Raw genomic sequence first — 72,089 nt, forward strand, 5'->3', positions numbered from 1 at the left:
CTTAAACCCGCCTATGGATTCGTCAGTTGTATATCCACTCACCTCAGGCATCTGTTAGACGCCACATATATCCTGCCTTGGTTATAGAGCTGTCTCGCGAGATTCAGTTTTGTGAAACAGACCGCGTATGTTCCTGTCACGAAACTATTGTCACCTCTGTCTTCATGCCAAACATTTCTTTTTTTGCCCCGCCTTTTCAATTCTCGGAGCCATGGTTTACAAATGTGTAATATTTTTTGTGTAACCAAGGAGTTTTTTGCATGATTGACGTCTAAATGCTAATGTTAAGGTCAGTCTCTAACCGGACGTTGACATGTGTGATGCAAAATCTGGGAAATCTCTCTGACGCATCTAATTTAAAAGACTACGACATAGAGAGTAAAGCAAGAGCAGCGACGACAGTGTGATGATTGGCATATAGTCACATATGGCTACCGGTGAAATCTGGTCACTTGTCAACTTACCTCAGCTAGGGTTTTATTCCAGCTGTATGCACTCATCAGGACCATGGCGTATAAGCAGAGTTAGGTATTGGAGTACTGTGGTGTGAATTGCAATTTATTACATGTCATTGGTCTAAAATTACTTAAAATACTATGAAGTCATCAAACTATGAAGTTTAATATAGAATCACATTATAACATCACAGAGAGACCAGGAATCGGGAAGACTGAGCCCATCGGCAGCAGTCTAGCTTATGCATGAATAAGTAAATAATTTACCCCAAGAAGTAAGTATCATGCATCTGTGTGAGTCTTTTATTTTATTACAAATTTTGTTGAGCCTCAAGCTTGGAAGACTGTGCCGATCCTGACTATCGCGTGTGTAATGATATTTTGGACGGGTTAAACACAGATTGGCACTGATCAGCATACATGGAATTAATGTTGTTTTTCACATATACGAGGAGTCGAACAGACACGCGATGTGAGCGGTTATACAACTATGCAACCCATAGATCGGTTGAAATATGTATTTGGTTTTATATTTATTGATGTTTAACTCCATATCCAAGGGTCTGTGACGTATACGATAACGTGTCGTTGTGGGATGGAGAATTACATGTATTTAGCTGCATGGGCTGACAGCTTTCCAAATGGTCACGCAGAGCACGTAACGTGGGTGAATTACGACGACTTGTCAATTTACCTCAGCCTGTTCGGGATTTGCTCCAACTGTTCATGCATATGGTTACAAAGTGTGGCAACGCACACACTCCCTACAAACTATGATGAAGCAGAATTATATATAGAATGCAGTAGTGGTAGTCACAAATTATTAGACGTCAGTGGTCAAGAGCTACTGACCACTTTCGGAAACAACCCCTTTCAAACGTTACTTGCGCATTCCGTGTATCTATCCTGGGAATGTTGGCAAACAGATCTGAAACAGATGCAAACATTCAATTTGGAAAACGTGTGTCCACAGTGTCAAACTGGTGACATGGGATTCCAGTTATCACGGCGGAAATTATTTATGTATCGGAACGCTGGTTCATGCCGTATTACACTTCACTGTGAGTCACTGGGGTTACAATGAATGGAGAAAATTGAACAGATCCGAGAGAAAAGCAAACCAGGTACGGTATTTATGGTGCTTAAATAATTCATATCATTTTGTTAGCAAGATAGATGATATTGGATAATGTGTCTTCCTAAACACTTGACTTGTCTGTGTGTTTTGGTATAGTTTGATACGCCTGGAGCACTAACCGATCCCTGACCAAGATGATAAAAAGTAAGCCTATGCGTCATGATACCTTATAGCCATAGATCTAAAAAGCATGCACGAAAAGAACAACAGCCAGATTAGTGTCAGAGCCAATAATATTGATCAAGATTAAATAATGGATATCAACAAAAAAGGATGCCTTAAACTCTTTTTTTCATTTTTGCGGCCGGTGATTATTTTTTTCAAAAGCTTGCTAACTGATGCGGGTTTGAAGTGAAGTTGCCGTAAGCAGAACTACACGGTCAATACAGATGCTTTAAAACCAAGACCACACCCGCTGTTTTAACCATTTGTATCATCAGGCCGAGCACAAAAAGCTGGGAATGTGATTTAATGTGTACATCAACATTATAACTATACAAAATCAAAGACTCAAATCCGACGTATGCGTACAGAATTACACATATGCGTATATATATCTGACTGACTGTCTGCGGTTTCTGACTGATCTTTGTTTGAATTTTGTCACATCAGACATATTGCACCCGTGACGCACGAGTTGTCATGACAACAGCAGCGCTCTGTGCAACGTTCACTAACCGACTTATGGAGTTGTATTTCTCGGTCAGTACAATCATGTCAAAATGTCAAAATGTTCCGATTCTTACATTAGTGGTGTGGTTTCTCTGTGCCCTAATGTTTTTAAGCTTGTCATTTGCTTTGTCCTAATAACGCTTGATTTGTGTTAATCCATATCTGCAGGCTTAACCATTCAAGTCGTGATTTTCTTCATACTGAATGGCTCAGTCAATTCATGTCTATTCATGTGCATTGTTACTGCTAGTAGTACACAGCGGTGAGAATGGGACAGTCGCATACTGGATGGACCTACTTTTCACAGTTAACCTTTACCATACTCATACCATGCTAGCTGGAGCAGCTGGAAGGGTAGGGCACTGGGCTTGACCTGAACTTGATTGCGTTTTCATTTACCAGCCTCATACAGTACACTATTCCTGTAGATAAGTATATAGGTGACAATGATTTATCTTTTGTCGGGCGGGGATTTTTGGGTGGGGGCAAACGGGTAGGAGGTTTTTCCATTACATATTTACCAACTGATTACCCAAGTTTTGCCATTTGTACATTTCGGATTAGGATCAAAGTTTAGTCTGTAGTGGTGCCTGATCAGAGCTTACACCAATGTGATATCTGAACAACTGAATCCACTCAATACACTCTCTTCATCTAAACGCATACCCATTACTGCGCCAACAGACTGTATGTAGTACTTTGTATTCATACATCTAACCTGAGCGGCCCCTGCAGAATGATGGCCTGTATAAATATGTGTGTCTGTAAACAGACCGCACCTTTTCACCTTACCCTTACCGGTAAATCGCGATTGACATGTAAATGACGAGAAACCATTGGATCACCGGAGGCTCTATAGGTAGGAACAGTTATGTAATATTAAAGACAATTTCGTGCAGAGTTAAACCAAATCAGGGAATGGTCGTAACCGTCGAAATTCGACCTCTTGTCATTTTACCTCAGCTAGGCCTTCTTTCTAACTGTAACTGCATAAGTAGTAGCCATTTGAGCACGTCCTTCATCCCGCATCACGACGTAAAGTAAAAGAATTGCAGTCATTTTAATTACAATTAGTTGGGCCTCATTGATCTAGAATCACTCGAAGTACTGTGTTGTCATCATTTAATAAACAGTGGCTTGAGAACAATGTAAATGGACCAGGCCTCGGAGATGTTTAGTTCACTAGCTTACGCTGGCATACACTATAAAAAAAACACAACATGGAGATTAAAAGTAGAGCAGCATCGACAGTGTGATAGTTGGTAAAAAGTCATGCGTAATCGTAACGTCTCCAATGTAATTCCTAATTACGCGTTTTGGCGCGTTGTGATTTTCAGCTCCTTGACTTACGTCGTGTTTCAGCTCTGGATTCTGGTTCGACTGCGGTTTTAACGTAGGAGGTTTGTCAGGTATTTGACGATGGGTGTTGGTTTACAATGGCAACCCAGGTTTTAATCTATACAATATAATTGGCCACCATCTTGTAAATGAAACAATTTTTAAGTGAGTGAGTGAGTGCTTCGGGTTTAACGTCGTACTTAACAATTTTTCAGTCATATGAAGACGAAGGAATCCTTAGAGTGCATGTAATGTGCCTCCTTGTTGCAGAACGGATTTCCGCCGCTCTTTCTTCTAGTGCTGCTTCACTGAGGCGACTTACCGAAGGCAAGTCAGCAGCCCCGCCCGAGCCATTATACTGATACGGGTCAACCAGTCGTTGCACTATCCCTTCATGCTGAAGGCCAAAGGAGAGAGTTACAACTTCCTCTTTTAAGGTCTTAGGTGTGAAACGACCCAGGATTGGCCCTGGATCTACCGCTTCCGAAGCGCACAACAATTTTTGAGCACGGAGTGATATACTATAGACTACAGAAAAGATCAGAGCAGAGACTGTGATAGTTGGCAAATGGTCAAAAGTGACGTTTTTTTTTTTTTCAATTTACCTCAGTTAGAGTTTCATTTCAAATGTTCATGTAAAGCTAAAATAATACCAAATGAGACACCTCCTTGCACCATGGCTTAAACAGAAATAGGTAAAATAATTATGCATTGATTTTAATTGTAATATTTCAGACGTCCAAGATATAGAATTAATAATTAAAATAGTTTCCTTTCATTCAAAGGAATTTTCGATAAATCAAGTCACTAAGATTATAAACGATCCATCATACATGAGTTGGATGGATAGACAAACATAAATGAGGAAACTACAAATGAAAACGCTATAAGAACCTGCGTCAGACGCACTCACACACAAAAGGGTAAGATGAACTAAAAGACCTCAAAATTTACAAGGCAACTCTGTCTTGTAAAAAGACTTTAGAACCATGGTGCATAGGTTAATATTTTGCGGTGTGTTTTCTGTTCTTTGCCCTGTACCGCAGAGTTGCACTGACCAAAAGAAATTCAAATATTTTACAATCCAAAACACCTGCAAAATCAAACTTTTACCAAAAGCGCACTCACAGATTTCAGCAAAGGCTTCCAATTCCATTAATTGAACAGAGGTGTTCAATTTTACAGAGGTGTTTTTTTTTACAACATTATTACTCTTTTGTTTAAAGGTAATTGAAATGCTTGCTCTAAACATAACAACTAGCTGCTCTCTGGGTTAATCTCCTTGAAATCTTTTCAAAGAGTGGCCTTCTCCAAGGTTAAAAGGGCAGATTTTTTTGAAAATGATAGCAATTTCCAGAGTCGGGTTTTAGAGAAGTAACACTGTACTGTAATATGTAAATTATCGTCTGAGGGCACAAGTATGTGATTGAAGTTTTCTAAGGGAGATATCTTCCCTGCCCCTGGCAAAGAGTGACTATGGTAAAGCTGCCCAGGGGGAGTTGGCGGGTTGAAAGCAATATCAGACTACAGAGGTCAAGGTTTCTAGAAAATTAGACGGATTTCCAACAAGGTGATGAACAAATGCATTGCTGGCTAATCTGTATTTAGCTTAGATAAAATGACATTATCCAAGCATGGTTCTCTGATATCCAATCTATAAATTTCTTTCATGACACATATTTGAAATTAAAATGTTGTACGTGGGTCACTGTGTCCAACAACTAGAACATCAACAGCACGACAAGACCAGCAATAACAACAACGACAACCTCATTTCCACTGAGACTACTAATATGACTGGGGAATATGGTTGGAACAAAAATGCCTGAAATCGTTCATCATCAAGTACATAATATATAGTACCGGAAGTCATAAGGAAATTCTTAATCGTTTATTGTTTAGTCTGGCAATCTGCGGATGGTCGTAGGTTTTCCCGAGGCTCTGTCCCGGTTTCCTTCCATCATACTGAAATATTCTGGACACGGCGTTAAACTCCAAATAAATAAATTAAATAAATAAAGTTTAGGTGAAATATTTATTTATTTGTTGATTACTGTTTTACGTAATACCTTTAGCTTATAGCCAGGAAAACCGAGTATCTATGGTAAACTACCGATCTTTGTCACGATACTGACGAACTATCTAACGGGTGTGATGCCACATTTGCGGACAACCAGTGATTCTCAAGGTCATAATGCTGTCTGCTGTGTATGGTTACCAAGGCCCCGAACAAACAATAAAAGCTGGTAAATCTAGACAATCCTTGCTCATGGTTGGAACTGAACCCGCGCCTGGTATGCCAGTGCTTAAAGTTTTTTCAAAATACCACTGTTCCCACGTCCCACTCCCTTTTCGTGAATCAAGGTGTACTACAACTTCCAACGCATATCGGGCGGATGAAACTCTTTGTGAAATGTCGTGATCACTGAGAGCGTGGAGTACTTTGTCTCTAACGGAAGAAATCGGTGCAGCACCGGACATTGCCGATATTTCCCTCTCGATGCTGAAAACAGATAACCTCATTACACTTGACAGACAGGCGATCGCCCGGAACCGGTTGGAAGCGCTTGTCTTTTTGTTTTGCCAAACTCCAATTAAGAGCTGCCACATAAGTCGATTTGATCACCAGATAAAACGTCATTTGTCTCCGGAGTAACAGAGGGTTAATTGATTTTCGGTTATTGTCATATAAGGTCATCAGATTATGAGATTTTTATGGGAAGGTCCTCTTGTCAACTTGTTTTCGGTTTCAGCTGGAAGCATCATTGTGTCGGGTTATGACCGTAAAATAGATGCCACACATCTTGATGTCTGACATGTTGGTTATCTGTACTCGCACATGTCAGTTCTTCAGCAAACACATTTTTTTACATTCATTTTCTATTCTACAGGGACGGATCAGTTCTCCTGGAATGGTATTAACGTTACCCAACACCTCCCACCCAATTCGAATGCTTATTCCGAGCGATTTGCATTTTGCGCATGCGCATTGCTACGACCTTGATTTGATAATTCAGTGACTGATTGATTGGTTTCCGTGACCTTCTCAGCTGCTTAAGACAAGATCACGAGTAAGGGGTCGTAAGTAGACCATTAATCAATCATTCAGTTAGCCACTACATGAATAATAATACCGACAGCTGTGAGCAATGACAACTCCAGGTTCGTCCTTGATTTCCCTTGGGGATATCAAGTCAATGACCCGTTATATGGGCATGTTCAACAGATCACCCTGTTTTTTTTTATCCGGTTGATCCTTATCCCCACATGATAAAATGATTTGTTTTTAAGGAGGCAATGTACCTAAGTATGGTTGGGAATTTAGGTCTTATACTTAACAGCTTTTCAGTCATATGACAAGGAGAAGTCATTAAGTGTTTGTACATATACTGTGTCTTGTGGCAGTGCCATGCTGCCAAAGTTCTGCCGCCACTGAAGTATCATACCGAAGTCACTAGACATGAAACCCCACCCAGTCACATTAGACTGACACCGGGACAACCAGTCCTCTTTCCTTGCTCTAACCTCTCATTGCTGAGCTCAAGCAATGCAGCAACAAATACCATTTTTAAAGTCTTTGACACGACCCGGTCCGGAATTGGAGGCGGGAATGACACACTGCCTGTCACGATGCCACTTCAGTCCTCTTTCCTTAAAATACCCGTCGTAAAAGAAAACTTGTCTTCAGTAAATATTTCTGTGGGCAACGATGTGTGCAAATCAGAATCATCGATTCAATGTGTATTTAACCGTCTTTATTCAGTTACGCTCCTTCATTCTTTGAGGTCATTCAGGTTTAGCATTATTGGTAGTGGGTGAAATTTCTTTCAAAAAATCCCGCGACCAGCACCTCAGACAAAAGGAACCACTTAACCTAAAAACGAACAAGGCTTGCAAATCAGATATCAGCCAAATAATATTAGCCAAGCAGCAGATCAGTTCGTCGTTGAAGCTGTCAAGTCTATCCTCCAGGGCAGCAACTACCTCAGCAAAGTGGATAATGGATTTCCTTGAAGGTTTTAACCTTTATATCAATTAGTCATTGAGCTTGGACCTGAGAAGAAACATCAAATGACAACCAGTTAATGATTCTTGGATATATGATTCAATCCGGATTACAGGCTTACGGTTGCCCTTAGATGCCCTTTTAGTAGATCGTAAAACATTTGTATATGTATTAATGCTCTGTCGCTTCTAAAATGTGACAAATAACAGCTATGAAATTCCCCATGTTGGTCAGGCAATAATTTCGCCGGCGGCGCTATGCGACTATCCATCAAATTGGTCAGAGAATAATACAATCTGTGAAAGATGTCAACAGATATAAATCAATTAATTGTGTTTTTAAGCTCAGAAGATGAGATTTACCTGGCGCCAAAGCCGGGTTAAGCTGATCCAATAGACAGAGAAGAGATAAGTATGTCTGTTATGTGGTGGGCTAAAGTATGGCATGTTGTTAAGAGAGAAAACATCTAATAAACATATATGTCGCGGCTTAGCATTGAGAACTGTTTCGACCCTTTTACCTACATTTTTCGTCCGTTTCCTGGTAACGCGCGGATTACATCGAGTAAAGGTGGCCACATTTGTCCGTTACCAAAGCTATCAAAAGGGTGTGTTTAGAGCTTATACTACGACTGTCACCTACGTACTCCTTTTCATAAACAGTCACTGTTTAATTTTGCATACATGCGACTTACAGATGTACAGGCTCTACAGCTCTACAAACTGGTAAAACTGAGCTCTGTGGTTGGAAGAACAAGCCAATGAAAGAAGGCATACAGCGATATTCATGCTCATTAAATGCACTGTGACAGTTACGACCATATTCCCGACTTCATGCCTTTTCCAGACCGCCTAAGCCGTTTGTCCTCCAGGTTGTCACGATATCTGTTACTCAACAATGTGGAAGTCCTTGACATAGCACGTGACTGGCACGATCGTTTGCTCAAAGAGAAGAGGCCGGATTTTACAGGTTACGTGCGCCCTTTTGTCTACTGCCACACTTGTTTTACTCTCCATTTTGTAATCTTTTGTATTCTTGACATAAAAGGTAATTCTCTGGCACTTAACCAGGGTATATATTGTAATCTGTGATTGACAGATTTCCTCTCTGCCGGTGTATATATTGCCTGTGGTTTTGTACATATATTGACTAACCGTAGCTTATGTTCCTGGAGTTTAGCTCATTCTCATCAATTCTTCCACCAGGCTCTGTTACGGTTTCCTCCCACTATAATTTGGCCGTCGCCGTATAAGTGAAATGTTCTTGGGTACGACATAAAAAAAAAACAATCAAATAAATTCTCATCAATTCATGAGTCCTGAAGTGAATGTCTATATCTGCAAAGCTTGTAAGCAATCAGAAGATGACACCTGTGAACGGAGAAGTTCTTCTGAAAGAGCCATAATAAAAATTATTGGGTGAGTGTATAGGTTAAATGACTCCGACGTATATTTTGAGTTTAATTTACAAGAAGAAAATGCAGATTTGAAGATCATACAAAGCTGAACAAAGGTGTGAAAGACGGCTGGGGCTACTTGCGTTGTTTAGTTGCACCTTTAAATACTTGCGGGTCGATTATAAGAGAGTCGATATTAACATCCTTAGCATCAATTGTCCAGATGCACTAAAAAAAATGGTTTACCTGAGGGGTTTATTTCATGCTTTTAAAACGATAAGGTTTGCACGCTGTGGTTACATATGTATTACTGGCGATATAACATATTGATGGTTGTCGTTGTATTCTTTTGACACAATCTTTTGACAATCGTCAAAGGCACTTCGACTACGCTAAAGATTGAAGTGTTAATGGGTAGTGACTGACATTAGACAACAATACTCTTTACTAGCATGAAGACAAACGCTTCAGGATGCAGTTTCTTATGCTGTCATTGAGATGATAGTCGTTACTGCCAGATGATATAACACACTTCCGTGTTAGAGATCTATAGGGTGAAGTGTCAAACAGCCGATTCCTGTTGCAGATACGATAATGGACTCCCAAAGCACAGCGGATTAAAAATCTTGCCGTAGTTTAGAATCGTGGAATTCACTTATCCATTCTCACCCAAATGACAAGCGGACTTTTAGCTAATGTAATCACATTCCCGATAGACGATACACGGTGATATTTTGCAATGAATCATCTCGTAGATGTGGATAGCACAAGGCAAGCATGGCTATGTATCAATTTGTGATGAGCATGCCGGGTTAGAGACGTGGCAGAAAAAAGTAAGGAGGAAATAAATAAAACAACCTGGGGAAATGTGAGCTGTTGATCTGATATAATGCTGATACAGTCTCCCAGCAATAAACAGGCGTCGAGAGTTTGAGGTGGAACACGATTCTCTTGTGTTTTTTTCCTTCTTCCTTCCAATTTAGCCGTCGGCGAAAAGTTGCAAACCAAAGTCACATATAACATGCATTTATCATAAACTGTGAATGCAGTGCCCTAAATCGTTTATTGCATACATTTACATTAATGGTCAGTTTAAGTACAGGGATACGGGCCATTCTGCTAACCTTATGTCATTAAATTGGCGGAGCTTTGCGGAATTGCACTGCCTATTGTGCGGAGATATGGGTTTTTTTCAGTGATGCAAATCACATCTAAAGTTATTTCCTCCCCAAATGAAGGTTTTTTTTTTCTGTTAGGTATTTTATCGCTTGCATCAAAGTATCCGAGAACCATACCGATCCACTCATGAGCACAGTTAACAAAGACTCTGTCAGAGCCGAAAACGCCATTTTGAAAAACGTACAAGATGTTGTACTGTTTTATGATTGGACGACCAGAAATGTCACGATCACCACTAGCTCTGTAGGGCTGTGATTACGTATACTATGACAGCCCTGTCTTGTTTCATAAGCTTACCTTGAACACCTCTGTACTTCCCCTGCTGGCTTCAGCATACTATTGCTGGGCACCTAATTTGTCTGTCCGTTGTCACTGTCGTCTCAGCTAGCTGTTCCCGGTAGATGTTCCCATGTGTCATCACTAGTAAATCCACACAAGCATGAAACTATAGTGGAAACTGGATAAATTCCAACTCCAGCCTCCATGTTTGAATGCTTACCCCCGACAGCCCATAAAAGGGAGATAACTACTGACACTTTTAGCATATTTTGTACTCGTTTAATCTTTTCTTCAGTTTTGTTTAATTTTTTTGAGAAATGTTGAGTTATCAGTGTTGATTATGGTTCTCTCTATGTCAGTACTGGTGAGACTGATCCTAAACAGTTAACATGAATGTGTGTCAAAAGGTCTAACTTGCCTAATAGTGGCAGTGTTTAATTGCATACATGTTTTCCCTCACTGTTAGGTGTGTGCATTCAAAGATGGCGATTGGAGTTGGAATTTATCCAGTTTCCCCTATAGTTTCATGCTTGTGTGGGTTTACAAGTGACATATGGGAACACTTACCTGGAATTAATAGCTAAGACAACAGTGACTACGAACAGACAAATTACTTGGTACCCTGCAGTAGTATACTGAAGCCAAGGAAGTACAGAGTTGTTCAAGGTAAGCTTATGGAACAAGACAGGACGTGATAGTATACGCAATCACAGCCCTACAGGGCTAGATCAGCTGCATACGTTTGTTTTTGGTTCTCGGTGCTCCAGTAGTCAAGAGTTTTCTTCTCTCAAAAACACAGTCTCTCAAATGTTGTAACAGAAAGTCTGTTGTTTGGGTATAAAACACATATTCTGTTAATTCAACACAGATACTGTATTCTAACACATCTGCCAAATGCGTAATACACTGAGAATAGGGACGTCGACTGCATAGGCGTTTATCATTCCTTATATACAGTTAATTTTTTCACACGATCCAACACTGTTGTCGAACAGTAGCGTGATAGCATTCAGCAGGGTTGTTCCAACTAAAGGGAGGGCAGGCTGGTACAGAACACAGTTTAAACGTATGAAAAACTATATGACGTCATCAACATGAAGCCGTGAAATCTATATGTAACTCAACATCTTTAACTTGAGGTAGATCTGTCAGCTTACACTGCTGGCAGATCAGATTGCTTACACTGCTGACAGATCTATGTAAACTTAGCAACTACGAAGTATAAACAACGAAAAGCAACAAAAATGTTGATTTAATTATTTTAATTTTCCATCGAAATTGCGACGATCATGTCCAGTCAAAAACGTTCAGTCCTTTATTATTGTATGTGGCCGATAAAAAAATCTTTTCCAGCACCCCCACACAAAAACCCTACTTCTTTTTCCGATGTTCGTGTGGCACATTGGGTGCGCGAATATCTGATGACGGGGCAAGCAAGTGTCGGAAATATCCAGGCCTGTAGGCCTTCATCCGGGTCTAGATGTTGTGAGTAATAGCACAAAGCAGTGAGGTAGCCAAGAATCCGTAGCTGAACGATGGTTAACATCCACCGTACGTGTTTACAGTTTACAGTTTATCGAGTGCATTCCACTGCCGCTGACTGCCGTAGCTTCGTGTGTAGCGCTTTTCACGTTTTTTATTTAAATATCTCGTTCATTATTGCCGTGTGTCGATCTTTTCTTACCTTTTATTTCCACATTTCAACTCTCCCGACTGAAATCTGCGCGCGAAGAGTTACTTTAGGGAATGTCTGGAACTCATCAAACAACCAACGTGGACATATCATGCGCGAAATGCGGTATTCTCATTAGTTCTCGACGTGTGGACCCCGTAGTTGCTTAAAGTAGACTCTTCCATGGAGAGATCGACCCAAGAGAATTGTAATCAAAATAAAGTGGTGAATAGGTATCAGTGTGAAAATCGAAAGGGAGTATAATCTCAACATTAGTGTAAAATACATGTGAACGGGTGATGTGTCGTCCAAAAACAATGAACACTTTCCTGTTTACCGCAGTTATCACCGCGTAGACGCAGTGAATGAAACCATTATTTCTTGTATATATTCAGATTGTCGTGAGGGCTGTAAATATTACAATTTACACGTTTACACGAAGAGTTTGAATAAAACTTTGAGGTAAATTGACAAGAGGCCGTATTTCGCCGGTCACCTGTGATCATTTGCCCATTATCACACTGTCGTCGCTGCTCTGGTTGTACACTCGATACCCTAAGCCTTATTACATTCTATACCAAGCATAGTGAGGTCAAGGATTACATGTTCATTAATCAGTACCGTAGGCCTGAGAATTATATTGATCATAAAGATGCAGTAGTCCATGCGCACCAAAAAAATAACGGTCATTTATAAATAAATCACTTCTGTTTCGCAAGAAGACAGCATATTCAACCGGACAAATGGACCGACGACAGATCGTCTGGTTCCATGAACATGATATCGGGGGCATGTTTCTTGAGTGACTAATTTCCTGGACGGACAAGCTGCACTTTCGCCTTAAACTACTCACTCCAAACTATATTTAGTACTAAAGTACCGTTCACTTTCTACTTAACTGTGACCCCCGAAACAAACGAGACATTAAGGGTTGAAATATGCTCCTGTTATGGTCAGAGAGACGATCTGCCAACGGCTCTGCTTGACGTCAAACCGCATCTTCCACCTTGGGGAATTTCGAAAATAAAACAACTACATTTTTGCAGAATACAGCTGAAGGGTTTCTCTAATTTTATAAGATATTTCCCATAAAGAAGGACGCTTTCGTGTAGTGTTCGGATAAAATCAACAGTACATTCGAAATAGGTAAATTGAAAAAATATTATTTCTGCATGTAATAACGAAATTTAACAGCAATTTAATCAATCAACAAATATTTGTGGAGTACGGTGATGCGACATTGTGTTTCCGGTTTTTCTACCATGGCGTATCCTATCGCGTAGTGAGAATTCTAGGTTATAAAGGATCATTTGTAGAATTACTGAAGAGGTCAGAAACAACTGGCTGGGACTGTTTAGGTCTGTTTCTATCTCTCTTCCGAAATAACTAAGCTTATGTTATTTGTCGTCTTTTCATATCAGTCAATCGAACGATCATTAAAGATACACATTGAAATAAGCAAAGAACAAAACATGGCGTATAATTTATACCTCCTACCGAAGGCACGAAATGAGCTTTATTGGCTTATTTCTGCTGGTTATGTACAACTCCGTTTAGGCAAACTACTTTCGAATAGATCGTTATTTATTACATCTCGGGAGAAGAACGCGTTTTTGTATATACAAAAAATCCTCCCCTTTAATAAGCCCTGAAGTCAGTTCAGAACTAAACTCTAGGTTTAACCAGACCAGTATTAATAGTTAAATCCCGCCTTACTTTTTACCCCAATCCGGGAATGCCTACATATTATATACAGAATGCCAGAGCTACAAATGTGAACTACAATTAGTTTATAAAACACACTTCACGGGCTACGGATTATTCAACGAACACGCACTCTGGCGTAAGTTAAAGTGAAAACAAATGTCGAGACAATGGAAATCCTTGAGACATAACTTGACGACTGAATTGTCTTAGCATCGATACTAACAATCCTTATACCAGGCAACAAAAAAAAAGAAACAAAAATATGAATGTTAAATATACACATAATACCTCATTATCACACCTCTGTTACAGAGCTGTTTTTATGCGAGGACAAAAAAGGTGTGAAATGTAAATGTGATGGCACTGATGTCGCGTGACATACTTTAAGATGGAGACACCCAGCCAGACAATTTCCTAATTACGTCTGACGTTATTCACATGCAGAATAAACGCAGCAGTGGATTTAACAGAAACCGTATTTGATTCAATTGTTCACAACTTCTAAATACAAAGTGTGCTTCAAGCAAAACTACGTATAATCTATGTCCATATCTACTTTGTATCGCTTTGGTTCACATTTTGCCAAAGAGCAAAAGGCACAAATAAATTTATTTTTTAAAGCCGGTATATAGCACCTTTTTTCACTGACCTTTCACACCGGCCCCTCAAACTTCGTTACATTCTTCTGCAACCCAGTATCACCCTCACGCAAAAGTTTATCATCAGAATACAGTTAAAAAATTTAAAATATTTTGTTTGCGAATAATATACACTACATAATTTATCAGCAACAACAGACGTAAGTCATGAAAGGTCAGCCAGCAGTAGGCCTATACGCAAATGTCAGCTAACATCAAATACTATCCAGAAGCTTCCCTCAGACATATAAAGTGGCAACGCATTGGTGGATGTTGATATAAAAATTCACCTGTCTTTGCATTCTTCAAAGTAACAGACCATCTGTACAGGAATGGCTTGATATTAAAATTTGTGTGCAGTGTGTGCGAAGTCAGCTTCCATAACTTTATGGATAATCAGCTTGGAGCGCTTTGGAACGCGTGTATGCTCACCTGTTGTGTAATGTCCAGCATTTCGCAGCATTATAGGTATGTCAGGACTTTAAGTCAGGACGTGCTTAAAGAGCCCGGAGAAGAGTGCTATTTTACACCGGGCACTCATGTATCCCCCTCGGTTTAATTCACACACGTCGAATAAATAGAATGACGTCGAATACGGCGTTAAACACCAATCAAATAGATAAATACGGATTGAGTTAATATTAAATTTCCTTTAGTTATCGAATTTAATGAGATTAATGAGTTATTGTTATATCCATTGCTGTCTGACATTAAACAATGTACATGCAAACCTGTCACTCTGGGATAGGTCAATCCCCTTTGGATACCCACATCACATACGTAAGCATTAAGAGAGGTCCTGTCTGCAGTTGTAGTAAAATTTTTTATTACCCCGTTAAGAGACTTCCATTTTTCATTTATACATGTATGCCTGGAGTGTTTTGAACTGCGTTATCGGTATTACTACACCTCCCCCTCCCCCCCCCCCCCCAAAAAAAAACGCTAATAAACAAAACACCAGGCATGCGCATTAGGGCTATGTGTTTTATCTGCTACACACTTGTTCACGAAGGTGTCAAGGGCCTTTGATATACGACAAGCTGGATTTTACAAGCTTTAATCAAATGTCACTGCACACCAATCCGTTAACAATTTACGAGGATAATGCCATCCTGGGCTCATTGAAGACACCAGCTGTCACCAGGGGCGATAATATTTTGAGTATACGTAATGGCAGATATATGGAAGCCGATGGCGAGCTTTCTGTACATAGCATAGCGGTTTTGAAAAATGTAAGGTTCAGTATATTTATGTTTATCATAGTGTTCTTTTGGTGACAACGTTCTGAAGCTAACGGAAACAGCAACTTCTCTACGTTTATTGATGATTATCTATAAATAAAGGGCTAGCATTTAAACACTTTGTCCAGAAATAAACATGCGCTAAATCAATAACAAAATGCAACCTTTCGCTTTATAAACAATAATGCTGTAGACGTCAGTCCAGGATGGCCGATCTAGATATAGTTCATGCGTTAGTTTGGAAGTATTTTTTAATAGTCAACGACATATCTTCAAATAAATATATATTTTGAAAAGGTATACAATGTAAAAATATACATTCATTTATATACGTAGCCTTAAAACAAATTCTTCTAAAATGAACTGCGCTAAACAATTTATATTGCTCCCAACAAAGCAAGTTCGGCTAAAACAAATTAAATTGGCAGAAAATGCATACGTATTTAGCCAACATCTTATGCTATTAAAACATGGCATGTGGGTCAGTGGCGGCTGTTTTAATTGACGGTGTACATGATCCTTGATTTCCGGCAATTAATGCTTTTGTAAGTACACTTTTACTTATCCGGCGGAGGGAATTCTCTCCACAGCTGCAGCTATCCATTTGGATCATAAAATGCTACATATACGTTTAGTAATGGCCACCCACCATGCCAGATTGTTTCTCTGGTCTCCATGCTCACAGCGCTTTCCATTCATCAAACAGACTTTGATTTGTCTCTGGATAGTAAGCCTTTACGTTCTACGATCACTAAAATGGAAACGGACAGTGATTGTTTAAATATCACTGACTTCTGTCTCTGCTTTCTCAGGTAATGCCGGAATGCGGCGCTAGCTGGGCGCTAAGTTTGTATGTTTTATTGCATTTGTCCTCGTCCTATTTTAAGTTAAACGAATGAAGATGCAAATGTGGACATATGGTAATACAATTTTAAACGAAAAGATTTATGGAAAACGGGACAGACATGAAAACAACAGATACGCCGCCAGTTCCACTCAAATAATTAACACACGTAATGCGAATGTCGGGCGCTCGCTCGATGCTGGTTTTTCGTAGCTTTTTTTTACTCGTCGGATGTTAAGTTAAACGAGTCATAATGCATATATGAGCAGTAGATCAAACAATTGTAAAGCGTCATGATTTGTGGACAGTGTGATAGACTTTATGCCAGACACGTAATCACAGGATGACCCACAAATAATGCAAAAATTAAAAAACTCTAATGACTAGACCAGGGCCCGCCTCCACTCTACAAATATGACAGAATTATACAATAGATGGTAGTTGTGGGTTGTGAGATAAAAAAGTAATGGAATGCCAGATTCATGTATCGGTGAAAGTCCACGTGTTAGCGTGTATTAACATTGGTACAAGTAAAAAGAAAATGTAATGGAAGCTGATGCAGTGCCCGTGCTATCATCTTATCGACAACTACATCGCATGTAATATCATACATCTGACCTCTGGAAAGAAGCCTGGCTTACATTTCGCCTAAACACACAGTTCTGCGATACCTGGCAACATCAGGACTGCACAACAAATGGCCTCATTGATGAAGGAGCTGTTGGGTTACACGCATCGTGGAAAAAAACTATTGCTTTACTTGCGGTTGGTTAATCGTCCGCAAAACGACCTCTCGATCTTTTTTCCAGCGCTTAGTCTCCGGGGCGGCTGGAGAACGCCAGCTTATTCCAATCTCTGAGGGACGGGTTGTGACCTAGAGATATGTGGCACAAGACCTCTTCATCATAATCTGGTCGAATCCAGCTCGATCTGGCTCCACCGCGGCATTCCATCAAACAGTTTGTGGATACCTGGCGAAGCGCAACCATTTCCCCCAGGATTTTGTTCATCTTTCGCTACCCAGAAACGCATCTCCCCTCAAACAAGTGAAGTTTTCTGCATTATGGTTTACAAACTAATAAATTAGCTTTCTGAGTAAAATCTTTGAATGTCAAGTCTAGAAGCCTTTTCTTACCGTTGTCTAACAAAAAGAGCTAAATGAAGAGTAGGGTAAATAGCTTTGTTTCTGCTTAATAGGATGAAAACGCACCTGGTAATGTGGGCTTTGATATTTGTGGTGAAACAAATGCCATGATTGCGCATCGTTGGTCCCAGAGCTCATCAAGCCCATGGACATTTTGTGAAGAAAAAACATTCTTCGATACTTCGGTGGCCTAATGTCTCGCGCGGTGCGACCCAAGGGATAACGTGTAGGATAAAATGAAAGTTTTGGGGGAAGAGCAGCGATATAATGCGATCTGAGACTTTAAGAAGGATATAACCAAATATTGTCCAAGACAGGCCTGTTGATTTAAGGCTTAAAAAATTGAAAACTGTGACTCTATGATAAACGATCTAGAAAGAAATGGAGCCAATAGTATAATGCAGATTTGGAGCTATACAATACTGTCAACATTTTGTGCAATGCGCCGACGACAACAATTGGATTAAGAAAAAAATACAAGTGAGAATACATATTTGTGCATTTACGCCTTAGGTCTCTTTACAGTTACTCTCTAGTGGATACCATCAGTTAATAGGTTACAAATATAGCAAATCACAGTTCTTGTTCTATAGTTGCTGTTCAATATAGCCTTCACTTATTCTTAAAAGAAAAATTCAATACCACACCGAAAAGCAAGTTTCAGTTTAGTCTTTACTCTCGTTTGATAACATCAGATAGTTGTCTCAAAGACTGAAAGGCTATTTATGTTCAGCAGCAAAACTGAATCTGTGTGTCCGTCGGGGTATGGCGTGGACTGAGGCAGGGGGTATGTATATATGGTTGCTTGGGATTTAACGTCGTATTCAACAATTTTTGAGTCATATGATGACGGGAAGTCACAGACATTTACTGTGTCTTCTTGTGGGAGGGCAAGTTCATGCCGCCACTGAAGAATAATGCCGAAGACATCAGGTATGACACATTATACTGACGCCGGACCAACTAATCCTGTTTCCTTGCTCTAACCTCTCTCTGCTGAGCGCCAGACGAGGAGAACCAGGTTTATTCCCGGGTCTCCCGACTTACAAGAGGAGATTTGTTCAGTACATTTTACTGCATGGCGAGATGCGCTGGTACCTTTATTATCCCCATCGGTTTTATCTTACGCATACACCTAACCAATCCAATTATTCAGATACTTTCTATATGAATTGGAGGTCTCGAACAAAACATCATGAAACTGTGCTGGAGTCTTGACTACGTTGTTTTATAACAACACCAATTGGTGAAGTACGGCGTCATGATCAATGTTTAAGTCGGTTGGGAAGAAAGAAACATGACTGTTTGTTTTACGTTTGCGATAACTGCGTCTTTTTTTTCAGCCGACGACCGTATCTTGTACAAAAAGAAAATCAGCGATTTACAGAAGCCATATCTTTGTTGTAATCACAAGGGCCGTAGGGCTGTATGGACACATCCATAATACTTCAGTGTACATGTACTCTACAACATAGCTGTGTCTAAGTCTGTGTCCTCAATTCGCTCTCGGCGTGGTCTGATCTGGGGATAAATCTACTGGTGATCAGTTCTAATTAGGAAGGAACCTCGAGGTAACAATCCGGAAGTTGTCACTTGTAAATTGTCATGTCCTCAGCAAGAAAGCAGAGGTGTTTTGGAGTGTGCAGGCATGTACCTCACATCTGATTAATTGGGTGAATTGTCCACATGGAATTAGACCTGACTCGTAGAAGCCAGTCGAAACACAGGAAGGATATGTGCATGTACTTGCCCGCCATTGTGGACTTTTATTGCCCCACAGCTCACGAACACTGGGGATGAGAGCTAAACTAAGTATACATCACTACAGTCTGAAATCTCCTTAAGAAAGGTGGTTTTCTCAAAGTTATTCAATTTTATCACAAATTTGTGTGACAAAATCTTAAGATTGGTGTGATTTCAGCTGTGCTGGCCGTGGCAATTCAATTAAACAAATGTATGCAGCAATTGGCACAGGCAAAGTTTGCTGACGATCGCTGAACTAAAACATCACCGGGTATTGGAATATTGAATATAAGCTTAATAGCCGATCGAATCAGGGCTAAACTAGTAGACATAACATTGCTCTTGTCCTGTCTTAAGTAACTTTACCAGGCTGCAATATTCCTATTCGATTTGAAGCGCTATGATACATATCTTTGATAACGGTTAATAGATTTAAAGCTTGATTTACGTGATCCCAATACTAATCTAGTGACTTTAGTGATCAAAATTTCCATTTATATTCCACATCTCTGTGTAGGGCATTGCTTTTCATTTCTGTTTAAGTGATCACTTAGGAACCATATGCGCTCCGGCCAGCTTCGCACCATTACACGGAGTGGTATATCGGTGGGTGTATACGATAAGTTATTCCGTCCAGCGTCACTTGGCTGAGAGGCAACTCGAATGGAGAGCTCTCTGTCGTTTAAGAGGGAATAATTAAGCTGTGGTTGATAGAATAATGCTTCGTATGACTGAACAATGGGAAGTTAACGCTCTATTGCTAGAGGCCTTGTCTTCACTGAATCCTGTATGATCGATACACCCGCGTTTCAGACGAAATCCTCAATATCTGCGATCAAAACTATGCTCCAGAATAATGTTTGCTTTGTATTTTACTCAAAGTTGTTCGTGCACATCACTATTGTGTAGCTTGCCAAAGAGCCAATTTAGATTATCGATGTTTACGATTTGCTGATATAAACTGTCGCTTACATCACTCTGGGATAAGGAGTTTTGTTCTGAATTTCGACACATATAGTCCTACACTTGAGCTCGGGTCCATATGGTTTATGTCGGGTCGTCGTTTTCGTGCTATCTAATCGTGATCAGAGCTGTTGCGCATCGTCCAAACTAGAGCATTTACACAAAAAATGTATCGCGTCAAAGGACTTCACGATAACAATTTGAATCTAGATTGTCATGATCCGTGAGATGAAGTCTGTCTGACAGGTTTATCTATTAGCACGGCGAAAAGCTTGCGTCTAGCAATTTTAAGCTATAGACTCGGTTATACAATGCAACAAGATATCGCCAATCAATAAAAGTTAATTAAATCTTCAAAGCCACATGTAAAGCCAATATCTGTAATTTAATTAATTTGCATGGAATAACAATTACAGCTATATCCTCCGTCGCCAAGTTTGGTTTTACGCCAATCACGTAATAGGCATCCTGGAACAATCAGCAGCAAAACGGACAGCAACAGCATCAGAAAGACACAAGGCATTGTAGACCTTTCACACAGTAATTACGACGTAATGGTGCCTATCCCTAATTAAGAGGGGTAAAATTAATTAGAGCTGATCTACAAGCTATGGCGTCAAATAACCCAAAGATGCCGTGCGTTTCGTTAACTTAAAGTTCTGCACTACGCACGCTTTACAACTGCCGTGTAAACCCTTGTTGTTGACAATCAAATGCTGAATTCTGCGTTTGTGGCTCGCATATCTAAAGTTAGACTCAATTCACTTCGTCGCGTGGGGTTCCAACGAACCCAATCTTTTATCTGAAAAGTGCTAAAATCCCTAGCGACTTGTGGAATCGTTAAACGAAGGGACGCGAGACGATATTGGAGTGAGGCGCCTACATTATTTGACAAATGCTGGGCAAACACCACAGGAGCCTTAATGCTGAATTGTGAATGCTTCAGAGTGATCGCTTACACGATAAATTGTCACTACAGGAACTGTGAAAAAAATCCTAGAGACCATACTCTGAATAAGTTTATTTTGCTCTACGTTTAACTCTACACTGTATAGATGCCAAAACCGCCATCTTGTCACGGCGTTGGATCTCAAATCTTATCCAAGTCGAAGTGGCGTAAACACATTCAGTATGCTTGTATAGAACACTTCCTTCATTACTTGATGCTTCAATTTGTACCAGCAATATTGTGTTCCACTGAAGACATTGTCATGAACAGACAGACAAGAAATTTTCAAGAGAAATAAAGTCAAGTGGACTTGAGTTCACTGGCTTTATGGGAGTGTGGACACTGTGTGGATATTCCAATACGTTTTATTTGTACCAATTTAAAGAATCGCTAAGATAGAAACTCAGACCCCCTATGGCAGGTATCAGTGTGGTGATGTTATCCCCATCTGGGGGATAAGGTTCTGGTTACAAAAGGTATCTGTGTTTGTACGCCACTGATGACTCCCAGAACAGAGAGAACCGAGGGCAAACATCTGCATTGACACACCGGCATGACCTCCACAAGCGATGAAAACGGGTAAATCGATGTCTATTTGCTCGTACGGGAAACCAACTCTGTGATGACATAGAGTAGGTGAAATTCAATTTAGTTGATGTTTGTGTAAAGTCCATTTATGGTGACACGTTTTTAGTGTAGATGGGCATTTATGCGGCCATTAGACCTTTGTCTTCTTGGACTTGCCGGGCTTTGTTTCACACGTCGCTATGCATGACTACTGTGGGACTGGAATCCTATTATAACTAGCAAAACACAACAACCAGTAAGTGGAAATGCCTGTCAGTTGAAATGTCTTTTGAAATCAAATGTTTCTTGTGAGCACCAAAGGCCGGTTTATGTCCACAGTGGGACCTCCAAACCCCAGTTGTCATTGTATAGTATGTTTACGTTAATAGTTATGTACTAAACGACATGGCTTTATTCTGCAATGGATCAGAGTGTAAAAAGAAAAAAATAAACAGAAATCACTTTGACGATAATTCTTATATATACACATCGAATAATAATTCTGACCATGATCACCAAGAGAAATACGTATCATACTAAATCCAAATACTCGAGTCCGGTATTATAATGGAGTGGTGACTCACCCACCTTTCTTTTACAAGACGGAATAAAATTTGTCATGTCGCCGTTTGGTAGACAAGGTTGTTCATTGATTAACTGGATTACTCCCCCCGCCCCCCCCCCCCCCCCCGCCATCCAGAAGGAGATTTCGTGTTCCGACAGGGGGAGCAAATCAGCGGAACTACCTGTGTTCTGCAGCTCTGGAATCAGATACCAACACAAGGCCAGTTTGCGAAACATTATGTTCATCACATACAGGTTGGCCTTCAATGAGCTGTACCGGGTTAACCATTACTTAAATGACAATATGGCACTTTTTGTCCAACAAAGAATGTCATCTAGAAGTACACTTTCCTCAAACTGGATATGAACCACACGGAGGGTGTGTAGCTTGAACATCAAACACACAGCAGTTGTAATGTGCTCATATCCCCTCCGCTCTGCATGAAGTTTTCATCTCCTTTACTCCTCGAATGATGGAGAGTAGAACGAATCAACCATCTCGATGGTCTTTTTACAAATGAGATTCAAAGCAACATTGGAGAGCTGTGATGACAGTCGTACTAACGGAAACATAAAGACAAATCCTCAACTTCTGAACTGGCAGACGTCTCAGTACAATTCCCAGCGTGGCTGGCATCATCATGAAGGCACAGGACAGGCTCCATATATCATAGCCTCAATCTAACAGTAAAGCTCAAAGCTTATCAGCGAATGTCATAAATGTCAAAGCATCAACATGCTGATTTCACACGAGCTTAGAACTTTCCGATTGAAAGACGCGGCCTGTCAGACTGAACTTCATGTCATCTGTTTTAAATCACTGGCTCACGAAGTTTTTCTCTGAAACTGCCCTGGAACAAAACGAATCACACTAACATCTGTCCAGGGTTGCTTTGAGGTTTCAAAAGGCCAATGCGACGTCCAGGAAACGCAAACAAAAGTGAAACGACGTCAAAGTAAACGTTTCTGGAGTCGTTTGTTAGTCTCTAGTTACCGATCATTAGCCTAGAACGATACTCTAGTAAGCGGTCAGGTTCTACGCTGTTACTTTTTGTGTACATAGAGGGCTGTGGTACGAGAGTACCTCATTGTTATTGAGGCCCTTGGCCTGTACCGGTGCCAGGTTAGTCATATATCGTCCATGATCATAGTGTATGGTTGAGCGGCGTCCTTGCGCACCGACACACCATTTCCTGTAAAAAGATATAGATCAGAATGGGATGATATCGGGTGCAGTTGATGAAAAAATGCATTAGATCAAACATTAATTATGATACCAGTCTTATTTTAATGCAAACCAAATGTTCGTTTTAGCAAAGATTAAACTTTTTGCAAGAACTTAACAACATATTAACAATGGACGCTGTGTGGCGAGGCGAACTGTGTATATTTTATAACGACATGGAAGGAGGATCGTTGTTAAAACGCCTGCATTCCAGTCCCAAGAACACTCATTAATTTTGTGAAACGCCCGTTTTCGCTGTTCGAAGAGGTTTGGAGATAAAATTCGGTGACCGTTTGGGAAGTCTATATTGTTCATTGAAAACCACAGGTTTTCCATTAATAGCGTGCCTATCTCTATATGTCACACATGGAAAAGATCGTCCTTGACTTGACAAAGGTAGGTGATTTACCTTAGACACTCCAGGTTCATTCGCCATGTAGGTGAGCATCGCATAAGCGAAAGACTCTTGAATACGGTGTTAGCAACGACAAAGTAAATATAACAACAAACTACCTATTGAGAAGAACCTGTGAGTGCCTTTACCTCAACTCCTTGTAACATGGAAAACCAGTGCGATGCATAAATCATAAAATTACTCTCATCCGTATATCGCATCGAAAAGTCATCAAACGTGCTAAAAAGCTCGTAACGCTGGCAGTACAAATGTTAACTACATGATCAAAATTCAATATTCTCTGCCCTAAAGCAAGCGATTAATAAAGCCTGTCAAACTTTTTCATGTGTTATACAGTTACTTCTAAATATTCTTAATAATTATCAATTATCTTAATTAATTATTATTCAATAAAAATTATCAATTATCAGTCAATCTGAAAATATGTAAATCTGTAAATCATTAGCTAATTAATTTCGCAAAGTACCTGTAAATCCGGTTACAGTGACTGTGTCACGTGTTCTTGATCCTAACCTTTCACAAGAGCGCGATGGACTTTTCTTCTTTAAGCAAAACCAGACTCGGAGAACTGCCTTGAACTCGTGCCGGAAAGTTCCTTGAAAACAAAACATACGTATCAAGTGTATATGCCCGTATAAACAAACTGGTGGCATGTGTTCCTTGACAGAACACCGTGCTGGGTTTGCGTATTGTACCATAATAATGTTGCCGAGGGAATGTCACCTGTGACGTGTGGCCACTAGGCACCCTGTCGTCGCTGCTGTCTTTTATTATATGTCTACAAAATAGAAAAACAAGGTTCTAAAGTTCTTAGAAAATACTTGATACTCACCACTCATAAACATATAGATGACAGGATTAAGAGAGCTGTTGATGTACACCAGCAGATGGCTCATCGTAGACAGACTCAAGGCGACGTGTGGATTCAAGTCCTTCTGTATTTTAAAATATCTGCAACAAGATAAAGAAGAACTGTACAGATTTACGTCATACAATGGTGATGATAATGACAAGATCATGTTCCTTGTTTTTAGAGTATAAGCTGGAGGCCAGGATTACACTTTAAGTCGAACACCCTGAAAGATTGGCAATTTTTGACTGCGCTCAGCAAGGAACATGGCCATGCACTGGGGCAAATTCCACGAAGTTATATTTGACTTAACTTAAAATGCTTATTTTCTGTATATCGCGAGATATCGACAACTTTGTCTGAGCTGAGACCACTTACAATTAAAGTGAAGATCATCCAATTTGGGATAATTAACGACGTCAAAATTGAAACTATCGGCGTGATCTTAAATATTGACCATCCCTGTACCCTAGCTTCGAATTTAAAATCTGGGCAAGTTAATCATTGTGACAATTCAACGAAGCAGCACCGCGTCATTGAGGGTGTCTCGACAGGTGTCTGCTACTGAAACCCACCGTCGAAATAAGACTGAAAAAATGCTGAAGCCTACGTGAAACGCAACAACAAAACAGCACTCTCTAAGAGTCACCATGTTCTTTTTAAACTGTTCGACAACGTATTCGTCGCTTATATATTGTAACTTTTGAAAATTAACCCTTTTAGAAAGGCATATAAAGAATGACATATTGCAAATTAAACAGTCGCACAAGAACACTGGCAGATGGCGCTGGGAAATCACGTCACAATGTACACATTTACACATGTTCTATATTTGTACTAGGCTTGGCGAAACTAATTTACGGCCCGATCAATACGAGGCAGAGACAGTAAATCCGGCGAAATGTAAGTTTTCAGACCCATAATAAAACACATGAGGTGATTATCACTGTTTAAGCGTTTAGAAAAACACAAATGTCCCGAGGAAAAAAACAAAAAATCCTCGTTTTGCAAAACTGATTTAGGGTAGAATTTCATTAATAATCATTTTTTGTCTCACTGGATGGCTATGATGGTAATGACAGCTAATCGTTTAGCGCATTGTCCAAATCTCCTTGGATTTGTCTGTACGCTGGGGATTACGTTTTATCTATAACATAAATAAATCTTTTTATTTGCATAAAAGTGTTTTTGACGTTTACGTCATGTTTGCAATAAAGGCTGGGGCAGAAACGTGGGCTAACCACCGTATGTGGAGTAATTAGAATGCTGAGCACCAATCCGCGTATTCAGCTGAACTGAGCTAAGTGCCTAAAGGTAGAAAAACGCCCTTCAAGGGGAGTTAAATGAAGGCAGACACGACAGTGTGATAACTGACATCTGTTCACATAAAACGCATGATCAAAGTAACGCCGGTAGTGTGATATCTGACATCTGGTCACACATCACCAGTGAAATGCAACCGCTTGACCTTTTAACTATAGTCAGGGCTTTATTCTAACAGTGCATCTTGACAACGCGTCAGCTGTAGTATTGATTACCATGGCATCAGCGGCGTTCATATACAAAATAGTTAAGGTGCACCTTTTTAATTAGAAAAATGTCGAAGTAGATGTGTTGCGCTGCCAGAGTACAAACAGTACTAACGCCGTACCGTAGGAAATATAGTTCTCCGGAACAATGAAAAACGCAGTGAATGCTGCGTGTACTGTTGAAACCGGTAAAGAATATATATGTGCGTGAAAACAGTGTTTAAGGTATTATCAGCTCACTAGTTTATATACAGAATTCAGGTCTAAATAAAGAAATGAATACGGATATGGACATAGCCTAATATCATGCTCTACTATTTACTATTGTACCGTCCAAGAAAGCATAATTCAAGTTAAAATTATCGGAAAAAAAACATATGAGAGTATGGTTGCTATGGGCAACTTCAGCAAGATACCTTAAAACGCGTGTGTTTTATCCACTATTTACTGAAAGCTGTTAAGTTTGGTCATATGAGAGACTCAGTAGAATCACCATGGTAATATTAATAGCGTCCCAGGTGAAATGTAGGTCTCTCATGGTTACATTACGTTGTTGTGCATGGCAGATACTAAATACAAAGTCATTGTCATGTTTTTAATTATAACTCCAATTGCGTGATGAATGGTTGACTGATACGATAGAATGTCATCTGATTCATCGAAATCTTTATTAATTTTTGTAATTAATTTATCACGGTTATCATTCTTATCTTCGTGTTGTCAACCAGTAGTAGTGCTGGGGGATTAGCTTTTGCACTGGGGCTTTGGAAAACACAACCAGTACAGCCTACTCAAACCAAAATGTAGAATTCCCCCGTCGCCTTTCAGACTCCTCCGAAATTAACAACTGTTCCTGTCATTTTTCTCGACGGGTTCACGGTTAGAATTCTTGGCGCATTGTCCCCATTAACATGATGGATAGACATTCTTTTGACCGACGGAGAGCCCCCATTGTGAGCCTCACCAAACCAGATAACGAGCATCTCAAAGAACAAAATAAAATCATTCCTATTCACAACGTTTACACTATACATACTTCCACGAGCAGGAATGACTCTTCCCGTCATTAAGATTGCACATTGATTTATACGCCGTCAGCTACCGTTTCCTTTCATTATACACTCTATTGTTATTCTAATGACCGACATTACTTTCAGGAAATAGTAGGCTGCTTGCAGTTAGGTATTTTCTTTCGAGAATAATATATGGGCGATTATTCTTTATTGCCACAACGCCCATGATTGCAAGAATGCAATCTATAGTAATTAGCTTTAAAGCAAACAGAGATCAACGGACTGAAATCATTGTAAATTATACCGATAACTCCTACAAGGACTTGGAAGCATTAACAGTTTGCGTATTTCCATGAACAACTCTAAATGATGTAAATTGACAAAAGGCCTGCTGTCACCGTTCATGTCCGATCATTCGCCAACTATCACTATCGCTGCTCTGATTTTACTCTTCATGCTGTAGTTTTTTTGTATTGGAATTTATTACCCATGAATGCGAACAAGAAAAGCTGATATGTTGATGCTTGGTATTCTGTATTCAAATTTGTAAAGGAAGTGTCATATCAATCATCCAAAACGCTTCTCTTACCACAGCATATTGGCCCTTGACCAGTGGGATTGCAGGTTCGAATGCATGTATCGACGTTTCAGCTTTAATTTAGAATAAACCCTGACTGAGATAAACTGCTAAGCGGCAGTATTGCTCCGATTACTTGTGACCATTTGCCAGCTATCACACTGTCGTCGCAACTCTGGTTTTACTCTCTAAGCTGTACTTTTTAAATTATATCTTCACTGTTTTTTTCACCCATAAATTTCACTGCCGTTGTATAAGCGATATATTCTTACAAACGGCATTAATTCCCTAATCAATCAATAAGTCAACCAGATCACATATAGATCTATGTTAGTCTGGAAATCATAGCTTGTAAAAGAAGAAAATTAACTGTTTTTCTTATTCTGCAGTTCATAAATGCATTGATGAACACTTGAAATCATTGCAAAGCATGAGACCAAATAGATTTTCTTATAGTATTAACAACAGCAAATTTCAAAAATCAACAGCAAGATTTCGTCTTTTGTACAATATTTTTTGTTAATATTTTACAGTTTACAAGAGTAGTATTGTGGGAAGATATGGTTTCCAATTGCATTCTGCTGAGAAAAAAGTGCTCTTCTTGGACGGCATCGACTCTGTGAGAAAACTGCAATAAGAAATGCATGTGGATAACTGGATGAATGCATTTATGTTTACATAGGTGCTCTTCTTGGAGTGTGCTGTTTTATTCGATACATAGCCCAGGATTAAAACAGCTCTCAACTTGAGCTGCACTGCTGATAACAAAACAGCCAGGAGCACTCTCCTTGGAGAGTACTGTTTTTGCTATGCAAATCTACTCGGTTAAAAGAACGCGCTGAAGGAATATCAATAAAACATGAGAAATTCGGTGAAACATCTAACCAACCCACTCGAAACTGTCAAGCTACATTCTACCCTGATAATATTTACTTTTCAGCTCTTATCTTATCTTGCACTATTTCAGGTGTAATGATTATGTCTGGCAATTCATAACATGAAACTAATTGCTTCTTTTGCTTTTTTACGACGAGTTCAACGCTATTTCCTTGTTAACAGAATATATTCTTTTGGGCGCAGGGCATGTACTCCCAGTGCTATGATATGCAGCAGTTAATTGTGTACCGACACGTCACGAGGATAACACCAGCCTACTTTAGGGTTTGCATCTAAATATTGAATGCATTACGAAGGAAATTCTTTTATTATTTTTCGAGTTAGAATAAACTTACGAGTAAACTTACGAATAAACTTACGAGTAAACCTAAGAATAAACTTACGAGTAAACTTACGATTCTGCATAATATATGCGAAGTGTAGCTATGAATCGACTGTAACGTACATCAATATTTAAACCATCAATATATACGATGGACACCACATAGCTTTGGTGACAGTTGGTGACACTAAGCCATTCACGACTCTCGTGTTGTTGATTAAGCAGTTTAACGCTTGTGCAGATCTGAACGTCATACCTAGGACTGTTTGTCAGTGAGTTGCTAAAGGTCGGTGGTTTAACCCAGGTAATACGGTTTCTTTCACTAATATAACTGACTGCCATCACACATGGATAACTTGCTGAGTATTGTGTTAATCAACATTCAAGTAAGTAAATAAGCAATATAAGATGCGTGTACCGTTCAGGTGGCATTCAAGAACAACGTGTTCACGCAATTTTTTGGGGGGTCCAACATATTCCGGGGTGTTCGGCTCAGATTAAAACTGATCGTATCACAAGAAAATTTCACTGACGAGAGGGTCGTTATAAAAGTGGCGGTGACGTGAGGATCATCGAGAACACGTTCGTCAAAAGATAATAAAGCGTACCGTAAAGGGAGTTCAGTAACAATAGTGGGCACAACGTACCGTAGAATGTCGTAAACGTGGACGGGTAAGTAACAGATGAAGAAAAATATTACGACAACTATTAACATCTTGGCTGTATTTCTTCGGCTGTTGAGTTGGGTATCGGAATGGTGCCCTGTAAGAAAAATTATTGCATTTTACTAGATAGAATAAACAACTTACGACATAAACAATTAAAACATTGTAATTTTGTCTCATTTAATATGAAGTATAATGCTCAAATGTTACCAAACATTAAATACCGTAATTGAGTATAAAGACTTTGAAACTATGTCTTGTTCAGCTGTTGTAGTATTATAGATTAACGATGCCGTAATTTCAGTATTAAACGGGAATTTCGAGATTCGACCTTAAGACATAATGTTGGCTTTGCTTTGTGCTTTGATGTTGCCTCTTCATGAAACGTTAGAGATAAGCAGTGCATTTTAACATGGTTAAGTATATACATGTACAATATTGAAATTTTTCACAAAGGATGACTTAAATTTAATGAATTACATACAAAATCCATTAAACTTAATATTAGGAAATAAAAGTCAACCATTATGGATAAAATAAACCATAGTCTATACCAGTAAATATTAAAATGCAATGAGTAGCTCACTTCTGAGGGAATAAAAGGATGTCATGATGATATAACATTTTCTCGAAACTGACACGAGATGACAGCCTACAGTCTTTGAATTCAATTACCAGCAGAAAATCGAACGGTTTTAAGAATTTTGCTACATGAGAAAAGAAAACAACCGTTGTAAAAGTGCACAGCTTTTAAAGCGTATTTGATAATGTCAAGAAATTGTGATTTATGAAGAACAGGATATTTATAATGGAAAACGCTTGAACGTATAAATGCACCAGAAAGACACACATATATATATATATATATAACCATGTCTCGTTGCTGAACATTTTTGTTATGCTTTTATATTACATCCATGCGGAAACAAAGGGCTGTGATTACTTATGACCTACGTGATATTTTGTTATAATTTGAAAAATTTACACAGAAAAGAAAACTTAGGATGCTGCTGGTGTAAAGAAACCCCAGTGGAGTCAAAGCTCTGTCTTAAACACAGCCATTCGTGTATGACAAGAAAATACCTGCTATAATTAAACCCGTAACAAAACCTATTCTACACGTGTCTTCCCCAAAGGAAATGAATCAAAAATAATCACTACATTTTTTAAAACTGTTCCAGAAAGAAAAAGTTTGAAGCAAAGCCTGTAGAAAATAGAAATTCGTTGCTTGTGATAGGTTTGTTTTTGAAAACCTGATTGATTGTGGCATCGGAGCAGAGGGCAAGGAATTGGAAAGATTAGATGTATGACCGGACGTGAACGAAGCTATTCGGAGCCAAGTATAATTACAAAGCTGCAGACAGGATGTCAGTTCCGGTGGCTGTCAGTCTCATTTATTTTTGTCAAACAGTCGGCTTGTAAATTAGGATTCAACAATCAGACAAATACTGATTCAGTTTAGGCAATTTTCCTTTTTGCGGGAAAAAGTAATGTTTTCTTTACTTTTATTGTTGACTGGCTGTAAGAGGAACTCCAACAATGGAGACATAATAATTGCAGCTAATCACATGAAGTTTTCAAGAAAAGTTATCTTTTATGCTTTTGGGACGTTGTGAAAATAACAGAAGGTTACTACAACATATCACTTGGACAAAAAAAATAGTAGATAAATGTTCTGTGGCACCTTTCCTGTGGGGTAGATTTAGTTTGTGAGGCTGGGTTGGTTTGTCAGTAAATTTTGTAAAAAAAATTCGTATAGAACATAAATCACCGTACTGTTAGATTTCATTTCGGCACTCAACGGGTATAGAATTGACATAGGAACTGTGTTACAACCAGCCATAGAATGAGAACACTGATATTTCCAATTTAATTTAATGAACAGACGGTGTGGTTGAAGTCTACATATGTGAGGTGAAAATGGTTTGCAGTTTGTCTGCCCTGTTAACTCCTGTATGTATGGTGAAGGAAAAAATGTTAACAAGTCGACCTGGCGATCAACCGACGAACATACCAACAGACATGCATAGAGACAGACGTATAGAGCTACTTGAGGAAACTAAAATTTTTTTATATAAAATGGTGTATTGTGTGTGTTTCTGCAGATGATAATATTCAACAATAGGTTTCTTCTGTCGCTCTAACAAATTTTCGACACCCCATCTTAATACATTTGGTTGGTTGGTTAACATTTGACAACCTGCCTTTTGACACAAACCTTTCAAATACTGATGGCCCCTCAGTGCAACAAGACACCGATTTTAGTGGGCTGTTTTGTCTGTTAAGAACTTACGCTTGTTCCCCTCTTACATCGCTTCAAAACTTTATTACAATATGGATTTGAGCGTCCATATTTCCTTGGAGAATAAAGAAGAATCTAACCTTGTCCATTCTGAAGAGAAGCGTCTCGGTACCACAGTCTCTTGGCAGTCAGACTGTACGCAATGGCCATGACAAGGAAAGGCAAGGCGAAGAAACCCAAAAGCGGCATCCAGAAAAGGGGTAAGTGTTGACCCTCGTACTTTTCCGGTTCCATAGCGCACATAGTCATCAGCAGAGTGACATTCTCTGGTCGAAAGGTGGGTTCTGTTCGGTAGAAAAGAAGATCCGGGCTAGCCGAGCCCATAGCCAGTACCCAGATGAAGAACGTCACCAGAATGGCGGATCTAACACCGAGTCGGGCCCGGAATGGACTGGCAATAGCGCGACACCGGTCAATGCTGATGGTGGTCAATGTGATTACAGACACGTAAACAGATACTCTCTGGAAAAAAAAAACACACACACAAAAGTGCCTGGTTAGATTAATGATATAGATCGATAACGACTACTCCAATCAGTGGTCAGTCTTTACGCATATGCCCTTTACTGTGACATGACTAACATTGTCAGAGAATCCCACTCCAATCGTGCAAATTGAAAAGTATCTCTAGTGGTTGATTTGGCTCAATGAACCGGAGAATTGATCAGTGAAATTATCTGAAGCCCTAAAGCCGTCCATCCCTAGAGTCATTCATCCAAGGATCATCAATGAAGAGAAAACCTAATCAATGCTCGTTAGCATTAGAGACAAGATCAAACAGTTAGCATCCGCACCGAATACTAGTCCAAACCACACAAAAGACAACGTATCGTTAACACAGTTATGAAAGATATATGTAATAAGCATGTGTCTAGTTATAACATATTTCAGAGAAGCGCTTTTTTATTTAACAGTAAACAGAGCTGATATTACTCGCAAATAAGAGTACAGGCCACTGGCCCATCAGCATCCTGAGCCACGTTCAGATAGATGTGTGCAGTGTTAGCATTAAAACAAACTGCAATACATCATTCTTTCCATTATCTGAAAGTTAAGAGCTCACTGTACACATGAGCATTGGAATAAAAATATTTGAAACTGTAGAATGCTTAGATTTGCTTAAATCTGCTTTGATTTCTTGCCTACTTTCTCGTGGTTTGTGTTAAAAGTTCTTTTGAAAATTGTTCTTGCAGTTATTTACTTCTTATACTTATGGGTGACTCCTGATATACTAATGTTTGTTTCGACGTTTGGATCTACAGCGATAAACACTATTTTGAATACACTCTAAAATTTTCACCCTGTGCAGAATTTGACTTGATTTTGCAACTAAAAAAGACGTAGCCTTGTTTTGGTGATCAGAATGGTAAATGTAATGACAACGCAGAATTTTGAGTCATTATTTACCAGTGACGTCTAATAACCGTAATTAAGATCACTGCATTTCTTTTACCTAATTCTGTTTAAGCCAAAGTGCTAGGGGGCATTCAATTTTCTATTATTTCACTGGTTACTTGTGCTGTCACACTGTCGTCGATGCCCTGGTTTTACCATTTATAAGTCTTTAAGTGACTAATATAGACACTAGATAGATAGTCACCAAGTTTTCATCTACGTTTATAAGGAACTGATTGTTGTTGTGCTTTTACTTTAAATGTCTTTATCTGTGCAGTATCTTTGCGAGAAATGTTTGGCGATGTCCTGATAACCCCCGACACTTTCGAAGGCTTTATCTCAGCCTTTGTCGTTCATCTTGAAACTACACTAATTAAGACAGAGATGAAAGGAAGATATTTGGTGATCTGGTTCAGCGGCTTCAAATTGAACGACAAGTTCCTAAATTAAGCTTAGAAATAGGTCTTATATTTTCCACGCCGATGTGCACTAATTTATTTGTCCATCCATCCATACCAACAATATTATGCGAAGCAGTGATGAACGAGCAGGCAGTAATTCGCTCTGCTGAAGTTCTCATCTGTTACATTATTTGATTGCAATAGATCGTTTATGTCCAAGTAACGTAGCAAGTGAATCGCTTAGAAACAATAAACAAGTGAAATAATGTTAACATTTATGATGTTAATCATTGTCCTGTAATATAACTTCATTTCTATTATTGACTTGTTCTTGTGGAAGACTTTGTATGTTATTGTATTTGCAATAAAATTGTAAGAGTAAATCGATGGTCTATTCTAACCAGAGTTCTTGTCTAGCTAAGTATTAAATACAAAAGGAACGAAGCACTGTATATTGTATGTAACTAGGCTGTGAGCTTTGTGGATAGGTGCTGTATAAACATGGCGCACTTTAATATCATAACTGTGTTTATGTGAGCAGTTGCAAAAAAAGCGTAGCTGAAATAAATTTATACCCGTTCACGCCATAGAACAGGGTAATGCGTATAATGCAGATATGGACCATTTGATATTTCGGAATAGGGAGCTATCGGAAATTACAGCCATCTGTATAATATCATCGAAAACTGTAACTTCTTCTTCCAGATAACTACATTTTCCGTTAATTTAAAAATTAGGTATATTTTAAGAGATTGTAATACTAACTTTATTAATGAATCTGGTATTTGGAAATTTGCAAATGTTAGATATTGTTTTACGGGTTGATGGCTATAATTTAGACATATCGCTTAGTATGGATTTTGTTTTTGTACGACTACATCCGATAAAGGGAAATGTAATTCGAAAAGTGTGTCTCACCTGGCAAATGCTGTGAAAAACACATGCTGTCCAAAATATTTAGCTCTCACCAATGTGAATCATTCTAGACCAGTGAGGTCTACTAAATTACAATTATCATCACTGCATTTATGTACCTAATTCTGCTTAAACCATAGTGTTGGTGGACAGGTGTAAATGGCTACTAATATAGTGTTTACATGATCAGTTAAAATATAACCCTTACGGAGGTCAGGAATCGGAGCCTCACCGGTTAGGTGTGATCATTTGCCAACTTTAACACTGTAATCGCTGCTCCAGTTCTATTCTCTGTGCTGTTGCCTTCTATATTCAGCAGTTTAGACCAGTAAATCACAGCGGAAATCTGACAGACATAAAGTGTTATACCAAGAGAGGCAAATAAGGAGTTAGTCCTGATACAACAGCTCATCTGTTACACAACGAGAAAAATCTACATACAAAACAGATATAAATGAACCAAATTACTAGAACACAAAGGGTATACGTACAACATAAATAATATACATACAACGCTAAGGAAATACATCCAACGGTTAGGATACGGACAAGAGGGTATTCTATCCAATTTTGAAAAAAACGTAACAAAGCGATGCAGTTATTTTATTTAATAATGAAAAAAAATAAGAGAGGAACAATTATTTCGCTGTCGAAAGAACTAAGACAACTGGTCAGTAAACTATGTAAAATCATGGAGAATGTTTCAAGATGTTGACAGAAGATCACGTAGAGCAACCACACCACAACCATATGTCTGGGTGAAACTAAAATGTACTAATGTGCTTATTTTCTCATCAACTGTCAAAGTTCAATACGGTAATTACCGCTAAAACGCTTACACGCATGCCAGTCACTGGCAAATCACAGCTTGTAGTGGATCCGGGATCTTCCTAGACATTTTTGTCGAAGACAGATTTGGTGAAGCTAAATGTACTAGTGTGTTCCTTTTTTTTCTATCGGCTGCCGCCTGAATGTAGATGGTTGTTTCTACTAAAGTGGTTATGTACAGAATTACTTCTACACAGCTCAGCCTGCGGTTCCCGGGTCTTTTAAGTTAAGATAGATGCATGGGTGATTAATGGACACGAAATAAAAAAACTTAAATACGCTTCATTAACCTTAATCAATCTAAAATGTCCAAGTCTTGCTGAGAGGCGATGAAAAGAATGAAGTTCTCTTGTCGTTAAGGCAGTCTGAATATCAGCAAGTCCCTTCATCCATAATCATTCAATCCAGAGAAAAAGAAACGGTCGTTTACTCTAGGCACTTAGGGTCGTGAACATCATCATGGTATCGGTTAGCTCTTAAGAACTTTGAAATAGTGTAATAATACTGGCCCGATAGAAATAAAAGGCCGGAAAGATCCGGACTGGAAAATCGGTGACCTAACACAAATCAAGTCTGGAAAGAAAGTATCACCTATCACGCTCGGAGAACATATACATATAACAATGATAACGTGCTATTTCAACTTTAAAGTGTGTTGGATCAGAAATACTGGCCAATGGATTGTGTGTGGTCATCGTATCTTTTTATTTTGCTTTTTCTGGGAGTTAAATATTCTCGAGTACGGCTTAGAACACCGATAAAATAAATAAATAAATAAATTTTTTCTTGGGAGGAGGGAATAATTTGCAATTAACATCACCACAATTTTTTTGCCTAATTCTGCTTAAGCCATGGTGCTAGGGGGCCTATAATTTGCTACTGTTTAAACGTTTACAGGTATATTTAGAATAAAACCATTACCGAGGTAAATTGTCAAGAGGCTGTATTTTACTGGTTGCGTCTGACCATTTACCAGCTATTACACCGTCGTCTTTCCTCTATAGTGTATATCTTAATTATATTACATAATTTCCCTAACATAACCTCCCGTCACTATTTAGCATTGTTTGTGAGCAGTCAAACAGCATACTGCTGTCCAGTAGACAAATATGTGTGAACTATGGTCAAGTTCAGCAATCATGACGATTCCGTAGCAGTTAGCACTGTGTAATCAAAACCTGTCTTGGCCCTGTTGCGATCAATTTATCACAGACAACAGAGGGACTGATAAAGACGTCGTGAAACTGTTTTAGGGTGGGGTGAAGATACGTTGTTGCGACTAATACATTATTTTACGTGTCCTGGCAATCAATACAGTCAAGTGTCCTCGTGTAAGAAGCAAAAGTTCAAGCACCAAGACATTTCCACCGGAATTATCCCGAGTAGTCTGAGCTGACACAATGCTGCAGACAAGTTTATTCCCAACGCCTCATTTCATTTTCTCGCGTTTCCCACGATTCGGTCATGTTAACTGGAATGACGCACATTGGCGATGTGTCACTCTCTGAAGTCTCTAAAGGGTTGATTTAAAGATTTCCAGTGGCGCAGATTAGGGATTGTTGAACTTAGTGGAATTTCATCATTGGCTTTCGTATGCTAAAGATCTTTTACGCTCTTTTGTGATATTTGCCACTAAAATTTATATTAGAGCATTGGTTTATCCTTTCACTTTCCTGCATATCATATATTCTTTTTCCTGGCCAACATTACTATCTTTGGATATTATTAAACAGAAAATTAATAAAATCCACCAACAGTATGTATACAATTCAATACAACAAAAATAGGCACACATGACAGTCTTAAAGTCATGACAGTCGGCATAATTTAATTACCTAAAATTGAAGAAGATGCATTTCTGATGGATATGTAAATATAAACAACTGATATTAAATCCCGGCGGCCTTTCGAGCTACGTCGGAAACATTCAATGATTTTCGAGTGTTACGAGACACCTGGTTTTTAATTTAAACTCCACTGGAAAGTAAATCGATTTTAGCAACAGCACATGTTGAATGGTAATATAAAAAGAAAGCTATATAGTTATACATTTGGCATTATTGAATAATGTAGTGCAAAGAATAATGATAATTATGATCTGATTCCTGATTCCTAACTCATATAGCAAGAGACATAAGAACGATCTAATTTACTGTCGTGGAAAGTTTAAGAACAACCGTGTGAGGGAGTTATAGCCCTTGGGTGGAATTCTCTTATGTTGAAGGTAAACCAAATGGTGTGGGTCAACATACTCTCAACAGGAGACAGCTGACTTAAAGTATCGTTTAGGCAATGTGATTAGCCGCAAATAGAAATGAGAAATGTTTTAATTCACTTTTATATCTCTCGTTTGATCTGTTTTTTTGGTAAGATAACTTTTGAAAAGGATGGGTTATTTTACTTGAAATAGTAATTACACTTCATAAACTTTGATGCATTTGTGGAGGATATCGCCCAAAATCGAAGGCGTTAAAATGCCAGTCGTAGAGGCCAGTTACAGCCGCCAGACTTCAACCGGAATCATTATTTCCAGAAATAAAATTACCGTTTTCTTAAAAGCCTACTGGGTCTTGAGGAAGACCACAGCACCAGTCTCATTGCTTGAGAACTCTCAAACTATACCGTAAAATAGCTCATACAAATGTTAAAGGTTCAGAGAACTCGCCCTCAAGCAAGGGTTGCGCTGGCGAACCGGTCGATGCTAAGAAAAGGGAGACCTTTTCAGTTTTCAAAGAGCAACGCCGTCTGTTCCTTTATACCCGCAGACTGATTCGTAAGAGACGTTTAAAATCATTACTATGTGTGATTTAACCGTTCACTTGACAGGCTTTTCGACAGCTCTGCCAGTGCTATCAAAGACATCGACAGTTTTGACGTCGTCTTGACGACAGTAATGATCGGCGATAAATTAAAACAGGGCGTTTTCAAGTTGAAGTTTCGAAAAGACTTCTTCGATAGGACAAAAGAGTTTTTAATATCCTCTCCGTAGTGCATCATCACCGTGCAGAGGAGAGGCGAGTAAGGTGGTTTCCTTTGAAACATACAGCCGAGGTGACGTAAAGTCAAAACCAGTCTGTCTTAGTACTAACAAATTTACGCTTTTGCCTCACTGGGGCGTAACACTGAGAAAAGGCCCTGTCAGACAGAGTTCAGTGGATTGACCCATCACTTGGGCGGAGTTGTGGCTAATTGATAAAACAATCCGAACACAGTGTAAACAACGTTTCTCATGCACGGTCATTTGAAATGCACCTTTCGGCTTTTTTTCGCAGCAGCTGATTTTAGATTGTTTTTAGAAGTGTGACTGGCTGCTGAGAGACTAAACATTGATGTAGCCGACTTTTCTATCCAGCCGAGAACCTTTTAAAGTTTGCTGGAAATGGAATTGCCAAGGGTTGGGCCTGCTCAAACGTCGACAGCGGAACGCATGCAGTGCTTGGAATTTGCTATTTAGCTTTATTTTTTCCAGCGTTACCCAGTTTGTTATGTCAACAGAAGATGTATTCGGTCAGGACTTTAATATCAGGCGAATACCAGTTAACTTTGCTGACGCAGACTGAGATGGCATCAACGAATGTCATTTGGTTTGCTGACGCAGACGATGAGTATTCTCTTATGCCGTGTTATAAAATAATCCTGACACAACTAAAATGCTAGGAGAGCTTATCTGCGAGAAAGTTAACAGTGTTTTAACGTAAATCGATGCAGAGAAAACCATGAGAGTTAGCCACGGCGTAACGTCTAGCTTTTCTTTTAAACATATCTAACATCATTTCCTGAAGAGCGCCAATGTAAGTTAATGTCCATTACAAGGCTTTCAAGGAAATCGAGAATTTACATATCCGGAAAATGATAATGATGCCCATTTAAAGCCTGAATATTATTCAAAAGTACCCTTGTCTGAGCTTGTGAGTGGGGTGGGATGGGGAGGTGGAAGAGATGGCTGTGGTCACATTGCTTTATTTGTTTTTTCAGTGAAAAAAGTCGGGCTTCTTTCTATTGTCTCACAGAGATGTAACTGGCACTGTTTACCCGTGCTTCTTCAGTTCCACTATGTGCGCGGGTTATTACTCATGTGGTGTCGTGTTAAGAGAAACCTTTATCTCATAATATGTTTTCCTTAGATAAACTATAAACAGTTTAAGAACCGTGTACGGTTCAAATCTCAGCACGAAATGATTTTCATCCAAATCCAAAAGAGATGAAATGTATCAGAGAAGTAATCTGACAATTTTCGCTCTTAACTGGAAGAGTGTTTATTAGAGTGCTAATATTGGCACTATTTTCGGCCTACAGATTTTTGCCTTCCGCAATTTATTATGAAAAAAAAATAATATTTTTTTTTATGAAATATAAAGGTAGAACTTTTACTAAGACGTTTTGAACAACCAGACAAATTCACAGTTAGTCATTAAAATGTGAATAATATAAACTGTTTATTGGTTATATAAACGCTCATCACCTAGCAAGTCCGATGTTTTCTTTACATCTGGGATTTTAGGATTTAGTGGATGAGTTTGTAAAACCTAACTTTGCTTAAGCTCTGGTGGTACGGGGTTTGTCAGTTGCTACTATATATTTGACCATTTAATTGAACAGTTATAATGTTTACTTGGCAGGAAGCCGGATTTCACTGGTTATGTGAGGAAGTTTACCCTCTCACACTGTCGTCGCTTCTCCTCGCTTAGCTTCACTCTCCATGCTCTAGTCTGTTATACAATGTGCCTGCATAAGTATCCTCTAGGCCTGCCTCTGTTACTGTTTATTAAAAGTGATGACAGATGTGATGGCAACAAATGTGATGGCAGCAAACATCATGGCAACAGATGTTTTGACAACAGAATATTTTGACCAATTCTAGACCAGTGACTTCTAATAAGGTGCTGCGTTTTAAAACCTTTTTCTGCTAGGTGATACACAAGTTGTCATTACTTGAGAATAAGCAGTTAGAATAAAACCCCAACTGACATAAACTAGTCAGAGGAAGGATTTCACAGATTACGTGTGGCCATTTATTAACTGTCTTCACTGTTCCTGTTTCACACTCTTTTTGCTTGGCTTGATAGTGATAATCTATAATTTGTGAAAACTCACGTGATGAAACGATGACATTGTGGAAACCATAACGTTTTCATGATACACACGAACGGTTTTCTTTATTATGTCAATAAGCCTTTTAATCGTTGACTTGAAATTCACACCAAACAAGTGCACATCAAAAGTGGATTCTCCCATTTGGGAAAGAGAATACAATTTTGTGCAAGTGTACAAGAAATCGCATGCAGTGCTTTAAAATACCCAGACAAAAGTAAATCGTCGAGTGAAGTTTATCGATCCGTTGGAAGGGGTTGCCTTTATTTTTAGAGACCATCGTTGTTAGTCTGCTCTCTTCAGATAACAAACGTCAATTGCTCACGGATGGGTGTTTAGAGTAAAACTTTCAAGGACAATGGGTAACTTTGACACCGTGTGGACAATATTAATGGTCAGGAAACTCTTAGTTCGCTCTCAAATAACAAAGAATGACGACTACAGAGAGTGTAGCAGTAGCGCGTACACTCGTCTGAGGTCTTTAGAGGCAGGAATAAACCCCCTCCAACCATTCCACACTACCACCACCAACTCCACACTACCACCACCCACTTCACAGCACATCACTCACTCCACACTGCCACCACATCACTCCATACTACCACCATCCCCTGCACACTACCACCACCCACTCCACACCACTCCACACCACCTCCACACCACTCCACACTACCACCACCCCCTCCACACCACTCCACACTACCACCACCCCCTCCACACCACTCCACACTACCACCACCCACTCCACACCACCTCCACACCACTCCACACTACCACCACCCACTCCACACCACTCCACACCACTCCACACTACCACCACCCACTCCACACCACTCCACACTACCACCACCCACTCCACACTACAACCACCCACTCCACACCACTCCACACCACTCCACACTACCACCACCCACTCCACACCACCTCCACACCACTCCACACTACCACCACCCACTCCACACCACCTCCACACCACTCCGCATTACCACCACCCACTCCACATTACCACCACCCACTCCACAACACATCACCCACTCCACACGACCGCCAACCACTCCAGAACAGAATGCAAACCAGTTTTTGGAACAAAAACAACGGTATTTCTCCCAAAAATGGCAAAGGTCTGATCAACGTCAAAGAGATGTGTTCTGTGTCATGTGATAAGGGCACAGTTGTCTTTTTTGTACATGTACTTCTAATCAAGTTCCGCCGATGTCATGAAAGAAAGCATCCATTTGTCAGGTGCCAGCCTGATCTCGCATAAATGATTCCGTTGTAGCGGCCTAAGCGATAGCACGGGAATTGCAGAGTCTTCAGATGTTTTTTTTTCCACAAGCAACTGATCATGAATTTATTTTGGTAAGGTGTCATATTGTGTGATGATAGTTAATAGTGACAGACAGGGAGGATGGGCTCTTCATTAATGATAAATTTACGCAAGCTTCGATATGTCTTTCAAAATCATACATGGTGAAAAATGTCAATGAACTCAATTATACTAACTGAATGACAAGATGTTGTAATCTTGCCCTTGGAATGTGTTATCCAATCATTTAGATATTTTACGCTTATTTCTTTTCACAATGTATGAGTTTCTTTTCTAATTCCATGTAGAGGGTCAGGTATGTTTTATTAATCAAGGTTCATATAATATGCAACATTTGCATTTTGCATGTAAGATATCTTCGAGAAAATATAGTATTTGAAGACTCATTTTTCATTTTTTCATTTTTCACGACCAGATATTTCTCTAATTTTCACGATACGTTTAAAACATAACGGTAAGATCTAGAAGATATGTACACTGTAGCCTGTTGTGCCATTGATAAAATAATGCCCCCCCCCCCCCCACCTCACACACACACACACATACACACATACTTGTACTGTCAACACATGTTCAGTAAAACCATGCTTAACCAATAGGGACCACACAGTAAATGTCTTGACACACGATTGCCCCTATATAGTGGGCTGTGGGGCAATTCCCTCGGAAGAGGTAATCATGTAATCAGAATAAACTGCATGTGGCCAATGGCGCGCGTTTAGCAGGCAAGGAAAGCACAGGTCCTCTTTATTAATGATATTCAGCCACTATGAACTTCCGTTCCTGAACAGAAAAACCTACATGTTGTCATTAATCAATGTGTAGAATGTAATATATATTCATAATGACACACACCACTATACTGAAACATTCGTAGTATGCTGTGTGTCGTGCGACAATTTCTATCAACGTGACAAGTTATTACTAGGAAATCTAGTTTGTCTAGGATGTTCCATCAAAAGCCATTAAACCTCCAAGTTTCCTAAACTTGACAATCAGCAATGGGTATTAACTGAGATACGTATTTTGACCAACGTCAACTTAGTATAGTATAGAATATGGATGTGAATTAAAATAACCCAATTCTGACATTCCTGACATCTTTCTGATGTCATTGACAAATGCTGACTGCTTCAGTTTACATCAATCCGCCACATTTGTTCTTAATATGTTCTTAGTGACTTTATGGTTTGTGTTGGATCTTGTTTTGGAAATTAGTCTTGTGATTATTGACGTGAAACGTCCATCAGAGATGATGATTAGTATATGAGTGTCAGTTTCCACTTCTGGATTCTAAGCAGGAAAGCCAAGTTCAAGCTGCTTAAATAGAAACCATTGTGGTGTGATCAACATATCCAATTCAAATGTTCAACCCAGGCATAATTGGTATTCCCGAATGATGATTAGAGGTTAATAGCGAATTCCAAGTCCATTACATATCTGCTATTCTTGCTAACGGATCAACTTTGGCAATCAGTGAGGAAGAAGTGCATTTCCATTTTCAAATAAAATTGAAATGTTTCTTCTAGCGAAATATATTGTTAAAGGTGGCATTTATAACCACATAAAGCGGAACGAAAAATATCGCTCAGTGAGGTAGTTAGATTTAGAGAGATTGCCATGGCACCTTGAAGTCCGGGAGAGCATTTATACCGTTCTATGGAATAATCTGGGCTAAAAAAAAACATTGCAAGAGTTCGATCAACAGGAAGACTTGTGCTGTTACCTAAATGTATGTAGATTAACTCAGTCTTCTAATGACCCAAGCCTTGTACACCTCTTCTGACACTTCCTTGTTCTGGCAGTAAATCAACCATTGTACTGTAGCTAACGTACTCAGTAAAGTCATACACGTCATAATGTACGGACACCAGTGTACTTCCAAAACTTGACACTGTTTAACCTATATGTTTATCAGAACTTCCATTATCAGTTATCCTAGAACCTTTGTCCATACATTTACAATTTACCGAGAAATCATTATAGGCCAGCAGCAACACATGGCTTTGTGTAACTATGAAGCCAAGCCTAAAAGGACATTCAAAGAGAAGAATTATAGTTAATTATCTTTAGAGATGCAATCAAAATTGCTTTGATGTTAAACACCAAAGAAGGGCAAGTGTTGCGACAGGCAGGGAGTGGGCAATCGTATTAACTAGACAAACTGCCACTTCACTGCTCGAGCCCTCGGGCAAAAGTTGTGGGACCAAACACAGCTGAAGCTATTAATAAACGTATCAGCGGGAGACGTCTGTAGTAGTCAGTGACTATTAAAATACTTTCATTATGTAACTGCTTCGCCCATTCACTACGTTCTACCAAGCGGCCGCTGAGAACTAGATCCACACCAATGTTGTTTTTTTTATGTTTTAAAATTTTAATGACGCAGAAAATTTGTAAATTTGAGTAATCATTGTTCTAATTAGAAAGAATCTGATTTTGTTCCACTTGGAGACACAGTTTCAAAGCTTTAGCAATTATCTGACATGGACTACTGCCTAGACGCGTAGTTAACGGCACATTGACACGGGAAATCGTGCTAGGGTAGATTTCAAGGACAGTCATTGTGTACCTGTCATTATATTGTTATTGAAAGATCTAGAAAGAAGCATGATATATGGTGCTCCTAACAACATTAACGGGACATTCTTTGCAAACAATGCTCGTATAAAATTCTGATTTTCATAAAGTGAGTAACAGATAAATCTTAATGACAGCCTTTTAACCATATCCATATGGAATCGCGCGTAGGCCCCGTGCCATCCTGTCCGTATTTTCATCGGTGTTCCGCTATAGTCCAATCCTTGGGCGACCTTTATGTCACGGTAAGAACACTAGATGGTACTGGGTGTGTTTATTATTCACTTAGCTAGGTTTCCGCCTGATGTGGGAGAGGTTGTTCTCCATTTAATGCGCAAGACTGTAATGACTGTGTTATTGTAGGGCGTATTTTAAGTGCAGACCTTTTCCACCCCATCAAATTGGACTTGTTATCACGCAGCCGAAGGAAGCTTTCTTTTCTCATTATTCAAACCGCAGGCAGATATAAAGCTTTTATCCGGGTGAAGTCAAAGACGGAAACTTGTGGAGAGAATTGTCAACAAAAGAGTTGCACAGTAAAGGAAATAAACCTTTTCAAAGGAAATCGCATCGAAAAGTAAAAGAAAGCCATCATGGTTTTTAAGCGAGTCAGAGAAAAATATAATTTAATCTCCGTTATATTTTCAATCTTGTTATGGCCCAGAAATCTAAATGTACGGTTAGCTTTCAAACCAGCATAGTGACTATGGCAAGAAATGTACTTTTTTCCTGAGATGGGGTTTCCCCTCTACTTGTTAAAAGACGTCCTGTTAAAATAATTCATACCAGTGGTATATAATTTGTATTGTGTCATACTGGTGTAGTTCGTAACAGCAGGCTGTTGTTTGGCACACGATGTGTACTCCTGGAAGAGGTGCGGTACCCTCCTGTCATGATAGAAAAATTACCAAGGCGTGAGTGGGAAAATCACCCCATTCCTCTTAACACAAGGCAGTGTAGTATTTACAGAACAACTTATTGGGTCACGTGATTATCGATTCACATTGTCTTTTCTTTGGTTTACTAAAGCGATGTTTGAATGCCTGACAGGAGCTAGTCTAACGATCAACCGTTATTCTAGTGGCGATGAATTGGTCGGAGTGAAATTACATTTTCTTCATCAACAGGGGATTTCCATTGGCTGTTGCCAAGTATCCGAAACGCTTGATTTTAAACCATGGTGTGTTAGTCAGTGAAGTACCTGTTTCCAATGATTAGCCTATAAGTTGAATAAGTAAATAAGGGATGAACCGGTTGCAATGAAACTGATTAACCCCTAGGGTGTAGTAATAAATGAATCAGTGAAATAATTTGATTTTGACATGGCTAAACAATTTTAAAACCAGACAAGGTATGAAGTTTTTTGTCTAACATTTTATACTTTAAAGAGATATTCTTTTTCTTTTGGCAGTGGTGATAAATTACACCTTGCTTAACCGATGTCCAGAAGTGCCTGTCAAAATCACCCCAATTCAAACAATGTTTGACGCTTGACCTGTCTGTCCTTAATTTTATGTTTTCAGGGTATGTTGGCACAACCAAGCGGTAAACGAGTTACCAGTCGTGTCGTTTATGTCTGGGCATACATTATGAAATTCTTTAGATTGAAGATCGAAGGAGGAGGAATGTCTAGCCCATAGTCACAGCTACTTTGTCAATATCAAATAATCTCCAGCCACAAGATGCATTATGCTGTCATTACCATCTGAATATTCATCCTGGAGGGTTTTACACCGCGCGACCGTTGAAGCCATGAGGATACATGTAGCTGGCAGGAAGTAGGCTACCAAGCCCGTTGAGATCTTTTCTCTGCATCACTGTCTGTTTGTTTACGCTTTAGCGCATTGCTTTCATCATTATTACGGACACAACATGGCAGCTGTTGCTCTGTAGATAGCAGTGTATGGAAATCCAAAACGCCGCTTCTCTGCAAGTACTGAAAAGGGAACATCGTTATATCCAGCTTAAAATGCACCAACATATAAGAATGGCCTAGAAAACTACCTCATAGATTACTCGGCCTCGACCCAAAACAAAGAACACTGCCTCTGTCCAAATCTCTGTAAATGTGTCCACTCGACTACTTCTGTTTGTATAATTACGTCGAAATTTCGTACTTTATATGACGCCTTGTTCTTTGGTGTTTTATTGTGGAACTTCGTTTTGGGAGTTTACGTTGAGATTACCGACATTTTGCTTGACGGGTGTTCTTGTCGAAATGTCTATTTTGACGCATAAACTAGTATGAGAAGGCTCCGACATTTTAACGTGTATCCTGATATATCAGCCTCTGTAGCGGCCTTGCTTGTCGTCTCAAATTTCCTCCATTGGTGACATTCTGTAAATGGATTCATTGACACATATATGTTACGGGAATGTGAGGCATTGGACATATGCAGGATGCAGCAACAGACAGTAAATAATGAATGGTCACGAAGCTATTGTGTCATGTGCAGAAAGGGACGAAGTCGGTATTGTCATCGAGTAGGGATGACAATTCCACTACACGCCACTTCTGACACCAGTTCTGGCTTCGTCTGCAGGAGCTGCTTAGCGTAATTCTGCGATAGGTACCCTTATTGTAAGCATGACCAAATTGTTTCTACTAGCATTGGGCAACTAAAGGCATCGCCTACCTTGTCCCTCGCATCTTCATTTAAATCAAGTTAGGATGTCATTACCGTCAAATAACTAAAGACGTCGTGTACAATGCACTTCGTAAATGTATCAGCATAAACCCATGGCAGGGTGTCGCAAACAAATGATGTCACAGACAGTGAAAATTTTTGACAAGTATCAACCCGAAATGACTGAAATACTGCTAATGTGTTACTGAATCTTTGTCATTCATTCAGGGTAAAGAATTTCTGAAAACATGAATTATTAACAACTCTAAATGTAGAGCTCACCTATAGCAAAGTGTTCGTGGGGGCATTTAACGGCAACTTATGCTCAGGATCCTTGTAATCCTTCCAGTTAAGCAAATGTCCATAATTTGTCAATTTAAGAGTGTTATACATCACAATGCGATGCATACTTACATGTGCGACTGAGAACCAGGCGAGGAAAACAAGAGCATTGGAAATATGAACCATAATCTGGAAATGAACTACACGGATTTCTCAAGGCCATTTGGAGGTCACGTGCGATTATAGGTTGATATTATCACTTTAAACATACAGTCATACCTTAATCATTTTGGGGAATTACTTAGTAAATATATAGTGTTTAGCAGATTAACCTTGTCAGCAATTACTTTGACATCAATATTCGTGTGATCAGAATTTCCGAGTGCAGCAAACGTGCGCATCTGGTTACACTCTGACTCGCGAAGACTGACTTGAGGCTCTGGTTGTAATTTGCAGAACGCGATTACAGGCGAGCACTGGTCAAGCGGTCAAGTGGTATTTAAACACCAGAGAAAGCGAAACGAAATATTTGTTATGATGGCCAGCATAAATTATGGTAAATAATTGCATTAAATAATTGCATTCTGGTAAATGGTCATGCATTACAGTATGTAAGACTACAGCCCTGAGAGAAAAACAAGATCGGCAGCGATTTTGTCATACATTTAGTTGGAAAGTGGAAACATATAACCGGTGAAATGTGGTCTCTTTCCGATGCACGTCAGTTCTTCTTGCTGTCCATGTAGCTGCTTATAAGATATCGATATTTATGAAATTAAAAGCATGAACATCACTCTTACGTCTCAACCATTCATGAGAAATGTACTCTAATCCTTCACCATTTTCAACCATCTCTGAAAGCAATATTTTGAAACATTGTTAGGGGACTATGGAGTTTAGAGAAATAAGAAGCACTGTTTTATGAAGCTTGCATTTTTAATGACACAAACAAATAATTTTAGCATCATTTTCATAATAATTGTATGCATAACTTCCACTAAAAAGTGCTTTAGTGGGGGTAGAAAGGGTTATAGAATAGGTTCCAGGTAAAACTAATAGAAAAGACAACAAATAACATAACCTTAGTAAGTTGAGGTGTAAATAAACATATAACGGCAAAACATTTTTTCTGACATGGTTAGTAACTATATAAATCAAGTTTTAAGAGGGAATTCTTATAAGACCATGGAGTGTGCCATGTAAGAGTAACAGGAAACATGATGTCAAGAGCACTAATACCTCATGTCTATGTGGTTGTAAGGCAAAACAGGGTAAACGGTAACAGGTGCGTTCTAGGGTTATAGAAATAACTCGCGCCCTACTGATTAAATTTGACTAGACGACAACTCTGTCGATTTTCTCAGTGTACGCGTCTTTGTTTACTTTGATCTGCGACATCCCAGCTGTGCAACATCATAAAATATAAATGTATGCTTTTTTAACTCCATGTGGAATACTTTATCAAATGTATATAATGTATATATACATATATATATATGTATACAAATGTATATATATATGTATATAATACATTTGCTCTAGTCTTTTATTTACCTTTTTTGCCGCTAAATGCCAAGGCCGCTGTAACGGTAAGTAGCTTTTCGAAAACTCACCTTAATATTAGATACATGGCTAGTTTCTTGAATAATGTAAGAAATTTCGTTCATCGGATATTAAACCTCACACGAGAACTGTCAACAGTGTTTACTCTTATTCTACTGTCAATCAAATTTCAAGTAAATCTGTGTTGTTTTTAAGGAAATCTATGTAAGAGTCACATTTCGCCTACTATTTAAGGCTACGTTACCGAATATCTTGTCATGTTCACTTATTCGCTCGACAAAATACATACATAAATGGATTACCACAGTGGCATTCACAATCCCATTTATCTCAGCCGGAAAGAATTTGTATAACATGTAATTTCATGCGGGTATTCACCGCTTAATTTTATCTTCAAAAATGACTTATTCGGAAAGGACTTCCTGATATCCTTCTATTAGAGCCTTGGGGGCTTTATCACACTCAGTTTTTTTGATCCTTATTCACGTCAAGCTAAGGTGCCAGGAAATTGACGCTGCTAAATATCCGGTATGGATCCATGCCACAGTGAAAACTTAAGACGAAATTTACAATCTCTTTAACTAAAACACTGAAAGGTTGCCAGGCATTTATTTTGCAGAAGGAATTCCATCTCCCAAACACTTTGTGATACCTGAACGTCGACAGGATTCATGTTATTACAAGATAGAGCAAGACAGAGCACTCTCAATTTTGTAATGTATAGTGGGTAAATTGAACACCTGATTTGGCGTTACTTTTCAAAATACGTTAACCCACGCATTAATCTGCGTGTAAACAACGCTTTTCGTTCGAATACAATAACAAAGGAGGAGCACAACTGGACAAAGAGGGCTTCCACATTATGCTCGATATGACCATTCACTTCGTTTACATCTCTTAATGCCGTAAACCCTCGGTCATTCGATCAAATGTTTACAGTCATTATGGGACGATCCGGTTGAGTATTATATGACCTGAGGTGCACGGAAATTCTCATCAAAGAGGTATTATACATACATAGAGTTTATAAGAGGTGGCTATTAAGGCACTTTGTTCTCTTGCTGACTTAGGAAGAGGGCATCATCCGTTCCACCGTAGATTTTATCAGGTCTCTATGATACAACACAGGCACTATGTTTTTTCCTGAGAGGGTAATCTCCATTATCTAGAACATGCCTTTACGGCATTATGAACCACAGCTTTTTCAAAGCGAGCTATTCAAAGTGGAAGTAAATATGTAGGACCGCAGTCGTGTTGGAAAAGGTCGCTTACCACGCCAAACACAGGTGTCAGATATGACGGGGCTGTCATGTTTAAGCAAAGCCGCCAGATTATCACAACATCGCATGCAATAAACTCCATGTGTGTGGTTCTTCATCGCTTATGGGTCTGATTGCGATATATATGTATGTCTACACTTACCAAGGTAGGAACAGTAACAGATGTGTATTAGAAATTACTGGGGGTTTATATATATATATATATACAGAACCGACACAAAAGTACAGCTCACATGGTATATGAACCCTTTGGTATAGTTGTCATACAGCTGTATCTAATTTCGCTCAACTCGGCTCTAGGGGCTATTACATCAACACGGTGGCTTTTACGAACAATTGCAGTCAAAGCTCGGCTGAGACACCTTGTCAACCTTTGAAATTTGATCTGTATGTCATACCAAGAATATCGAGTGTCTTCCCTGCATAAATGAAAACGTACATTTATAACTGTCTCCGGCATCTTTCCAGCTGTATTTAGTATGTATATATTTATCACGTACATATTCCTTAGGAAACCACTGTTTCAGATCCATTGTGTAGGATATGTCTTGCTGTCTTGTCATTGTTAAGACGCTTAGATTCTCGGTTCTTTGATGGTTTATATCGAACGTTGGTTTGGCAAATGATCTTATCATTATTGACGTAGAACGTGTATTATGGTTGACAACTGGTATGTAAATGTTTGTTTTGACGCCTATATTCCGTACCTACCTTGAGTATGCATCGGAACCAGCATGTGTATCTTGACAATAGAACCAGCAATATATGTGTGTGCCTGCTTACCATGGGTCTGTATCCGAATCAGCAGTAGATTGGTATCCCAACCTACGACGGTTCTGTCTTGGAATCAGCAATAGATGTGTATCCACAACAACCATGGGTGTGTACCCGAATCAGCAATAGATGTGTATCCGCAACTACGATTAACAACAGATGTATATCTGCAGCTACGTCAGCTTTCTCTCCTAATCAAGAACGGATGTATATCCGCACCTAAGTCAGCTCTCTATCCTAACCAACAACAGATGTATACCCGGACCTACGTCAGGTCTCTGCCCTAATTAACAACAGATGTATATCTGCAGCTACGTCAGCTTTCTCTCCTAATCAAGAACGGATGTATATCCGCACCTAAGTCAGCTCTCTATCCTAACCAACAACAGATGTATATCCGCACCTACGTCAGGTCTCTTCCCTAATTAACAACAGATTTGTTTCCGCACCTACGTCAGGTTCCGATCCTAATTAACGACAGATGTATATCCGCACCTATGTCAGGTCTCTATCCTAATTAACGACAAATGTATATAGGCACCTACGTCAGGTCTCTATCCTAATTAACGACAGATGTATGTTGGCACTTACGTCAGGTCTCTATCGTGATTAACGAGAGATGTACCACTTACGTCAGGTCTCTATCCTAATTACCGACAGAATTGTTTGTTGCCACGGGCAAAAGAACCTACGTCAGGTCTCTATCCTAATTAACGACAGATGTATATAGGCACCTACGTCAGGTCTCTATCCTAATCCATAATAAAGACATATATGTGCTCTCACAGGTCTGTACCTGCACTTGCTATGGAGGTAGACATGTATTTAATCACAAGATCCTTGACCTTTGCTTTTCTACATTTAAAAAATCGTTTATTTTTTTGGGATATGATTAAAAAAATTAGCAGGGAAACAAACAGGCTGGATTAGAAGGACAACGCCAGTCCCAGCAATTGACAACAGATAAAGAGGGAAAAGTGTAACCTTGTTCTTTTGCCCGTGGCAACAAACAAATTGAGGTACAAATGTCATCTCCTTTCTCAGCGGAAACAAATCGCAAAGAAAGAAACGTAACCCCCTTACTTGGCTATGGAAATAAACAAACAACACAATCCCATTTCGTTGATGGTGGCAACCAACAAAGTAAAGGGAAAGAGTATCCCGCTAACAAACAAACAGGCAAACAAACTCAGATGAATATGGTATCATAAATACCCTGGTATACCAACAAGAGGACAAACAAACTCAGAAAAAATGCTGTCCCAAATGCTCCGGTATGGCAACAACCAGACAAAGAAGTTTAGATATTGTGTTATCTAGCGTCGAAACAGATATTTGTTCCCCCATACCAGCTCAGTGCTTTCTCATATACCACACAAAGCAGACCAACAAGAACCGACACACAAGAACAGCTCACATGGTATAAGGTGTATCAAAGTAATACCCATTTGTCAGAAAGCTGGTCTACACCATGCATGGTTGCCAGTTCTTTTTAGACCCATCGAGATATAAATCTGTTATCAGCTGTACATAAATTAAACTGTAAACCTCCACATATTTTGTATACATTTTCCTTCAAATCTTATTACAATTAAACAAAAACAAGAAATTTTAGTATGCTGTGCATCTTTGTAGCTTACACGTGGGAAAGTTCGTCAATAATTTCTAAAGGTTGATAGTTTACTGTTATCCGTTCGGGTTTCCTCCACCAATAAAACTGACCTTGCATCGTATAAGTCAAAAAAGTGTTAAACAGCAATAAAATAAATGAATATATAAGCCATGAAAACTTGGGATAAGCGTTGTAAACTGAACACAGAAATCCTAGAACAATAATCTGCGAGAAACGCTAATTGTGTTTTCTTGGAATTCCGTGAAAAATCAAAGCTTGTGATTAGACGTATTCAAAACGAAACTTCCCAAGAACGAGCACTTAGTTTCATTTACTAAAGTCTTAAGGGTGAAACATCACGTAAGAAGTTTAATGTTTACATCACTGAGTGTGTACTTGTGACACAAACCACTGGCTTCAGGAGTGGAAATTATCTATTTTTAAAAAAACATCCGCCGGAGACATGCTCATTAAAAAAATTTACCGGCATACTTCATAAAATGTGAAGTAGAAATTGGTCTATGTTCTCACGTACGATATAAAGACCACGTGCGGCCGGGAATCATCAAAGGCCTGGTGTTCTCACTTCATACTTAAAGGCACCCTATATCGACGTTTTCTTGCCTGCAGATAACCGGACCTCTGCATCTACGTACTACCTTCTGCTGGTCGCTTCTCTACTGCCATTATTAATATAACTGAGAATTAAAACACTAGAATTCGCCACATCAATGTAGATGCGGTGGTTTCCACTTTCAAATCTAAAGATAGCATACAAGATCAGTTTCGCTGTTTCAGATAATATAAGGGATAAACTTCAGATTAGCTGTCTGCAAAGCCCTGGTCAGCGCTAATCTTAGTTAGACATCTCCGCGGCCTAACGGGCGATGAGAAACATTTCGACAAGCCAACGCCACTGTTTAAGGATATACAGGCTCTTAAGTGGTTCTCTAAATTTCAGTGTTGAGATGATGAGCTTCTTTGGTCAGAGGGAGGCTCTAAGATTACCTGTCAGGTAAGGGATTGAAGGGAATACCAAAGGGAATCAATCACCGGTTTTAGGGCCTTAATGAATAATCTGACGCTCTCGCTTTGCTACCATGAAACCGAGTGTCTATAATTTAACTCATCTTAACCACCTGGTAGCTAGAGCGTGTATCTTTTAAACCAGGGCTTATCGAGTTCTCGGTTATGCCAACACCATACAAAGTCTATGCTTTGCGTTAAGGTCGTTAAGGTTTAAGGTTGGTTACTACCTTGTAACAAGAGACAGACAGAGTGCCTTGGAATACATGCGTCGTTGCGATATGATCTACTGACACCAAACTGGAATCGTTCTTAAACTTCTTGTTTTCCACGATGATGTCCATCATGCCGTTGACGTTCCAGGGCAAGCGTAGCAATCAAATAGACGCGCATACAACATCTGAGAGAGGCTTCGCAAAATAGAAGGTGCCTTCTACGATTTGGTTTGTGTTTTATGTGCATTGTAGTGTTTTAGGTACTGACATGATTTTCAGAAAGATGCATTCTTCAGTCCTGAAAATAAGTGAAAACAGATTGAAATACAAAGGCCACCTCAATGATATATACAACATGCACTTTAACGATGTTTTTGCCGGTGTGTACTGACATAAATGTTGTGAAAACAATATGACCAAATAACCAGATTGGGAAAATAGAATCCCTGTGTTCATAGACAGAAACAAAATAGAAGAAAATAAAATACATTGTAAAAATTCGCCTTTATATTTTAAGACTGAATTCTAGCCTCTTGGGGGAAGAAGCAGCTGAATAAACACATGGCCTTGTCTTCTCAAATCCTTTATATATGCACTGAGAAATAGACTGGAGATTGCGTGAAAGAATCCTTGGGAGCAAGAGCACTTTAAACAAACATTCAAAAGAAAACCGCATTGATATGTGATGTAACATACTGCCTGTAGGTGTTTATCTATGTATTGACCCTCAATCTGTGCTGTTTTTAGAGTGGAGATTATAGATCTAAAATTTTCTCTAATTTTTACTGCAGACTGTTTAACGACCCAGTCGCTACTCCGTAATAAAACAGCAGCTTATTACGGATATCCACATATGGGATATGACATAAATCACAAATCTGCAACAGGTGTATATTGATTGATAGACGCCTACCAGGTATTTTATTTCAGCTTGTAACTTAACAGAACAGCTCAAGTAAGCCTTAAATAGAACAAGTGATTGTTAGCAACTTGTCTTTTAAAGTAGTGCCCCAAAACACATTGACTAAAAATTGGGACAAGGCTATGAGATATGACAGTGCTATATGATATTTTTAAGTGATCTTCGCTATATTTAGCTGATATCTTCCTCAAGCCTGACAACCTTCTGCCAAGACTTTCCGACAGACAGAAAGTTCTTGGCTGTGGGAGAAAAATTACATAGCTACACATAAAAGCAAAACATAGCTCCATGATTCTCTAGGGAATTTTAACAGAAAGTGTTTTTTGCAGGTAATGAAAATACATAAAGACTAAAAACATACAGAATCCATTCACCAGCAATACAAATAAGTGGACTGATATGATGAGAATTAGAGCTGCCATATCGTAGATGAATGTGTTACCCAGTCCAGTTTAATCGTAAAAGAACACGCAGGTTACGTTTAATTCTAAAAGTTCATTAGGGTGTCTTATTCAGACATTTCAAATATCCTTCAACACCCCGGAGTGTACGAATTAACTGATACCATGTCAGGGGATGCTGGGTCAAGCGTACATGGAGGTTTTCAACAGGAACGAATTCTAAGCAAAATACGAAGGACAGAAGATGTTTTGAGAGAACATCTGGTGTTATCAAGTGAAAAAGATAACGTCGCCTTGATAAATGATTGTTGAACTTGAAAAACTCTAGAGAGCCGGAAATGTACTGGCCTATACTGTTGACACCATAGAGATAAATGCATGAATGTAATGTAGAAATATTTATTTCTAAGGGTTGAAGGCGGAAATTTCTATCCCCTCGGTAGGTAAAAATATGATACATTCCTTTACAAATTTAAATGAACTCATTATACTCACGGTTATATATCATTCTTAGATTACAAGTTTAAATAAACCCAACATATGGCACACAGGAATGTATATAACAGCTTGTATATAAAAAGAGAAAAAAATGAAGCCCACGACTTACCTGGAGAAATTTAAGAATCTTGCACATAATTGTGCCAAGGAACCACGTTTCTGCCACATCCTCTACAACCGTAACTGGCAAACAGAAAATAATCACCAAGAAATCAGAGAGGGACAGATTGAAGATGAACACATTGGTCACTGTCCGCATTTTCTTGTTGCGCAAAACAACGTAACAAACGAGGAAATTTCCAACGGCGCCCACAAGAAAAATTGTGATGAAAATAAAGATAAAAACCCATTCGTGGGGTCGAAGTGCCAGGAATTCGTGGACGGCTTTCAGTAACTCGTCCCACGTTTTGTAGCAGTAGCCTTCATCTGTGTACACGCAGGTTATACCCGGCTTTCCACTCGAGAAATTAGCAGAAAAATTCCTGGTATGATTCATGGTGTGAAGGATAAAGGCAAGAGTCTAAATTCGAATCGCTGCTCTGATGGTGCCGTAGTTCCTTAAGAGAAGATGACACACGCTGTCAGCTGACCTGTCCCGTGTGATGACTGACATAATACCTGGGAGGTTGACGCGCACATCTAAATCTGACAACCTGCAGCCTGGATCGCTACAAGCCTGAGGAAAACTCGATCGACCGTTGCTTGTACCTGCGAACGACCAGGCTGTCAATGAAAAGTTTCTTGCCGTGTGCGTCTTTTTTGTCATTGGGGGTATGCCGTGTGATGAATTGCAGAGGCTGCAGAGTGGCCTCTATAGGAGGCTATCATCAGTGTCAGCTTCTAGCCAGAGGTGCTACTCGATACTGCCGGCCACACACCGAGGCGGTGTCTCGAAGCGGCCACTCCGTAAATGAATCCCCGCCTTAACCAATCCCTGCCACACCTAGCGGCGGCGAATCGCTTTTCAATCCACACCGAGACCATGAATAAAAGAGAACAGGAAGCCATATAACGGCTCCTCCGAAAAATCATCGCAGATATACTCCATGGATTGTGATATTCCCCTCTCAGACTGTATTTAAACGCGCACTTGACGCACTGATAAGAATTAATCGCATTTGTGTGTGGCTAAAAGCCTTTAGGGGATAGGCACGTTAGAAGATTTAATGCGAAAAGTTAACCATAGATGTGATCAATTATACACCTATCTAAGAGTGGCGTGCCATTCATATTTACGAACAGGTACATTTCGCCATGTTGTCTTTGTACGTTTGGTCTTACCCAAGCGACTTTCTGTTGTATACCGGGCACAATACCCAACCGTTTGCAGGTCTACGATGACTTAAATTAAGGCGTTTGGTTATTCCCCGATGGAACGGAGTACAACTGCCTCGTCTAGCTGGATAATTTAAAAAGTGACGCCAGACTAGTGTTGATTAAACCCTGGGTCAAAGCACGTGTATCACAATGAAGAGGTTAACACTTTCACACATTTATCAAATTGACAAAGTAAATGGCTGGATTAGTGGCCAACCGCCAGTTGGTAATCGTCGAACTTGTTGTGTTCTCTCAGGACTTGAAATACTATAGATCAATATTTCAACCATAATTTAGTGCATCGCCAGGACACCGTCAGGGCATCTTCTTTGCCTCATTTGCATATCACTGAAAAGCTCTAATAGGTTACTGGACAGGGCACAGGCCGTCTAGAAACGAAATTCATTCGGGAATCTCGGTTGCCTTTTTTGCATATCGCTGAAAATTTACGATATCCTGACAGGACTCAGACCGTCTGGAAATCAGTTCTCAAGAAAGCTAATGTCGATATTTGAGGTTAGAGTGCAGCATTATTGTGTACATCAATGATTGATTGATTGATTGTTCAAAGCCTTTTCAGTAATATAATGGTTTATGGACGAAGTATACCGGAGCTGCCGTAGCAAACCAATGACCTTTGGCAAGCTCTCCGCTGCGGCTTTCAGTCAACAAGTTGATCAGGTACCTACAAAGGTGCGGCCGTTTCCTTGCTCTTCCCGGGAAGGCTCCTCCAGTGGAGATATGAGTGAATATTTGTGAGTTCTTGTCCTTAAATACATATGTATTTCCGACATAAATAGATTCTAAATAAATTCTAGGATTGTATTTGTAACACAACGTTATAACTGTATTGTTGACAGGAATATTCCATAAAATCCAAGGAACTTTGAGTACAAGGACGGATATGTTACGACGCAAGCGATGGGCCATCAGTGGATTTACTCAAAGGAACGATAATCAGACAACGCCCATCAAACAAAATTAAATTTGTTTAGCCGTTGTTTTTTTCTCTGTAACACTGCACTGCAGGACACATCTGTGGTGTTTCCATCCTGCTGAATCACGCCGAGAGCAGTACATAACACTCCGCCATATTTTTTTAGCACCATTTTTTTTAGTGCCTGTATCGTCTACAAGCTGAGAAACAAAGAGTCACATAACACTAACCCAATCTGAGAGCAGCTGGGATTCTGCACTAAATACTGATAACTGTGCACATAGTCTAGCTGAGAGATTACAAGGGGTGGGAAAAACTCCAACAAACAAACACACGAGAACACGAAAACAGTACCCACACAAAAATACACATAAGAACTTCCGCGGTGAAATCAGGCACACGCAGCTCTTTATACTTGCGTATGATCCCAGTTGCTTCAGGAGAACATGCACGAGTTACCGCAACATCCTCCATATGTCGGGTATCAGACATGAAGAGAAGTAAAGTGGAATGATTTGAAGGGTTGGACAACTTTGGGGGCTTTCTGGCATATTCTGGCTCCAATCATATCTCATGAGCTATTTAAATTAATGTGTTCACAAACCCCAATAGAACGGACTACAACTGCCCAGTTCGTTTGAATAATTTGCTGGGAGACGCCAAGCTGGTGTTGATGGTGTCCTGCGTCAGACGTTCGTATGGCATTGAAAGCGGCCACTGTTTACCATATTTATGCGCCAAGCGAAAATGACCGAACACGTACACATAGGAATGATTGAAATTAATTGATTAACAGCATAACTAAAGTAGCTATGAAGATAGAACATAGGATTATTTTTTATTAAGAATTCAATTCATCATGAAAAGTAAATACAGCGATTGAACAAGTGGTTGAGTGCTTGTCTGGATACAAATACTTTTACTTAAATCATGAAAAATGTATTGTACGAGATTTGTTAATTACTCGCGGTCTCTCTTAACGTAGCCGTTTCTGAGTGATTTACACTGGCTGCATGAAGGCGTCACTGCCTGGTTACAGCCCTCCATTATCGGAATGATGTACGGTTAGGTTTGCAAACCACACTAACTAAGCCGTAGCTATATTGGTCAAGCCATCGCTCCATTCAGTAATTAATTACTGGAAAGTGTTGCTTTATTCAGTGTTTCATTGGACTATCGCAATGCTTCGTTAATATCAAGTAACTTTCTTACCTACGAAATGCTATTAATACACACGCGTTTATTGTTTTTTTTTTTTGATACGATATTTCGGACCCCTTACTTGTGACAAGTTTTTGTCCCAATAGATTGTGAAAGATAAGAATAAAAATCTTTACAATCAGAGTGCTTCGAAATTAAGAGAAAATGTTAACTTTCGAATGTTTATTTGTAAAAAAAACATCACATTTCGCGTGTCCGTGCAAAAATTGTTTAGCTGCACGACGGTGATCGAGTATATTTATGAAGGAAACCTGACATTGCCCGGAGGAAACACCGCCCTTCTCCTACTGACCTAAAGCCTCAACTGATCTAGGGATCACGGAATTCAAATGCGCAAACCTCATTGGTCAACGGCCAATCAGATAAGGAGAGAGCGACAGTTTACGCCTGTTTCACCTTCACATTACGTAAATCCTCAATACACAGCGGTTTTTACATACATTGACGTCATTGCGCAACAGGATTTTTCTTGATGTATTGTCTTGAATGGGATCAGAGCACATTTCCATTTCCCTGTTCAAGCGCGGGGTAATGCATATATACATGTTAAGTCTTTACACAGTGGAGCACCATATACACTGAAGTCTCAGTCACAGTCGCCGAGCACCCGTCAGACCAAGTGCATCCTCTCGATCTTGAATGTAAACCCATTGGGTGTTATTTCCAAAGCAATTTTGTGTCCAGTGGTTAGAACTACACACCTAGAGTCTAGAAGCGAGGGCACGATGTTCAGACAGACTTAGCAGATTTTTTGGGCCAAGCTTGTACACGCATGGAGAGATTTGATACGAAAAGCTTTCGGTTTTCAGCAGTGATTTATATCTGCGGGTTTTCTTCTAGCCTGCGTCCAATTTACGACCGTTTTTTTATCAAGGTCGATTTAGTCTAAGGCCTTCAGAGTTCTACTTGGGTTGAGCTACAACGGACTCGTCTACCTGGATAATTTGACGGTTGGCGTCAGCCTTGATTAATCCCCGAATACAGAATACAGGTGGTTTATTAAAGGGGTCCGATTGTAGTGGCCTCTGTCAGCATTGCCAGTGCCTGGTGGAGCTCTGGTAAACGCAGTACTTACTACGTTTGTCCTGCAACACACTGACCTAGCCAGATCGATATCCTGGTTTGCTGTAGAGTCTTCAAACTCACACGTGTTAGCGTGGCGTGCTACGTACTCTGAATCACGTGATGTCTTAATGATACATCATTAGGATATAAATAAAATGAATAATCAAGTATTTCTTCACACAGTTTATGGTATCATTTAGTACAAATTTAAAGCAATCAGAACATATGGTGCTGACCCTATACAAGCCGCAGTTATTTTCCCACTGAGTCAGTTACTGGAATAATGTAGTAACATGTCGCGTAGTCATTATGTATTTGACACCTAGGCATTGAGTCAGTCTGCCATGTAGTTCGGCATGGAGTCTCTAATGTAGTCAATTACTCAGTCCATTATGTAGCCATACATTGCGTCAGTCATTGAGCCATTCATTCATACGATGGCGTTAAGATGCATTAACATAATGCAAATAAACTGACTAAATGAGCAATCGGGCATATTAAATAATAGACAGTTCAGAAAACACGTTGATAAAGCTATTGAGAACAAGTCATTAAACCCATGTTGCAAGTTTTAAAAAAAACATGGAGTTTGTAATATACTGAGTGGTTACTAACTTCTACAGAAAATAAGCATCTGACTACGTTCTCAACATGGGATATAATGTGTGTTCACATCAACCATGATTTTGTCGAGCCGCTCCCATGATGCTTGATTTTCTTTGTGTTAACCCTGGGCGCAGTTCTTCACACCTTCATTTGTAGCCACCACATGGATTTGTTTCAATGACTACAACGACTGTGGTATGCACAGGGATTTTTTCATCATTGTGGTTTTAGCATGGGATTATCTCAACGATTTAAAAGATACAGTACGATGCTAAGAACTTTCAATTGAGAATCCCTTGTCTAAATGGATGTACCGATAGTTCTATTTCATCACCTAGAATAGATTTCTCTTAAATGTGCTGAGAATGATTATGTTAAGAAATGTTGTTCAAACAATCCTTACGCAGAATGTTCAAAATTGGAGTCCTCTTTTTAACACCGGGGACCATTTATTAGTGTTGGCTTCAAAACCCTTTTCCGGATTCATCAGTTACGGCTGTACCACCTATCATACCGTCGTCGCGGCTCTGGTTTTACTCGCTGTGCATGATGTAGTTTTCATATTACTTAATTGGAACCATGCGATTTGCCAGTTTCTTGGGGCTAAGGATTATTACCATGGCCTTGTCCACATGACGGTCGGAACCTGGTCCCTTTGCATTGCTTTGATGTAATTGTATGTCAAATATGATGACAACACAGTATTTTGAGTAATTCTAGACCAGTGACCTCTAATAAATTGCAGTTAACATCAGTGCATATTTTTTACCTAATTCTGCTTAAGATATGGTGATAGGGGACGTGTAAATTGCTACTATTGATGCATTTACAATTAAGAGTTATGATAAATCCCTAACTGAGGTGAATTGACAAAAGGCCGTATTTTAGCTGTTACGTTGGGAACACAGTGGTGTCGGATTTTTGCCACTGTTACAGCTGTTACACTGTCGCTTCTCTGATCTTGCTCTCTATGCTGTATGTCTTTAATTATATTATAGTATGTTGTAGTCATTGCGGCAGTCGGTCATGTAGTCATCAAGGTTGTCAGAGAAAAAAGGCCTACTCCGTTAGTCATTCAGCCTTGTAGTAATTTCAATCGTGTTGTCGCTGAGTCAGTCAGCTATGTAGCCTGTCATTTTCCATTTATTCAGTTAGTAATAACAAGACAACCATGAGTGTATTAAACATCAAATACTCTCCCTCCTCAGTCTTAGCTCTCTTGGTTTACAAGGGCAACCACATTTACTCCTCTATGAAGATCTTATTATGAATCATCTGGATAACAGGTTTTTCTTTTGAACGCTTCCCCCAGCGTGTTAATACTTCTGACCCTCAAGGATTAGTCTTAAAGCATTTTGACTTCTATATTTATTCGGTTTAGCCTGACTGGTTTCACGTAGGCGAGAAATCGGCCAAATGCGAAAACAGTGCTCAGCAGTTCCAACCAGAGCACGTGTTCATCGCACTCGAGACTTGCAGTAGCTTGAAGACTTTCAGGAGAGATAACCTAGCAATTATTGCAACAATACTTGAAGCAAGCAGTGCAATAATTGCTCACCCGAGCAAGCAACGTGGAAATCCGGCCTTCATTGAACACTAGCACGTACTGATCAATAAGTAAACAATAGGGTAATCTATACAGGTAATGAGTAAAATTCTCCGTTTGTAACAGAAAGCTACATTTACCTCATTCCTGACTGTTGTATGAATATGGTTGTGTCACTGAGCTATTGGACTGTTCAACTCCAGCATGCGTTGCCTTGATTGCACCATTTGCGCAGCAAATCTTATGAGTAAATGGAGAGATGTTTAAGTTTTACACAACAAGGAACAAATGTGCTTTGACCTTTGTCAGCCATATACACGACTCAAGTTGTAAAAGTAAAACAGTCCAGTGAATGGCTTAAAATACGACCCAATCTATCAGTATGCTAAGAATGCGTGCGAAAGGTGAATTTGACTTGTTGTCTGTAGAAACTATGTCTGCACTAACTGTAGAATGAATGATTATGGCTTAATGGCACTGCGGCAATATTACAGCCATAAAGTGATGAACTGCCTGCGATAGTGTATTGTTGTAAGACATCATGTCATCCCAAGACAGATTCCTTCGTGTTTTTTTTTATAGTTTATTATTGGAATTAAACACCATATACGAAGCAACTTTAGAGAGTTAAAACTCAGTTCTTGGTAAATTTACAGTTGCATATGCCAAGTGAAGTCATCCCCGACACTGCTTCCCTATATACAGATATGATAGGATGAAAGAAACTAGGACGCTTCATCTAGGATGCGCTTCATTGCCATGGGCTAAATTTTAAAATGTTCACTGCAAACCGAAACTCCTCTAAGCCTTTGACGCTAAAAAGTTGCAGGAAAATTACGCTCTTCTTTGTTTCTACTTCCCTCGCTCTCTTTCAAGATTATTTTTGTCAAATGGAGAAAATCAGCGTCTGTTCCTATAGGGCCTTTGAGAAAAGCTTCGGCTTTGGTTTGTTCTCTGATTGTTTCGTCGTGCGGAGAGTTTAGAAATGTATTATCTTTTACTCTTATCAAGAAAGAAAACGGGCTAAATCTATTATAATCTTTACCCGAAACTCTCAGTGAATTTAATAATATGCATGTGAAATAAATGTGTGTGGCTTTCAAAGACGGCAGGACGGCCTTTAATGGCATGGCAGTGTAAAGTCAATTAACACGAAATACACTAGGAACCGAAATTTCAAATAATTGGTATATTGATAGTTTTCTTGAATACCATGTAGACAATTTAAAACGTCAAAAACATGCAATTTTTACACCCACATATTTCAATCTTTTTTTTTGGCAAAGAACTTGGTTAACATATATAAGGAATAGACCCACCGGTTTATAGAATTGACGTACTAAAATTATTACTACAAAACCTGGGGTGCCAATGTTATTCCATCAGACGTCTTAACTCTAAGTTTCTTAAGTTTTACAATGACTATAATTGTCTTGTAAGAAAACATAGACAGAGCTGTCAGAATTAATTCGTGATTGTCTCTAATTCTCGGGGCTTGGGCAGTATATTCATCGTCATGAACTAGATCGCCACGTTGGGTATATGAACAGTTACAATCAAAGCGTAACTGAGATACACATCTTATTATCCACAACTTATATTCTAGTGTGGCACACGGTTTGAATACCGATTTTACTCAGTCGCCTAGAATATACCTTGCGTCTTTCGTACATCACTGAGGGGCCTTCTTGGCGCAATGACCCACACGCAATGACACACACGCAGTGACACACACGCAATGACACACACACGCAATGACACAGAAGCCCCTCATCAATGCAGTCACTGTGAGTTCAAATTAAGCTCATGCTGTCTTCCTCTCCGGCTGTACATGGGAAGGTCTTGCAGCAACCTGCCGATGTTTGTGGATATCCTCCCACCATATTGCTAGACACCGTATAAGTGAAATATTCTTGAGTCCAGCATAAAACACCAATCAATCAATCAATCAATCAGTCAATGAATCAATTGGATCTGTGTGAGGAGTGGTAGTATATAGACACAAACCTTTCCATGTGGATAAGATCAACTGTGGTAGTTTACATAATACAGTAAGTAGCCGTCCAAAATGAACAACATTTAACATACACAAAGAGGTGTATATACATAAATATTCGCTTGACATGGAAAAGTGTGTTGTCCCTTTGCATTGTTTTAATGTGTATGTTAAATGTGATGACAGCAGTTTGAGTAATTCTAGAACAATAACTAATAATAAATTGCAATTAACATCACTGCATGTTTTTTTACCTAATTTTGCTTAAGCCGTTGTGCTAGGGGGCGTGTAAATTGCTACTGTTTATGGAACAGTTAGGATAAATCCCTAACTGAGGTAAATTGACAAGTGGCAGTATTTCTCGTGTTACGTGTGGCCAATTTGCCAGATATCACAGTGTCGTCGCAGTTCTGCCTTTACTCTCTATGCTATACGCCTTTAATTATATAGATTAAAGATATGCTCAGATGAAACCATGTGATTACAACAACTGCAATGCGATTAAGGTCAACAGGGGTAAGTGGGGTACTAGAATCCACAACACATAACAAACATTACTCTTCAGACTGCAGCAAATTACTCTCGTGTTTCTTAAGTTATAGTGGAATGGACTATGTAAGTTGTTACTATTGCTGCCTTAGATGAACAGTTAGACTAAACCCCTTCCTGAGGTAAACTGACACAAAGCCTAATTTCACCGGTTACACGTGACCGTTTGCCACTATCACACTGTCGTCACTGCTCGGAGTGAGCCCTGTATGCTGTAGTTTTTTAAATTAATATAATTTTATACATGTTATGTTGTTTTATATTCCACTGCCTTGTATATATATCTGGTATGATTTCATAATCAACTGGCTGTTTGATTTCTCACATACCAAAACTGTATTTGTCTCTAAACAAACCTGAGGAAAGAACAACTTCTTCGGAACTTTATCCCCGCCATAAAATATAATGTTTATTTGTATAAGAAATGATTCCCTGTGTTTAGGCGGTCAATGAATGAATGAAAGGTGGAGAATAGTGTCTGGATCCACGCAGCTGCAAAGAGGAATATATGGCAAACCGGTCGGATAATTCGCTACGCACGCGTCTCAGTCGGGTCAAGTCAAACACACCCCGCCAGTAAATACCTGTGTGGCATCTGAGGAAAACAGACAAACTCACCAGGCAGTGGACTCTGCGCTTAGCTACGGTCACAGACTTTAGGTGATCACGGCCACACGTGTCACGGGGACAAACAAGAATCAGGGGATAATAACGATTAGGGTCTTCTCTAATAACCTAGAGAACAGTGGCGAAAATCCGACACCACCGTGTTCCCTAATTACCAACCCACCTGCTCTCATAAACGCGCCGATTATAGCGGTGTGTTACTCTGGGTTAACCCCGAGTCTTTTCTAGAACAATAAACAAGACTTAGACCTGCTATGGAGATGCAAGGAAACTACCTGTCTGATACAAGAAGATCCTGTTATCGTCTGCGAATCTGAGTAGCAAATGTAACCGGACGTGTTGGTGATGTTTCCCACTTGTGTACACAGGGATAGGTTATTTTTTCCACTTGTAGTAGAGAACACCCGTGTACTGTCATCTCGGTGTTATTATAAATAAGGCTTTGTGTCCAAAGAATCGCCGGGAGTCTAGAATCTAGGTTAAAACTTTCTACCAAACCTACTCCTGTACTCTTTTCTTACGACCTGTGGATCAAAATTAAACAAATATATTTCTCAAGACCACGCAATGAAACTGTTCGAAATATGAGTAATTGTCTCCGTGGGGTTGTTTAAGCATCCTGTTTATGACAGCTCCATGGTTCTTTTATGAACAGTTGAATCAAAGCCAGACTAAGATGCCTTTTCTTTCTTTCGGCCTAAAAATTATCCACATATTTTGAAATTGCCATGAACAGAGTATGGATAGTCTTCCTTTCATCACTGAAAACTGATGACCGCTTGTCTGTTACGTGGAATCATCTTTATTTACTATTTATATATATTTGGCAGCTGCTTTTCGAATTTGCTATGAAAATGGTCATTAGATTGTCGACTTGGAATGTCCCTTCATGGTTTACGACTGTTACAGAATGAGATGATGATGAGATATGTCATATCCATAATAACATATTCTTTTAAATTCTCCACCTGCTTTTTAAGTATCGTTCGTGGCCTTATATGAACAGAATGTAAATGTGACACGTAACAATACACACTTACACACTCAGTATGAAAGGCTAAAACTTTATCTCGTATTGTTTTTATTTTGGTTTGGGTTTAACGATGTACTCAATATTATTTCGCTAAAACTTGGGAAGTCGAATGTAGAAAATTTGGATAAATAAATAACCTAACAAATGTATCGATATACAGCCATGAAATGTCAAGGTCTGGGTCCACTTTCCCAAAGCGGCGTGCGACATTTTTTTGTCGTTGATTTGATATTCTGTACGTCGCTATTACGTACGTCTGTACGATCACGCTACATCACAGGGAAAAGATGGATCGGATGAGGTTCAGTGTCATTCGTACTTCAAATACCCAATAAGTCAACACAGATACTAAGGTATCAGAATGCAAGAACAAAATGAGTTGTTGACATAAAATGTCAATATTGTAGCCGGGGAAAACCCGCGTTCAGATTACCTTAACGGAAACAGTCCTTAGAAAACACCCATCAGGTGTACTCCAAAAGTTTTAAACAAATGAAAAGGTGTTTTCTTTTAGTGATCCTAGTTAAGGCGGTATCTAAATAGGCCTAAATAAGGCCTTAGCTGGGTTTTAACAGAAAAAAACCCCAAGAAACCCCGAGATGAGAATCCGTGCTGTGTATGTAGGGTATAATTTTCCCCTTGGCGTGTTCACCCTGCCATATCTCTATAGGCGATCACCCTGGCCACTGACTTATCGGCCAAACGCTACAGCCTTTGGCCTAGCTACAGTGCCGACGGACTGCCGAACACGCTATTAGCTTTAGACGAGGACATGACAGGAATTAGAGAAGGCAGATACCCGGGTAGATGAAGCGGTCGCTTTATAATATGGCGCCGCAAAGCTGATCTCCCTTCCGGATGTCAGTGAGGAGATGCGGAGAAACGGAGCAGCCTCATTGAGGAGAAAAAATCGAGGTCTCGTGATGTTCCGGTAGTTGACGAACAAACTACTTCAGAGAGAGAACCGTGAAGCCCAATTACGGAGAAAGAAGGTCTTCTCCAAATGTGGCAACGCTGATGGACACATCTGTGATGAGGAGTGGATGAATATCACCTGGAAATTACACAGCCTCAACTGGAAAACTCTTGACCTGTCCGACAGAAATTGTGATGCTAAGAAGAACAAGCGAGATGATGATATAGAATAGAATATTACATGGTCAATTTCCATAACAGTGTAGAGCAACGACGCTTATAAATTGCTTAAAATATTATTTTTGATTAAACGGTATAATGTTTAAATAAGCCTTACTTCAACAAGACAATCAGGTGAAGCTAATGTAATCATGGATGAGATATGTAATGTAATCATTGATGTGATATGTATTGTAATCATGGATGTGATATGTATTGTAATCATGAATGTGATATGTAAAGTAATCATGGATGTAGTATTATTGTAATCATGAATGTGATATGTAATGTAATCATGGATGTGATATGTAATGTAATCATGGATGTGATATGTAATGTGATCATGGATGTGATATGTAATGTAAACATGGATGTGATATGTAATCATGGATGTGATATGTAATGTAATTATGAATGTGATATCTATTGTAATCATGGATGTGATATGTAATCATGGATGTGGTATGTATTGTAATCATGGATATGATATGTAATCATGAATGTGGTATGTAATGTAAGCATGGATGTGATATGTAATGTAATTATGAATGTGACATGCAATGTAATCAAGGATGTGATATGTATTGTAACCATGGATGTGATATGTGATGCAATCATGGATGTGATATGTAATGTAATCATGGATGTGGTATGTATTGTAATCATGGATGTGATATGTAATGTAATTATAAATGTGATATTTATTGTAATCATGGATGTGATATGTAATCATGGATGTGGTGCGTAATGTAATCATAGATGTCATATGTAATATGATCATGGATGAGATATGTAATCATGGATGTGATATGTAATCATGGATGTGGTATGGATTGTAATCATGAATGTGGTATGTAATGTAAGCATGGATGTGATATGTAATGTAATCTTGAATGTGACATGCAATGTAATCATGGATGTGGTATGTATTGTAATTATGAATGTGGTATGTATTGTAATCATGGATGTGATATGTAATCATGAATGTGACATGTAATTCTTTTTTGTTAAAACGGAACAAGTCAGGACGACATATGTTGCGTGCCTGGTGTAACCCTAAGAAACTCTAACCCTAACATAAACGTAAATTAACAGATTGCAATATCCTCAAGACTGAGAACATGGAATTCTCAGATCACAGAAGCTTTAGCTTGTCCTGGATGGTTGTCATACTTGATCCAACTGGCTGCCAGCGAATGTAAATTACACAAGAAACAGCACCACATTACAGTTCCACTGGGAAATTATCGTCTCCCAATATAGAGCAACACCGAAGGCAATGCATGGAATAAGCCTATTGACGGGTTAAAGATGGTTAAAGAATGTGTAAGATTGGTTTACTTAGAAAACCCTTGAGTTTAATCCATCCAGTAAATCAGAGCGTGTTATAGACGCAGCCTACGTCTGAAACTTGAGAGACTAGCTAGATCTGATTGTTTTTCCTAGAAGTGAATGGACTTACCTCTTCCTGATAAGCAACATAACTTTCGTTGACAGAGCATCAAAATATGCTAACAAATGAATTTTCCCTTTAGAATACAGACTGGTATACGTTTTATATTTGTATTTTGGTGCTCACGTATTGTTGATAAAGGGAAGAAATTTTGTGTACAGCGAAGACGGTCCGTGGCTACATGTCACGTGCACATTTTATAGGCTATACATTATTTCAAGATGTGGGTTCTATTATCATTTTATCATTGGAGAGTCTTATTAATACGATCAAAACCCTGCCAATAACATGTACCCGAGATTAGCGTAAGACAACACCTGCATCATGTCTATGCCGCTCAAAGTCTCATTGAAACAGCGACAGTTGCAGCTATAATTATTAATCAACGTTGAATGCTGATCTTATACGGATAAGAACCAACGCTATGAAGTATGTAAAACCGATTTTTTCATGCATCTGTATAAATATATTTCAGTTTCTCTGAACATTTAGTGTCTTTTCGTGATTAATGGTAACCACTGTTATGCGTTAGACCCTGGAGCAAACCACCAACCATAGGCATGATACAGACTGCCTTTCTCCCGTCTGACCCACGGCATATTAGAGAAAGGCAAACGATCGCCTTCCTGTGTAAGGAACTTCGCTTTTCCATCATTATTCTAAGATTACTTTATTTTTGATTATCACGAAAATAGAGAAGAATTGGAATTCACTGACTGCAGACTGAGCCAGTGGTGCTACCAGCATCCAAGTAACAATAAACACGAAATTTCTTTTAAACGGCAGAAAGGCTCTCATACCAGATGCTCAACAGATGTTTACAACATGGAGAGAGAAACCAGACCAGCACGATCAGTGAAATTTGAGTTATGGTCATAGGCAACCGGTGGAAACCCGGCCTCTTCTCAGTTTCCCTCACTTAAGGTTTTACTTGAACTGTCCGTCTAATTCTTAAAAAAACCATTTGTAAAGCTCCTGCATGAGTTAGCCAGCAACATGTAAAAAAATTCTGCTTAAGCAAAAAAGTGTGTTTTGGATGAACAAATTCAACCATAAGTTTGTAAAACAACTGAAGTTATCAATTAATTTTGATCTGCGAAAATGCCAAGAGTTAACCACTTGTTGTAAACACTTCACTGCAACATCGGTCACTGTCATATAAAACATAAGACAGTATTACAACAAATTTCTCTCTTAATTAGTTCAATGTATATTCCTAAGTTTTTAACAATTTCAATGTCCAAATACATTTTTGTTAGCTATGTAAAAGTTGTGTTATTGATAAACAATGCTGCAAAATAAACACATAACTTATATGTATTAATCGCCCGTCTCCGAATTGTATAGACACAAAATAAACAAAACAAGGCGAAGGCGTGATAGAAAGTGAGGGGAAGCGAATAATGACGCGCATTTATCCCATTCTCCTGCTTGAATGTTTCCTGCCAACATAATACACATGGCTCTGATGAAATTTCTGCAATGGAACAAAATATGTTATCTCACACAACTGAGAGATGAATACGCCATCGGATTGGCAAAGATGTGCCGCGGCAATAACATGTCAGAATATTCCTGAAGACGGATCAATTTCTTTACATTAACAAAATAGAGACTTTAATTTATTGTTCCGGAAAAACCTTTGAGCCAAAATCTAAAAATATCCCGAACCTTTAACTATATGCAACACTTTGAAATCATTGAAGGGGAGGGGCAGCCGATCTCTTTCTTTGTGGATGATAAATGTATTATGACCCAAAACCAAATGACTCCTTCACCACATCACGAACGTTGCTCACTCTGAAGGAAAACTGTTGCGTGAATTTGATTATTGATACATAAATATTTGTCAAAATAATCAACATTGATTAAGAAAATCAATCTCACGTTTCTGGTTTCAGAAAACACAACCAAGGCGACAAAATTATGTAATCCACATCGAATAACTGACTAATGTATATAATGATATTGCTTTGATGAAGTTTTATAAATTGATACAGACATATATGCAGATGTTCCCGTATATTTGTTAATTATTTCAAATACAGTTCATTAGTCAGTTTTAATGAGGAAATAAGCAAAACCAAGTTTGAGTCCACGTACCGAAAGTGTTAATTACAACAACTTAAGTTATCTTTCTGAGTGCTACCCGGGAAAACCAGAGTTCAAAAGTCGGATAACGTTCAACGTCGATATCTATCAAATGTACTTCAAAAGTCTTAAGCAAGTGAAAAGGCGTTAACTCTCAATGATCACAATCTAGACGGTTTAACCCCTGAAAACCCGATTTAAGATGTGTGTGCAATGTATACGGTTCTTCTTAGTGTGTTGACGGTTACATAAACGCCACTGGCGATCACCCTGATCACCGACTTATCGGCCAAACACTGCAACCTTAAGCCAAACCACAGCATAGACAGACTGCCGACCACGTCGTTAGCTTCAGACTAGAACGTGACAGGAATTAGAGAAGACAGATATCGGGGTAGATGAGGCAGCCGCTTTATAATTTGGTGTCGCAAAGCAGATCTCTCCTCCGAACGTCAGTGAGGAGATGTGGAGAAACGGAGCTGTTTTC

At 39.2% G+C, this 72,089-nt stretch overlaps 1 protein-coding gene across 1 annotated transcript; it reads right to left on the bottom strand.

The window, feature by feature from the left end:
• Positions 1-22,650: 22,650 nt before the first annotated feature.
• Positions 22,651-56,658, bottom strand: LOC135473884 (orexin receptor type 2-like). Its single transcript, XM_064753814.1, has 6 exons — positions 56,137-56,658; positions 32,371-32,752; positions 29,971-30,085; positions 24,968-25,086; positions 24,602-24,730; positions 22,651-23,688 (listed from the first exon to the last, which is right to left on the bottom strand). Exons 1-6 carry the CDS (start codon positions 56,521-56,523, stop codon positions 23,624-23,626), a joined length of 1,197 nt encoding a protein of 398 aa, XP_064609884.1. The 5' UTR covers positions 56,524-56,658; the 3' UTR covers positions 22,651-23,623.
• Positions 56,659-72,089: the final 15,431 nt, after the last annotated feature.

The sequence above is a fragment of the Liolophura sinensis genome, chromosome 8, assembly GCF_032854445.1.
Source record: "Liolophura sinensis isolate JHLJ2023 chromosome 8, CUHK_Ljap_v2, whole genome shotgun sequence".
Taxonomy (NCBI): Eukaryota; Metazoa; Mollusca; class Polyplacophora; order Chitonida; family Chitonidae; genus Liolophura; species Liolophura sinensis.

Coding starts and splice junctions, on each gene's coding strand:
- LOC135473884 (XM_064753814.1), bottom strand. CDS start 56,523: ATGAATCATACCAGGAATTTTTCTGCTAATTTCTCGAGTGGAAAGCCG. Junction 30,086..32,370: donor TTCTCTTCAGAATGGACAAG/GTTAGATTCTTC, acceptor TTTTTCTTACAG/GGCACCATTCCGATACCCAA. Junction 24,731..24,967: donor CATCTATATGTTTATGAGTG/GTGAGTATCAAG, acceptor TTTGTTTTCAAG/GAACTTTCCGGCACGAGTTC.